Here is a 72,089-nt window from a genome sequence, read left to right on the forward strand (position 1 = left end):
TTATAAGTTTGAGTAGCAGTGTCTTGTTATCAATACCACTATATGGCAGGCAGTGAATAAAGGGTTGTTGGGTGGTTGGCCCATTGCTGATGAAAAAGAAAGGAAAATATAAATCAGTGAAGGTTTGGTGAATGTATGTACATTCCTCGTCAGGAAACTCAATTTGACCAACACACTGCTTAGCATATTCTCAGCACAGTCACCACAGCCAACCTCCAATAGAAGATCAAACTTAATCGCAAACTTCTTTACCTCTGCACTAACAGTCGGTGGAAGGAAATGGGACGGAAATCCCTAATAAACAATCTTCATTCGCCGCTTGACCTGAGCAGAGTGCGGACGTGTGACTACTGCCCTCTGCTGGCCATTGGAGGAGACTTACATTTTCACAACATGGCGCAGTCTGTGAGAAGGCGTTTGCACACGGTGTGCATTGAATTGTTGCGTGGTGCGATAACGCCTCAGTCTGCACAAGTGCTTTTACCGCAAATTATCCGTGACACCTATGGTGTTGCGGATCAAGAACTGTATGGTGTGGCACTAAATGGTGCCTATCGTATTTTCGTCAAGCTGAGATCAGCTGGAGTGTATGAACGGCTGGTTGACAAGTACCAGGACAGGAGCGTGGACGTTAATTCAGCGATACGTGTTCGACTAATCGACGTGTCTAAGCATTACACATGGGTGAAAGTCCGAAATGTGCCATTTGAGGCGGACGAGACTGATCTGCGGTATGTATTTGAACAGTATGGACCTGTACACCTGGCTATGGCTGGTAAATGGACGGATGGGGCGTATGCCGGCTTGCCGGATGGTACGTTCACGATCAAGATGGCGTTGAGGCATGCCATCCCGTCTTACGTCATATTGGAAGCATTTAGGACACAGGTAATGGTGTACTACGCTGGGCAGCAGAAGACGTGTAGGTTATGTGGTGCATATGACCATATGGCGGCCCAGTGTGGGAGATGGCAGCGGAGAAAGGACCTAGGTAGTGAGATGGTGAAAGAGCCAGAACCAGAGGTGGGTCATGCTGATGAGTCACCTGTACATAGAAGTGGCACTTCCTGGAGTGAGGAAGTGGAGCATGAGCTGCCACTGGTGGGTACGAGCCCATCACTGTCACAGTGGGAAGTGAGGCATCTGCATTGGAGAACGGGAAGACTGTGCAGATTGGTGACGTGCAGGTAGAGGAAGGCCCACTGGTGAACGTGCAGGAAAAATCCTTTGAGAAGCAGGTTGCTGAGGATAACTTGAGTATGGTGAGGAGTACTGTTCGGATTGAAGATGAGCAACTTGGAAGATTGGCGAACATGGCAGATAACTCGCCAGGAGTGGTGGAAGTGATTGAGGTGACTGCTGAGATTCAAAGGGAGGCATCAAGTGAGTTAGAAATGGATGCAGAGTGTGTCAACCGTAAGAGGGCGGCGACATATTCCGACTCGGATGATGTTTTGACCCCGGCACAGAGACCGGGGAAAAAGCCGTGGGTTGATGTGGTGTGTGGGAGCACTAAAGGTACGCCTGGTCAGGTGTTGGATCAGGGGAAGCCACCAGTGGGCAGTGGAGAGAAAAGTGGACGAAGCAGACACACTGAAAGCGTGTCAGTGAAAGGTGAAAAGGGGCAGAGGGTGAAATCACATAAGTAGGTTTCCGGTGCATGACAGTGAATATTAATGGATTGTGTGCGAGTGAGAAGCGTCTGTGGGTACAGGGATTTTTAAGACGTTATGCTATAGACATTGTTTTTGTGCAGGAACATAATTTCAAGCTGGGAAAGGAATTGGAGGTGGATGGGTACAGAGTGTTTGTGATGCATTCGGAGCGAATGAAAGGGGGGGGTGGGAATCCTGATCCGAGAGACGAGCCCGTTTGTTGTTCTTAGGAGTGAAGGGGGGGGGGGGTCGTGTGTTAAGAATAGATGGGTGGTGGAGAGGTGAGCGGATGGCAGTCGTTTGTGTGTATGTGCCGGCTGAGAATGATGTAAGGGTAAAGAATGAATTTGTGAATAACGTATTGGTATATTATTTGCGGTCATTACCGTCAGTGACAATAGTTGGTGGTGACTGGAACTGTGTGGTGCGCAGGAAGGATGTGGAACCGAGAGGGGCAGGGTGTTTTTTGGCAGGTTTAGGGGATCTATTGAGAGGTGTGGGATTGAGGGATATAGTTGATGGAGGGGATTGCGAGATAGAGCACACATTTCATAGAAAGGGATATGCTGCACGATTAGATAGGTTGTATGTGACAAGGGAGTGAGGGTGACTCGGGTGCAGACGGTGAATGTCGTTTATTCAGATCATAGGGCAGTTTATGCTGATTTAAATTGGGACGGTTTGCCTAAGAGATATATGGGGTACTGGAAGCTGAATGTACGACTACTGGGTGAGGGGGTGGAGGGAGGGGATTTTGAAAGTTTGTGGGAGGACTTATGGGGTGGGGGTAAGAGTGCAAGCGATTTATTGGGGTGGTGGGATGGGGTTGCAAAGACGAGGATCAGGCAATACTATGTGCGAAGGGGAAAGAATGAGGCATGGATGACATTTGGGCTTCAACAGTATTTAGAGGGGCGGTTGCAGGGTTGTTATCAGAGGGGTGCTGTGACAGGTGTGTATCCAATGGAGGAAATTGAAGCATTAAAGTGGCAGATAAGGGATATGCACAATGAGAGATTTGATGAGGCGAGGGTGCAAGGTGGGTTAGAGGAGGCGATTTGGGGTGACAGGCCGTCAGCCTGTGTGTTACGGGGTCAGCGGAGACGCAGGTTGGCAATGGAAATTGATAAGCTGGTAGTACACGAGGACTTAGGTGGGTATACGAAGGGTCAGGAGTTGAGAACTACTGAGGGTATGAGTGGTTTTATGGATAGTTGGTTTGGAAAATATTTGCGGAGTGTAGGAGTGAACGGTGAGGATTTAGAGAGATTGGGAGAGAATGTATCTTGTGTGCTGAGTGGAAGTGATCGTATAGCATTGGGAGGGGATATTGAAGAGGGGGAGGTATGGAGAGCTTTGGAGAATATGGCGAGAGGTAAAGCGCCAGGTATAGATGGGTTACCTTGTGAATTCTATGTGAAGCATTGGAGTGTGTTGAAGGATTTTTTAGTGAACCTGATGAATGTGATGAAAAGTGAGGGGAGGATGGGTGAGTTGCAGCGTACTGCAGTAGTAGTATTGATTCCAAAAGGGGAAGGCCCTACTACAGTGAAGAATTACAGGGCGTTGTCGTTGTTATGTGCTGATTATAAGATATTCGCAAAAATCTTGGGGAACAGGCTGAAGTGCGTGATAGATAGAGTTGTTGAGAGAGGTCAGTATGGGGTGCCTGGAAGGACGATGTATGAAGGACATGGAATAATAAAAGATTTTGTGGAAAGTATGGAGGGGGAGAATGAAAGGGGGGGAGGTGTCTTAGCATTGGATTGGCAGGCTGCGTATGATTGCGTAGAACGAAAGGCACTGTGGCATATCTTACGGAGGCAGGGTTTTGGGGAAGAGATGGTACGTTGGATTGAGACTTTGTATAATAGGGTAGGTGTACGTGTGCAGGTGAATGGGAAATTGGGTGAGTGGGTTTCAATGGGTAGAGGCATAAGGCAGGGTTGTCCTCTGTCTCAACTGTTGTTTGCTTGTATACAGGACCCTTTATATAGGGCAGTGGGGCGATGTTTAGGGGTGGTACGTGGTGTGGAGAATGGTGGGATGGGAATAATAGGGTATGTGGATGATACAACAATTCTAATGAGCAGGGAGGAAAGTTTACATGAGGTGGAGGATATAATTGGTGGTTTTGAAGGTGTTACAGGTTTAAAAGTGAATGTGGAGAAATCGAAATTATTGGTCTTAGGGAATTGGGTAGGGAGGGCGAGATGGGAAACAGCTTTGCGTTGGTGTGTGGTGGATAGACTAAAGGTGTGTGGGATAATTTATATGGGGAATGCCGGGGAGGCACGGATGCTTAATTCTGAGAGGGCAGTGGATAGGTTGGTGGGTAGGTTAAATGTTTTGAGACCCTTGCATTTGACGATACATCAACGTGTAATAGTGGTGAATGTGATGTTATATAGTATGGTCTGGCATGTGGCAGCAGTATATCCGTTGGCAGGACCGGACATTAATAGAATGCTAAAAAAGGTTTTTCGATATATATGGGGTTCTGGGTGTGATTGGTTGGGTAGAAGTGTTGTTATGCTACCGGTCGACAAAGGTGGATTGGGTTTAATAGATATAAGATTAAGGGTTAAGTGTATATATTTGAAGAGGGGGTTTCTTCGAGTGGAAGGTCGTGTGGGGAAGGGTGTGCAAGCATTATATGAGGAGGCACGAAGGTGGTGGGTAGGATCAGAGATGAGAGAGTGTGAGGATGTGCTGCGAGCTTTATTGTATGTTAGAGATCCGTCTAGGATACGGGTAGGTGTTCTGGAGCGTTCTGTAGGGGTGAGGGTGATTGCAAATGTTGAGGGCATATACCCAATGTATGCATGGGGAGATATTTGGGTAAGGTTGCGGTTGGTGCGCATCAGACCAAGAGTGAGAGAGGTAATGTTTCGTTTCCTTCATGGAATATTGCCGTCTGGTGTGGTGCTTCGGGAGAGAGGGTTGATGGTGGAGGACGTATGTAGGGTGTGTGGGGATAGGGAGACAGCTTTTCATGTCGTATATTTTTGTAAAAATTTGGAGTGTATACGGGAGTGGATGGGTGGGATTTTGAGGAGGGTGGGTGGGGGAGGGATATCGGTATTAAGGGCATTGAGTTTAGATGTGGGAGGTGTGGAAGAGTCTGTGCAGCGTGCTTTGGTGTACATCATAACTGATTTTGTTTTCGTATCATGGGCCATGAGGGGTAATGGGGATTGGATGGTGCGAAAGAAGGTATTGGCTGCAACAATGTACAAAACACTTAGTCGTAATAGGGGGATATATGGAAGCAGATGGGAAAGGGTTTTTCCTGAAGGATATCGAAGTATGAATGTCAGAGGTCTGTTGGCGGAGTGAAAAAAAAAAAAAAAAAAAAAAAAAAAAAAGGGGGGGGGGGGGGGATGTGTTTGGATTTTCAGGGGTTGCACCGGGCTCGTCTCAGAATTTGGGAATGTATGAGTTCCATGATATGGTGTAAAATGGCAGCGTAGTTGTGGAGTGTGTTTTAAGTAAGTTTGTGGTGGTTAGTAAAGGAAAAGTTGTTAAGATTTTTATGGACATGGGAATGAGCAATATTTGTGTGCATGTGAAAAGTATACGGTCATACTCAGAATGGTATACTGATGTATGTTATGGATAAGTTAAATTTGGAATATGTTGTAATGTATTATCAGGATTGGTGGTTTTATTAAAGCAAAGGACATGCGGGCGTGATAAATATGTCTATGTACCAAATGTACTGCTAATAATGAGATAATGCAATGTGTGTGATTTTTATCATACATCAAGTGTATATAGCAGTATGTAAGAGAGAATTTCATGTACTCAGTATGGGTTGTATATTGGTATTCGGTGAAGTTCAATGAATATTATTGACGAGTGATGGGTATATAAGGACGTGTTCATGTACAATGTGTTAAGTAGGGTTAGGATGGTGATGCAAGTAATGCTGCGGTCTGTAGAATAAGAATATAGTCTTGTTTAAGTTAATGTTTAATAGTAATGACTATGTATATTTCATTATATGGTAGAAGAAGTTTGTTACTTAAAACTGGAAATTATATTTGAAAAATATTACTAAATATACGTGATTGTGTAAGTTCGCTTGTGGGATGAATGTAGTGTATGGAAGTGAGGTGGGACGAATCATTTGTTATATTATACTGTGTTTAGTTTTTCTGTGGTGAGGTGTGGAGATTGTTATTTTCTAACCTTTATTTGTTTCGTAATTATTGAGGTGTTACGTATTATGTATTTGATATGAAGTTTAATATACAACAGTAATAAGTGTGTAAAGAATTTTTGGATAATTGAGAATGTCTTCGTACATACAGTTTTATGTAAAATGTCAATACCTGTGACATTCTTTGGGTTATATTACATATTGTGTTTATGGCTGCAATTTTGGATGTCCTAAACCCACCTGTATATGAAGCTGTGGGCTGTCTTTAGTTTAGTTTTATGTATAAGTTTCGTGCTACGGTAGGGAATGTGGAGTTTTCTTTTGTTATATATAATGGATACGTTTCATTGCTTACATTGTCTACATGTATAACTCTGTATTGCGTTTTTCAATAAAATATAAAAAAAAAAATAAACAATCTATCGCCATGCACCTTAACTGACTACGAGAAACAAGCACTGAGTCTGGGACTCAAATTTACCACTAACATACGCAAACCTAACTATCAACTCAACCTAGTTACCAGGAACCATAGACACAGTGACAGTAACTTCCAGAAGGGTTATACACAGGGCATTCTCACTGCAGCTTTATGTGAGCCTTCTTCTTCTAATCTTCCTAGACGATATATCACTGCCCTTAAGGACCTCGCCAACGACCCCAACATTATCGTCACCACCGCCGACAAAGGAGGTGGAGTCGTCATACTCAACACCAGTGACTACAACACCAAAATGATTGACCTTTTGAATGATCAATCTACATGCGAACCCATCAATGCACTCAACAGTAGGAAACACCAAGGATTTTCTATACAAAACCAGACAAATACTCAAACGCACTAGAGAAGGGAAGAAACTTCTGTATTTGTTACCCAGCAACCCTAAACCAGCACACATGTATGGTTTACCCAAGACCCATAAACATAATATTCCTCTCAGACCAATCACGTCAGGTATAGGCAGTGCACCACACAAACTTGCCGGAGTTCTTGCCAAGCATCTTTCCTGCCTTCTGGGGACCATCAGCCCCGCTCATCTACTACCACCACTACCATCACCCGTTCTAACACCCCTACTATCACCCCACCTACCACCACTACCATCACCCATACTATCACCCCTACTATCACCACTACCATCACCCCTACTCCTACCCCTATCACCCCTACTACCACCACTACCATCACCCCTACTTCCACCCCTACTACTACCACTACCATCACCCTTACACCGACCCCTACTACCACCACTACCATCATCCTTACTCCCATCCCTATCACACCTACTACCACCACTACTGCCACCACTAGTCCCACCCCTACTACCACCACTACCATCGCCCCTACTACCACTGTGGTGGCCCGGTGGCTAAAGCTCCCGCTTCACACACGGAGGGCCCGGGTTCGATTCCCGGCGGGTGGAAACATTTCGACACGTTTCCTTACACCTGTTGTCCTGTTCACCTAGCAGCAAATAGGTACCTGGGTGTTAGTCGACTGGTGTGGGTCGCATCCTGGGGGACAAGATTAAGGACCCCAATGGAAATAAGTTAGACAGTCCTCGATGACGCACTGACTTTCTTGGATTATCCTGGGTGGCTAACCCTCCGGGGTTAAAAATCCGAACGAAATCTTATCTTATCTTATCTTACCACCACTTCCATCACCACTACCACCACCACTATCAGCCTTACCCACCCCTACTATCACCACTACCTTTATCCTCGCTCCCATCCCTATCACCCTTACTACCACCACTATCATCCTTACTCCCACCCTTACTACCACCACTACGCTTACCCCTACTACCACCACTGCAATCACCACTACTACCACCACTACCATTACCACTACTGCCACTACTGTCATCACCACTACAATCACCACTACAATCACCACTACTACCACCACTACTATAACCACTACTAACACCACTAACATCACCCCTATTCCCACGCCTACTACCACTATTACTATCACTCCTACTTCCACCCCTATCACCCATACTACCACCACTACCATCACCACCACTACTATCACCCCACTACCATCACCACTACCCCGACCCATGCTATCACGCCTACCACCACTTCCATCACCCATACTCCCACATTTCTATCACCACTACTACCAGCACTACCATCACCCCTACTACCACCATTGCCATCATCCCTACTCCCGCCCTTATCACCCCTATTACCACCACTATTATCACCACTACTTCCATCCCTACTACACTACCGTCACCCCTATTACCACCACTGCAATCACCGCTACTACCAGCACTGTCTTCACTATTACTACCACTACTGCCATCACCACTACTACTACCATTACTCTCAACACTACTACCATCAGTACTGCCACCACCACTGCTATCACCAATACTACCACCACTGCCATCACCCCTACTATTACCACTGCCATCACCACTACTACCACCACTACCATCGCCCCTACTACCACCACTACCATCACTGCTACCACTAGTACCATCACTCCAACTACCACCACTACCATTTACCCCCTACTACCACTACTATCACCACTACTACCACCACTGCCATCACTACTGCCATCACTACCCTCACCCCCTACTACCACCACTCTCCACCTATACGTCCACCACTCCTCCTTAACCACCCCTCTCCGCTTATCTACAATCTATTATCACCAGTATCACACCATAAACACCCTTATAATCAAACCATCATGACTATCATCCCCTTAACTATCAATAATACTACCATTTCATGGACATTAGTACTGCTATTACCACCAGCTGACCAGGTACACAACTACTCTTACCTACGGCACCACCAGCATTACCACTACTACTTACACCCAAACAGTTCTCATTACTACTACCTCCATAAACACCACCATCATCATCACCATTTTCCCACTGCCGCCACTGCATCACCACAACCACCTCAGCTTCCATTCTTAACACTGTTACCTTCACATCATCATTGCACCACAATCACAGTCACTACAACTACTCTTACCCCCCCCTTCCATTATCTCTCTACCACCACCGCTCCCACTATCACCACCCTGTACCTCCACCGTCGTTATTACAACTACATCTACCACGATTTCCAACCCCCACATTCTCCCATTACCCCAGCTACAATCACCGCCATCACTATCACCACTACTAACACCTCTAACACCACCATCACCCCAACTAACCACCTAATAATCTTCCTGCGGCTGCCAGCTGTTGCTTAAGGAAAAGTTTCCTCGTTTTCTCCTCTGCGTTTCGTGGATAATTACAACCTGACTAACTAGTAGTGCTGGTAGGAGTGGTAATTATTGTAACCACCTCAGCTTCCACCGTACTTGATAATAATAATAATAATAATAATAATAATAATATGGGTGGGGAGGTTTTGAAGGAGTGGGATGCCACTGGAGGTTAGTGCTTTTGAGAGGGTGCAGTGAACTGTGTGTTTAAAGGGTGTGAGTAAACACTAGGACATATTTATTAGAAAACGTTTCGGTCCTGAAACTATGATCACTTCTAAGATACAGAGATTGAAAGACAGTATAAATAGACGGAGAGTGACGTGTGAGTGACGCATGGTGACCTGAGTGAGGCGTGAGTGACGCATGGTGACCTGAGTGAGGTGTGAGTGACGCATGGTGACCTTAAGAATGACATATTGGGATGAGGATGGGTAGACGATGAGATCACATGTTGTTGGGTTGCTGGTGATTTGCCTGGTTGAGTATCATGTATGTTAATGTTTTAGAAATTTTGTGGTTTCCAGTGTTACGTTCTATTGTGTCGGTGACGGCGATTAGCGAGGCTTCTAGACACTGTCGGCGTCTAAGGTTTTGTTCGGTGAGAACGAGTTGTGCCTCATCTCAGTTCATCAAATGCCCCGGCTGACAAATTCTGTGGCCAATGGAGGAATTTTTTTTTTACATTTTATTTAAAAAACACAATACACATTATACATTTATGCTATACATACGTCACATAAACAAAGACATGTGAACCATTAAATAATAAAAACAAACAAATCCACGTTCCCTATCCCAGCACTAAACTTATACATAAGAAACACACGTTCAACTATAAATGTTTGATACCCCCCAAAAAAATGCCGAACATACATGTAACTACACTAAGGACAACCCAGACCTGAACATACAGGTGGGTTTATTATATCCATAAAATACAACCAATATCTTATAACACAAAAGGCAATATAATCCAAATTATTATTATTATTATAATCAAAAAGAAGCGCTAAGCCACAAGGGCTGATATAATCCAAAGAATGTCACACTTATTTACATTGTACATGAAAGTTTATATACAAAGACATTCTCATATAATCCAGTTCATTGCCCACTCATTTACTTACAACAAATACAAGAATGTATAAGAGTTTAATAAAAGAAGAACTATACTGGATATTAACAAAATCCTCTATCACACAATCCCAGTACTTAAAATAACACTATAGCTGATAGCCATATTACCACCAGTTACACATCCAACAACATGTCCTACAAAACCCCTCCTTTTACAATAATTAATAATGCCAGTGCAGACAAAAATATTTACATGCACCGTTCTAAGAAATACCTTAAGTAATCTAACAATTAGGGTTATACCCTTACCTCATTAAACCTTAATGGGAATTTACCAGAAGTTGGTGATGCATGAACAAAACAAAACACAAAAATATAAAAGTACATACGAAAACAGATATGGACATTACATTCCTATACACACACACCTGTATAAGCGGAAGAATATACACCCACAATATTTAATATCAATAATAATAATACATCAACCATGAAATTCAAACTGTCATAACAACATTGTATAACATGGAGTTTACACGTAAAATATAAGAGAATACATTACATGCTACCTCATCTTTAAACCCAGGTTATGTAAATATTTAATATAATCCAAGACTAGAATTATCATATTGAAACATGTCAAATTGGTTCTCCCCACACAAGGACGGGGCAAGAAACCCCCTCAATGAAGACTATACAGGTACTCCCCTACAACTAACTAAATCCTAGCTTAAGATCAAACTTGTTAATGACTGGACATAAGATCCTAATCTCCCTATCTGAAACACAAATTAAACATCCTTGACATAGTAATATTCACTACATGAATGTGTGTAAAAGTATTACAATCCTTCTTCGATATAGGAGTACATCTTTAAAGGAAAGTACTTTTTTATTATTATTATAATCAAAAAGAAGCGCTAAGCCACAAGGGCTATAAGGAAAGTACTTGCAGCTGCGTGTTTAAAACTACAAAAATACAAGCATCATCCCATACTAACGTACACTTGACCTACAGTGTTTCCTTGTTTTATTTTAATTTTTTAACACATCTCATATTAATAGAAAGGATTACTAGAATTCACTGGCAGTATCATTTTTGTACATGTTCAGTACTGCATGACATAAAACACCATAACAGCTGCGTAAGCCACCTATCCTTGACAGTGAGTGTAATAAATATACCCAAACCAAAATATGTAATGTATGACGTTCTAGGTGTTACTGAATGAAACCATGGTACTGAACGCAAATATAAAATAACCCTCCAGGAACATAACCAGTTCACGAATGTATGCTCTCGCTAGCTCACTCTCTCATCACCTTCCACACTACTAGCACAACCTTACACCCCACCTCACATTAAAGGAGACCCGTCCCTTGCCCCCCCCCTGTTCCCTGAGAAGTTGTGCTACAGTGAGATTACGATAACCTACCGAAAAACTTGATTCCCATCTCCCCCCATATATTAATCTGTTCCTACACCTTGTCCTAAAGAACCTTGCTGCTAACGATTTTATCCTCAACTGCCCTTTAATCTTCCTCATTCCCCAAGAAACATGCAAATAATCTGCCATAACATACATCAAAGCCCTCCCCACTTCACTTGCTACCCCACTAACATCCATCCACAAAGATCTAAGAAAAGACCAACTCCCCCCCCCCCACAACCTAATAACCCCCGCCATCCAGACTTTCACCACGCCCAAAGATGAACAAAAATATACCACATGATAGGCAGTTTCCTCCTCCCCACAGAATAAACATGTTGCCTCTCTCACCAACCCCATCTTATGCAACACTTGCTTAGATGCAACCACACCCATGAGAAAACGGTATACCATCTCCCTGACCCTTGCTGGTATCCTAAGCTTCCTAAACTCACCCCATATAACCCTCCAGTTATACATGGGGTATACTGCGACCCCCTGCAATACACCCCTTCCCCACACCACACCCACCACTGTGTTTACCTTCAAACTTTTAACCTGCCTCACTGTCAACAAGAATCTTATTACATCTTCACACTTTCTCAAATCCCTGCCACACCACCAGTTTCTAGCATCCCTCATCACCCTATCCACCCTAACACCCCTCTCCCCCCCACCCTTAGATACCTCTGCTTAATATATAATGCCATTACCCTAGGCCCTAAGGCCAACAAACCTAGTCCCCCCCGTTTCACCTCCGTCATGACCACCTCCTTGGACAACCAGGCCCTCCCAAACCCCCACACAAACCTCAACACCCTCCTCTGTATTTCCTGTATATCCTGCACCCTCAAAGGGAACACCTCCGCCACACCCCAGACCTTACTATACACCACCGAGTTAATTACCAACGCCCTCTGCTGTAACGCCACTTCACTAACCCTCAAATCTTTTAACTTGCCTATAACCCTACTCGTGACTGTTTCTGAGTTAATCCTCCTACATTCCTGCAACTGCTTCATATACCATATCCCACACACCCTAATTCTGTCACATTGTCTGCATCGCTCTTGGGCTGTGTAGACCCCCTTGCCTGACGCTCCTCAGTAACCTGACAGCAGTGGTACGAGGTGTTGTTGTGTCTCTGTTGACACCGCTGGGAAATTACTGGTGTTGAGATGGCGGTTTGTTATCGCAGACGCGTTAATACTATTGGTATTGAACTGCTTCGAGGTGCGATTACACCTAGTTCAGCTCAAATACTCTTACCCAAGATAATCAGGGAGACATACGGCATACAAGATAGTGAATTGTATGGGGTAGCGCTGAACGGAGCGCATAGAGTATTTGTGAAACTGCTTGCTGCGACAGTTTATGAATCGGTGGTTACGCGCTTTCAAGATGTGTGTTTTGACGTTACTCCTGCTGTGCGTGTGAGACTGGTGGACGTGTCTCGATATTATACCTGGATAAAGTTGAGGAATGTCCCCTTCGAGGCAAACGAAGCTGACATCAGAAACGTATTTGAGAAATATGGAACTGTGCATTCTGCCCAGCAGGGTAAGTGGATAATGGGTGCCTACACAGGTATGCCGGAAGGTACATTCAGCCTTAAGATGACGTTGCGCCAACCCATACCGTCATATGTGTATCTTCAAGATTTTAGGACACAGGTAATGGTTTTATATCCTGGACAGCGGCGTACGTGTCGCATTTGTGGAGAGTATGACCACATAGCGGCGGCATGCGAAAAGAACAGACGCGTGACCAAACCTGTGCAAGAAGACGTAGCCCCAGTCACACGTGATGAAGGTGAGCATCGTTCGTCAGAGGAAGGGCGTGGTCGTTTGTGGAGTGAGATGGTGGAACAGGCTTTTCGAAATGAGAGTGAGTCCTTCCCTCAGCTGCCTGCACCTGAGTCGTTGCCGATACCATCTACTGGATTGGTACCCCGGCATGACGTGTTGAGTATTGGTCGAGAGACGAATGTCGGTGAGGATTTAGACGAAGTTTTAAGGACCTTGTCACCGCAAGTGGTGGAAGCTCCGTCTCCGGAAGACGTAGCTGGAGACTTTCCGAGTCCGGATTGTCAACAATATGAGACTCCGCAAAAGGACGACGAGACTGGGACATCGGGAGACTTCATACCTCATTGTGAGGTGGATGTTGAGGTACACTGTGAGGCTTCCTCGGATCTTGACATGGAGGATAAGAACGTTACCAGGAAACGGGCAGCTACGTCAGATTCGGATGACGTACTGACGCCGGCACAGAGGACTGGGAAAAAAACTGAGAGGATGGGTGAGGGGAGGGGTGGGGTGGGGGGGTCATGAGGGACGCCATCGCAAGAAGGGAGGCGAATGGGAAGGTACTGTAAAGAAGACACATAGACGTAACAAATCAAGTGGTGAACCACGGGAGGAGAAGAGGAAAGGGTGGAAAATATAACAGGCCTTAGGTGTATGACTGCTAATGTTAACGGTTTGTGTACTAGATTAAAGAGAGATTGGTTCAGCAGTTTTCTTAGCAAACATAGAATTGATGTTCTCTTCCTTCAAGAACACAATTTCAAAGAAGGAGAAGTGTTGCAGGTTGCAGGTTATACAGTACTGACCCTGCCAACTATTCGTTTGAAAGGTGGTGTGGGTCTTTTAATAAAAGAGACGAGCCCGTTTGTGTTGCAGAGATGTGAGGGGGGTGGGGGGAGGGTGTTGCAGAGATGTGAGGGGGGTGGGGGGAGGGTGTTGCGAGTGGATGGGACTTGGATGGGAAAGCGTGTATCCTTGGTAAGTGTCTATGCCCCTGCGGAGAATGACACGAAGGTTCGAACGGATTTTGTGTGTGAGGACCTTGTTTATTTTTTGCGTGGTCTTCCGGAAGTAGCGATAGTGGGGGGTGACTGGAACTGTGTCATAAGGGCGGCTGACGTAGAACCCAAAGGGGCTGGGCATGTGTCTGCACCTCTCAGAGATTTGTTGAGGGATGTTAAGTTAAGAGATGTGTTTGGGGGAGGGGTGTGGGAAACAGAACATACTTTTATCAGAAGGGGATATGCTGCAAGGTTAGACAGAGTGTATATTTCGCAGGGAGTAGTTGTAAAGTCTTTTAATACGGTGGAGACGGTCTTGTCAGATCATAGGGCAGTTGTAGTGGAGGTAGGGTGGGAGGGAATGGCCGAAATTTATAAGAATTATTGGAAATTAAATATTAGTGTGTTAAGTGATGAGGAAGGGTTGGAGGGTTTTTCTATGCTGTGGAATGAGCTTTCAAGGGAAGCTCAGGAGGTGGAAGACATTGTAACGTGGTGGGACTCGGTGGCAAAGGAAAGGATAAAGTCCTTTTATGTGAGGGAGGGTAGGCGTATAAACACTTTAAAATATGGGCTAGCGAATTATTTAGAGGATCGATTACGAAGTTGTTATGGGCAGGGATCAGTTAGTGGTGTTTACCCCATGGACGAGATTGTAGACATAAAAGAGAGCTTGCGAACGTTGCATAATGAGCGGTTTCAAGCGGTGAGGGTGCAAGCAGGATTAGAAGAAGTTTTGTGGGGAGATAGGCCATCCGCGTGTGTGTTGAGACAACAAAAGCAAAAGCAGGCGCTGACGGCAATCCCGAGCTTGGAGGTAAATGAGACGATGGGAATCCATAGAGCAGGTCAAGTGATACGAAACACAAAAGCTATGAGTGCATATGCGGATACATGGTATAAAAAACACTGGACTAGTAGTGGCGTGGATGAAGTGGAATTAAGTAAGGTGTGCACGTATGCTAAGTGCATTTTGGGTCACAGTGATAGGAAGGCATTGGGTGGGGTTATTACTGAGGAGGAAATTGAAATTGCTTTACACGGAATGAGGAAGGGCAAGTCCCCGGGTATTGATGGTTTACCGGTGGAATTTTATTTGCAGCATTGGGAGTTGATTGGGAAGTTCTTGGTAAGATTATTAAATTGTATGAAGGAGAAGGGTACGTTAGGGGATAAGCAGAATACGGCAGTTGTGGTGTTGGTCCCGAAAGGCAAAGGGCAGCCAAACCTTGGGAAGTATAGGGCGATATCGTTGCTCTGTGCAGACTATAAGGTTTTCGCAAAAATTTTGGGTAATAGGGTAAAATGCGTGGTGGGGAGGGTCGTTTCGCCATCGCAGTATGGGTTGCCGGGCAGGTCGATGTTAGAAGGTCACGGGCTTATAAGAAGTTTTGTGGAGTCAAAGGGGGGATGGGAGGGGCGGATTTACTGGCCTTGGACTGGCGAGCCGCCTATGATAGTGGAAAGGGGTGCACTGCAGCGTATTCTTCGGAGACAGGGTTATGGAGAAGAAATAGTTGGGTGGGTAAACACTCTGTATAAGGGGGCAAGGATGAGGGTACAAATAAATGGGTGTATGGGGACGGACTTTGAGATGGGTAGAGGTTTAAGACAAGGGTGCCCTATGTCACAGATCTTATTTGCGTGTTTTCAGGATCCCTTTTACAGGATGGTTGAGAGCACAGTTAGTTCCCGGGGTGGGGGTGGGGTAGGGGAAGGGGATTGTTGGCCGGCATTAATAGGTTATGTGGATGATACGACTGTTTTGGTGTGTGAACGAATGTCTATGAAAGGGTTGGAAGATGTTGTGCGTGTGTTTGAACGTGCCACGGGTATGAAGGTAAATAGTGAAAAGTCGATGATCATGGGGTTGGGTACCTGGAAAGGGGGTGGAATGGTGAGCTGTAACGTGGTTAACACAACTGCGATGTCATTAAAGATTTGCGGTATTATTTATAGAGACGATTTGGATGTGGCGCGGGAGGAAAATTCAGTAAGGACGTTGGAAAAGGTCATTGGTCGTCTGGGTGTTTTGAGGCCCCAACATCTCACTCTGGCCCAACGTGTGATTGTCGTTAACGTTTTATTGTATAGTAAGGTGTGGCACGTTGCGGCTGTATTCCCAATTACAGGAACAGCGATCAATGGAATATTGAGAAGAGTATTTACCTTTCTGTGGGGATCGAGGTGTGATTGGTTAAAACGTGAGGTTGTTATGTTACCTGTACGTCGAGGAGGTTTAGGATTGTTGGACTTAAAGCGTAGGGTGAAATGTGTTTTTCTAAAGTGGGAGGTTTGGCGTGTGGGTGTGATGGCGGGAAATATGGACCAAGTATATACGAGGGTGAAAAAGTGGTATAGGGGAATGGAGTTAAGGGAATGTGAGATTGTACTACGAGCTTTGTTGATGGTAAAGGAACGGAGGAACATTCGCATAAGGGTTTTAAGTAGGTTACTAGGGGGTACGTGCGCAGCTCCAGTAGGTTTGTTCCCCATGTACTCGTGGGAAAATATATGGCTCCGATTTAGCAAGTTGAAATTACGGCCTAGGGTGCGTGAAGTCATGTTTCGTTTTTTACATGGTATATTGCCGTCAGGGGCAATACTACGATGCAGAAGAGTCGTGGAGGGAGGCGGGTGTGGGTTTTGTGGTGGGGAAGACACGGCTTTTCACGTTGTCTATTTTTGCGAAGGTTTAGAAGATGTCAGGAGTTGGTTGGGTAGGGTGGTACAGCGGGTGGGAGGCAGAGGAGTGCAGGTCCTGCGTGCGTTAAGTCTCGACATCGGTGGATTAGACCAGGACGTTGAACGGGCTTTAGATTATATTATCGTGGATTACATTTATATTTCGTGGGTAATGCGGGGAAAAGGGGTCAGTGAGGTGAGAAGGCGTGTCCTTGCAATAACGTTTTATCGTACAATGTGTAGGAATAGGGAATTGTATGGGAGGAGGTGGGATAAGGGTTTTTCGGACGGTTATAAAAGGCTCACTCTTGAAACCCTTGTGAATCTGTGATAAATATACGGGCATGCCGAATAAGTTGTCGTGTAGGTCAGTGGGCAATAGCTGGCTCGTCTCTTGGGGGGAAGGATGTGAGTTGCGTGAATATGAGTTTGGGCATGAATGTTTTTTAGTTGTTATGGATGTGTGGTTGTAGATTCAGGGGTTAGGGTTACTTATTGTACCTTTTGTGTACAAAATGACTGGGGTGCCTTTACATATTTGTTATATTTTTGATGCTTCCTTTGTGTAAAGACTCGTTGTATTCTTGAGTCACTAGTTTTCTTAGTTTTGTTTTTGATTGTGTTATGGAGGTCCAGATATTTGGGCATATGAGCGTGCATATATATGTGTATATGTATGTATGTGTGTATATATATATATATATATATATATATATATATATATATATATATATATATATATATATATATATATATATATATATATATATATATATATATATATATATATATATATATATGTATATATATGTATGTATATGTATGTGTATATATGCATGTTTTATCCCTTCCCTGTTACTGTTCAATTAGTCTGTGAGTCACCAAAGTATTAAAGGGATATAACACGTGTACATTACCCTGAGTTATCCAATTGTATCCTATAAATATGTAGCAACATTATGATTTTTGTTTGTGATTCAAACGTAGTTCATAGGTATCAAGATTGAACACTTATGGAATGGATGGAAATTGCTGACGATTAATATGATCGTCAATTTATATAATATTTATTATGTTAATGAATTTGTGTTAGAGTAAATCATTGAATTTGTGTCTAAGTTGGAATTTCTATAATCAGTTGTATATTTTGTATGCAAATTACATAAACTATTGTTTAAACATCAATGTAACATGTTTGTATGATGTGCATGTAGGTTATAATGGGTTAAGTGGGGTTTCCACCAGTGTTATATTTGTTACGCAAACAGTTATATCTTTTGGTATTGTGTGTGTTTAGTGAAACGTACTTATGCGTTTTGTGGTGTGTTTGTCGTATATATCTATACGTATTAGTTAAAGATTGGTATTTATGGTGTGTACCTCGTTGTACTCTATAGATTATGTATGGTGATGCTATTTAATTTTTAAGCAGCCTTGTATTTATGATGTTTTAAATAAAATATAAAAAAAAAAAATTCTGTCACAAACTGTCCATCCCATCTCCTCCCCCAATCTCCCCCCAACCCATGTTCCTACCTCCAATAACCTAGACTTTGCTAAATTAACTACCATTCCTGAAACATTCCCAAAACTCCTTATCACCTCTCCCACCCTTCTTAAAGCCTCCCCACTCGTAACTAACACAGTTGTGTCATCCACATAACCTACTATTCCCCCCATGCTTCCCCCCTACCCCCCGCAATTCCTCCTCCACAGCCTCAAAGAAAGGATGTTGCACACATGCAAAGAGCAACTGCGACAGCGGGCAACCCTGCCTTAATCCCTGTTCCATCATCACCGCCCCCCCCCCAGCTTTCCATTAACCTGCACCCTCATGACAGCCCCCTCATATTGAGTGCACACCCACCTCACTACCCCCCCTCCAAAACCCAATTTCTCCAAACAGCCCCACAAAAAGTCCCTCTTCACGCAGTCATAGGCCTGAGCCCAATCCAAGCCAAGGACGCCCCCTCCCTGGCAGTTCTCTATAAAATCCCTTATCCCACTGTGCCCATTCTTCATAGTCCGTCCCGGTATCCCATACTGACCCTCATGTATGCTATTCCCAATTACCTTCTTTAACCTGTTACCCAATACCTTCGCAAAAATTTTGTAATCTGTACACATTAACGACAACGGACGATAATATTACTTCCAAACCCTTCTCCTCCCCCCCCCTTCTTTGGCACCAAAACAACAACCCCAGTTCTCTGTGTTTGCGCCATCCTACCACGTTTCAACATATAATTCAGAACCGCCACTAGGCACTCCCTCAGATCCCCCCAATGTGCTCTGTAAAAATCATTAGATAACCCATCTATTCCCGGTGCCTTCCCCTGACTCAACCCATTCACCACCTCCCCCACCTCTGCCTCCGTAATGCCTCCCTCCAACATTTCCCGATCCCCCTGCCCAAAACCCTGATGAACCCCTATAGCTCTAAATGTTTCTAACCCAACCACCCCTCCCCTTCTCTTCCATTTCTCCGTAAACCAATAATCAGTATACCTACTGATACAATCTGTGTCAGAGAGACCCTGTCCCTGCACATAACCCTCCCCTCCCTCCACGACAATATGTGCCACGGTATTCCTCAACTGTCTGTCCTTGAATTTTCGGAGTACATACCCGGTTGGCTTATCACCTTTTAGTACGTCCTCCAATCCTGCCCTGACCCTGAGTGCATCAAAACGTTCATTATGCATTTCCACTAAACGACTTCTAAGTTCCCCCATAACTCCTCCCACACCTTCCCTACCCCCCCCCCCCAATAACAATCATTCAACTGGCCCTCTAAATAATTCTGCAATCCAAACCTCCAGCGTGCCCGTTCCCTGCCCCTCTTCTTAAAAAATCCTGCAATCTGCACCTTTGCCTGCAACTCCCACCAATCTAGCAAATCCACCTCCTCATCCCTAGCCTCCCAAAACCCTTTCCACCATGTCTGATAGGACCTACCTTGATCTTCCTCCTGTAAAAGCCTCACATTTAATTTCCAATAACTCTGATATATTCTCGGAATACCATCCACCCGAAGGTCAGCCAACACTGCTCTGTGGTCAGATAAACCCACGTCTACTGTTCTAACCCTCTCCACTCCTATCCCCTGCCTCACATAAATCCTATCCAACCTTGCCTCATAACTCCCCTGTACATAGGTGTGCTCGACCTGATACCCCCCCCCCCTGCCGACCACATCTACGACCCCGACATCACGCAAAGCATCCCGTAAGACACCCAACACGCACCCCGCCCCCCTAGGTATTACGTCTGCATGCCTAATCACACAATTCCAATCACCTCCAATTATCGCGATAGCAACTGAGATAGTATAACAATACGTCCCGAACAAAGTCTGTTTTTATCCTCACGTTACCAATCGCGGGCATATAAACTCCCACAAAACATACCCTGCTCTCCCCCCACCACCTATCCACCCGAACAACCCTCCCCCCTCCTCCCACCCCATGACTCGCAATGGACTGGTCTCCTTTACTAAAACAGCCACTCCTCCCTTTAAAAGCATTGCCATGCTTACAAACAACTTATATCCTCTCAATCGCAACTCACTACCTGACTTATGGTTATGCTCCTGTAGGAAACAAACATCCACGTCATACCTTTTGAGGAACCACTCCAACCATACCCTTTTTACTTCAGTCTTGAGGCCATTAGCATTTATTGTTACACACCTGAATGGTCAAGGAAAGGCGGCTTACCTCTGTGCCGCTGTGGCTTGCTCACACTTCCTTTCAAGCTGCTCACACTTTCCTTACTACCCTTTTTAATAAGACCCCCTACCCCCTCTGTCCCTCCCCCCCCTGTAGGGGATTTTCGTACCGTCTCTGCCCATGCCTTCTTACCTGGTCTTTGCCCAGGTGTTAAAACGTCGTCTAATTCAGTCAACCCCGCTGGCCGCTTCCTAGAGCTGCCTCGCAAAGCCATCTCTTCCTCAGGTACATCCTCCCTGTGTACCTCTGCCACCACAAGTGTCTCCTGTCCACTATTCCCTGTTACTCCCTTCTTCTCACTCAGCCCTTGCAATCGCTGCCTATCACTGGTCCGTCTATCCATGTCCTCTCCTGCCAAAGTCTCCTCCGAGAATTCCTGGAGCACAGACTCCAAGGACACCTCCTGTGTCGACTCCGCCACTTCCTTCACCACCACAGGCGTTGGAGAAGGATCTCCATCCTCCACCGGGAGTGTGACACACGTCCCCATCTGTTCTCCCTCCTTCTCCACCTCCTCACTCCATAGAGGATTCCCAGTTTTCGCCGTCGCCACCACACTTGTCTGCTGGACCTCCTCCACCGGGGCTGGCACCCCTGGGGCAACTCTACGTGCACATTGCGCCGCTATATGTTCATAAGAGTTGCAAAGACGACACGTCCTCCTTTGTCCCACATAAGACACATATACCTGAGTTCTGTTGCCTGTCAACATCACATACGAAGGTATAGGCTTCTTTAATGTCATCTTGATGTTGTATGAACCTTTCGGGAGGCCCTCATATGGTCCATCCCACCATACCCCTCCTCTAGCCTCATGAATGACTCAGTAGTTGCTGAAAACGTCCTCTATACCGAACTTGGTCGCCTCAAAGGGTACATTTCTCACCCGTACCCACGTATAGTAAGTAGACACGTCATGCATACACACATCCATCGTCGAGTTGAGGCACATTCGGCGTTCCTGGTACTCCTCCACCACACTGCTGTAGAAACTGGCCCTCAGAAACTTCACAAATACTCTTTTCATCCCGTTAAGGGCCACACCATACAGTTCCTCGTTAGGGATGCCATATAGATCCCTAATAATTGCAGGAAGAAGTACGTTCATCGTAGCAGGGCTCAGAGAACCCCTTAACAGCTCAATGCAGACTGTGTTAATCCTCCTGCCGGTGTAATCCGCCATGTTTGATCAGTGAAAACTGCGCAGAAACCAGGTGAAGTGGGAGCTACTGCGCAGCCCGTCCGCACGGCCCAATAGCGATGCGAACAATTGGTAGAGTATGTTCAGCTAGGTAGGAGATCACTCCGACTGGGTTGGGAGTGGTACCCACAGTGTGGTTACATTGATACTATATTAAGAGTTCATACATGAAGAAGGCTAGTTTGTATTCGTTACATATATTTCCAATAAAGGATGATATGTATCAGTATAAGGGTAGTTAGGAGGTGGGGTGCATGAGCAGAACCTTTGTGGCATGTGTCAACACATGGTCATGCAGTGTTGGTACATCAGGGTTGTGAAGCAATGTGATAATGGTATTTTTAGGGCAGATGATTCCTATGTTATAATGGTAATTAAGGGAGATTGTACTATAAGAGGTTATTCTCTAAGTTATACACTGATATCAAGCAAGATATATTGAATTTGCATTGCACTCCAAGTTCTATCTGTGGAAGTGTATGGTTTAAATAAAATATAAAAATAATAATAATGGTAGTGATAATAATAATAATAACAGCAATAATAATAATAACAGTGATAATAATAATAATTATTATTATATTATTATTATTATTATTATTATTATTATTATTATTATTATATGTAAGGAAGAGCGCCAAGTGGTCTTACAGAGTCTGGGTAATGGGACGTAGTCAGGTCTAATGCAAAGGCGGTAAAATGAAGCCAACAAAGAACCTTCCGTGAGTGGTACAGTAACAGTGGGACAATGGTGTCAGTGGTGGTTGTGGTTGTGCCAGTGGTTGAGTGGATGATTATAATAGTAATGTTAAGATGGTGATGGTGCTAATGTTGATAATGACGATTATGGTTATAATAGTTATGATGACTTAGATGATAGTGGCAATGACGATATTGCTGGTGACGTAGACAGTGATGATTATACTTGTGCCGGCAGCAGTTATGATAATGACGATAGTGGTGATTGTAAAGGTGATGGTAGTTGCGATAGCAGTGGTGATGGTAGTAATGAGGGTAAAAGTGATGTTAGAGATTATGGCAATTATAATATTAATGGTGTAGGCAAAGATGGTGGCCAGGTGTCTAAAGCTCTCGCTTCACACGGCGAGTGCCCCGGTTCGATTCCCGGCGAGGGTAGAAACATTGGGCGTTTTTCCTTACACCGGTTGTCTATGTTCCTCAATCAGTAAAATGGGTACCTGGGTGTTAGTCGACTGGTGTGGGTCGCATCCTGGGACAAACTGACCTAATTTGCCCAAAATGCTCAGCATAGCAAGGGGTTTTCTATATAGTAGTATGTCATTGATGTCAGCTAGGCTTGTATACCTTGTACATGTACTTGTAGTAAATAAAGATATTATGATGAGTGGTATACCTTGAGTATACCTGGAGAGGGTTTCGTGGGTCATTGCCCCTGCGGTTCGTTCTGAGACCAGGCCTCATGGTGGATCAGGGTCTGATCAACCAGGCTGTTACTGCTGACCTGACCGGCTGGTCAGGTACTGACGTTAGGTGTCTGTTCAGTGCCTTCTTGAAGACACTATCCAGGGGTCTATTGGTAATCCTCCTAATGTATGCTGGGAGGCAGTTGAACAGTCTTGGGCCCCTGACACTTATTATGTTGTCTCTCAGTGTACTGGTGGCGCCCCTGCTTTTCATTGAGGAATGTTGCATTACCTGCCTAGTTTTTTGCTTTCATAGTGAGTCATTTTCGTGTGCAAGTCTGGTACTAATCCCTCTAGTATTTTCTAAGTGTATATTATCATGCATCTATCTCGCCTGCATTCCAGGGAATACAAATCAAGGGACTTCAACTGTTCCCAGTAGTTTAGGTGCCTTATCGTACTTATTAGTGCCGTGAAAGTTCTTAGTACACTCTCTGGGTCAGCAATTTCGCCTGCCTTAAAGGGGGCAGTTAGTGTACAGCATTATTCTAGCCTAGGGAGAACAAGCGATTTGAAGACAATCGTCATGGGCTTGGCCTCCCTAGTTTTGAAGGTTTTCATTATCCATTCTATCATTTTCCTAGCAGATGCGGTAGATACATTTTTGTGGTCTTTAAAGGCAAGACCCTCTGAGATTATCACTCTCAGGTCCTTCACTTTACTTTTTCGCTATAATGTATGGTTAGAATTTGTCGTATACCCTGATACAGTTTTAATATCGTCAAGTTTTCCACAACTAAGCAGTTGAAATTTCTCTTCATTGAACTTCATATTGTTTTGAGTGGCCCATTTGAGGATTTGGTTGATGTCCGCTTGGAGTCTTGCGGTGTCTTCGATGGTGGTCACTGTCATGGCAATTCGGGGGTCGACCGGAAAGGAAGACAAGGAGCTATGGCTAGGTGTTGCACCGTGATCCAAGGATATACGATGGTGTGGGTGCCTCAGACCTAATTTTATTCTACTCCCCGTTTAGTGTAATAACCTCCACAAGCAGTATATATAGTATTATAACCACAACCAAGTGGTATTTAAACAATAACAACACTGCGACTACCTCGGAGATCGAACCCGTGTTGTTTTAGCCCGCCACATGGTGAGAGGAAATTCATAACATTCTAACTCACTGGACCATACAATCCTACAAAGATCATGCACCCAGTAGAGTTAGGTGTTGTATGTCATATGTCCTCAGATTATGGTACAACACCTAGCTCTGCTGGGTGAGTGATCTTTGTAGAACTGTATGGTCCAAGAGGTGGGCTAAAATAACATGGTTTCAATCCCCCGGCTAGTCGCAATGTTGTTATTGATTAAATTCCACTTGTTTATTTTTACAATACTATATATACTACTTGTGGAGGCTAGTACACCAAACGGGGAGTAGAATGAAATTAGCTCTGGAGCACCCACACAATTGTATGTCCTCGAATCATGGTACAACACCTAGCTCTGCTGGGTGCGTGATCTTTGTTGGATTGTATGGTCCAGCGAGTTAGAGCCTCGTTAATTTTCGCTCATCATGAGGCGGGCTAAAATAACACGGGTTTGATCTCCGTGCCTTCCCTGTTATACATGCCTAGTCCTCCAGCTTTTGCACTAATTTCTTGTGTGGAACTGTCAAAAGCCTACTTGCAGCCCAAGAGAAGGCAATCTACCCACCCCTCTCTCTCTCTCTCTTGTCTTACTGCTGTTACCTTGTCACAGAACCTGTGCTTGTTGTCATTTATGAGCTCATTCCTCTCTAGGTTGTCCACAACTTTTCTCATGATAATCTTCTCCACGACTTTGCATACAATACATTTCATTGACATCGGTCAGTAGTTTAATGCTACGTGTTTGTCTCCATTTTTAAAAATGTGGGATTACATTTTCAGGTAGTCGCCTTGTTTCGATAGATGTGTTAAAAATTGTTGTTAGTGGTACACAGAGCACCTTTGTTTCCCCTCTAAGGACCCATGGAGAGATGTTATCCGGTCCCATCGCCTTTGAGATATCTAGCTTACTTAGCAGCCTCTTCTCCTCCTCTTTGGTTGTATGTATCGTGTCTAGCACTTGTTGGTGAATCCCACCTCTCCATCTTTCTGGAGTCCTTTCTCTCTCCACTGTGAATACTTCTTTGAATCTCATATTGAGTTTCTCACATACTTTAAGTTCGTTTCTTTTAAACTCCTCTCCTTCCTGTTTCAGTCTGATTACCTGGTCTCTGTCTGTTTTCTTCCTGATGTGACTGTACAACAGCTTCGTGTCAAACTTGGCTTTCCCTGCTATGTCGTTTTTGTATTGTCGCTTGGACTCCCTCCTTACCTGTGCATATTCATTACTTGCTCTTCTGCTACTGTTCTTGTTCTGATTCCTTTGCCTTCTATGCTCCTTCCTTTCTTTAGCACACCTCGTTTTAGCGTCTCTACACCTCTGGGTGAACCGAGGGCTCGTCCTGGCCTTCTCATCATGTCTGTTCTCCTTGGGTACAAACCTCTCCTCTGCGTCCTTGCATATTGGTGATTCCATGTTCTCATTTTCTGTTTTCCCTGCCAGTTCTCTGTCCCACTGTACCTCGCACAGGAAATTATTCCTTATGCCATCAGTGTTGGTGTACCAAACCTTCAGTTTCCTCTCCAGAACTGTATTCTGGCAGGTTTGTGGGGATGGGGTGGGGGTGTCCTGGCAGGGTGCTACAGGATTCTACTACATATTGTGGGGTTGGGTTTGTGAGTGTGGGGTGTGCGTTTGACTGGGTTTCTGAGGGTGGTTTTGTGTTTGTGAACTCTGCTCCACTTGGGTCTGGTTGTTCTCTACTGACACTAGCCTTGTCTCTCTTGCCTCTTTTGTCTCTGTCCTCTCTCTCAACTGTTGTCCTTCTGTCCTCTTTCTCTCTCGGTCTAGGAACACTCTCTGGTATGCTGTTGATTCCTTTAACCATGGTTTCTCCTGCAGGATTCTCTTCAGCACCATTTCTGTCTTGAAAATCAGTTTGACTGGCCAATTTCTCTCCTTCGATTACTCCCCTATTCATTGAAAATGTATTAGCTCAGACATATCCTCTCCTGTTTGATGATATTTTCAATATTTTGTTTTTCTTTCTGCCGTCTTTCATCATATGTCTTTCGCTCTCCTGAAGCTCGTAGATGAAGATGGACCTCTCCCTCACTTCCTCCCATTGCTTTTCCCTCCGCATCTCTGGGTTTCATTTATACATATCTATTACCTCCTTTAATAGTTCCTGTACCTCCTGGTGGCCTGATCGTGCCTCTGCATGGGGCCTGTCTCCTTTGCCTGTGCCCCTTCACGTATGCCTGCTCCACCTTCACATACTGCTGTCCATGTGCCCAACAGCATGCCCCATTTCGTTCCTTGACCTTTCCTGGTGACCTGTTAGGGCCTCAATGTAAGTTTTGTTTCCTTTCTTTCTTTTGGGCCCCTTCGTCTTCAGTTCGTGATTCCCACTTCTTCTCTGTCTCCATTTTCTCCATTTTCATGGAAAGCTCGGCTAGTTTCCTTTCCCACACTTGGTCCACCTTTTCCCATAGCTCTTTTGTCCACTCTTCTTTCCCAGTCCTATCTTCCTCTTGTCCCCTGAGTCTCCGACTTCCCCTCTGAGACCTCATATTGTATTTATATGTGTGTGTGTGTGTGTGTGTGTGTGTGTGTGTTTGTGTGCCTGTGTGTGTATGTGTGTGTGCCCGTGGGTGTGAAAGATGGAGAGAGAGGGGAGAGAAAGGGAGAGGGGGAGAGTATGGGTGTGTTGTGTGTGTGTGTGTAATTGAGAAAACGAAGGGAGAAACAGAAGCAAAGAGTAAATGAGGTGTGTGTAAAAGGAAAGCGAGGGAGAGAGGGAGAAGGAGAGAGAGAGAAAGAGAGAGAGAGAGAGAGAGAGCGAGAGAGAGAGAGAGAGAGAGAGAGACAGAGAGAGAGAGAGAGAGAGAGAGAGAGAGAGAGAGAGAGAGAGAGAGAAGGGGTAATTAGGAAAGAGGTAATTGGCCAGCCCTTTGCTCTGAGCTCGCCACCATCGATTGGAATGCTCTTCTTCAAGGGGAGGTTGACAAGAAAGTGAAATTCTTCACTGGATACATCTTTAATCTACAACAGGAACATATCCCTCACCGGCAATATGTGACGAAGTCTAGAGATCAGCCTCGGATTGGCTTTTGCTGTAGAGCGGCTGCTACTGCTAAGTACAAGGCATGGTGGAGGTATAAGAGACATCCTACCACCTAATAACAGGAACTTACACAGCCAATCGTGCAAGCATATGGATGACGTTCAAAAGTGGGCCATCGCTAAATAGGATGTGGACACAAAAAGGAAGCTAGCATCGGGTAGAGTAGGCTCCAAAACCTGGTGGTCCCTGGTTAAGGACAGACAAGGTTATCTGCCTGATGACCTCATTCCACCTCTAAATCGACAGGATGGGACTTTCTCTACTAATAGTTAAGAGAAAGCAGACCTCTTTGCCGAACACTTTGCTACTAAAATGCAAGTTCCTGATCCAGCAAGGGACCCTCCCTGGCTAGCTGCAAGAACTGTGTCAAAGCTGTCAGTGTTGACAATAAGGCAGGAGAAGGTGCATTTCCTTCTGGGGCAAGTGTTCCACAAGAAAGTGTGCTGGGATCATTGTTATGGAATGTCTACTTCAATGACTTTCTTCATTTCATCCCAGAATCCTATGCATATGCAGACGACTGTACTCTGACATTGCACTTATCCAAGAGAAGAAACTCCAGCTGCTCTAAGCTACATCAATCACCAGCTAAGAGCTCTATCAGCTTGGGAAAACCGATGGTGAGTAGCATTTGCACCAGAGAAAACTTAAATAATGATGGTCTCTAGGCACCATGACGGTAATGCTGGTGCAGTAGTAAGTATGAATGGGAGAGTGTTGGTACCTGCAGAAGAGGTCGATATCCTTGGGGTGAAACTTGATGCCAAACTTACCATGAAGAACCACGTTGTAAATCGTACAAACAAGGCAGCCAGGAAGCTTACAGCAAATCGCCGTAAATCGCATCTGCTTGAAAGTAGGAGTTGCACGATTCTGTATGTGGCACAGGTACGCTCACACTTTGAGTATGCTCCAGTTTCTTGGTTCGCCTGCCCCCCTTCTCATCTGCGACTGCTTGACAGAGTAGAGAACAGAGCAAGACGTCTCATCTCTCGCCTGGACCAATCCTGGATACATCTGTCATTTCAGCAGAGCCTTTAACACAGGAGGGATGTGGGCGGCCTTACTGTTATGTAGAGGGCCAATATTGTCAAAGTAGCACACTTGGGTCCACTCATGGACAGCGTGAAGCAAGTTTCTATACCACAAGACGGGCAGAAAGCAGCAACTTCACTCTGTCTTTACCTTTCTGCAGAACATTACTTCATCTGAGATCATTTATCCCCAGGATGACTCGAGTATGGAACACATTTGTACAGCATTATGATGTCAACGAGATAAAGTCATAAAACCTGGACACTAATTATCTAAGTATCAAATGCAGATGTCCTATGGAGAAAGGGCATGGACACATGGGTCGTCTCACATCTGCTAAAAAACAAACATAACCTCACTCTACAAAGAGTGCAGTAAAGCAATTGCAAAGAACTACAGACCAATAGCACTAACATCCCACATAAGGGTTCTCAGAAGCAAGATCGCCACCCATCTACATACCCATCAGTTACAAAATGCAGGGCAGCATGGGTTTAGAGCAGCTCGCTCTTGTCTGTCGCAGCTACTGGACCACTATGACAAGGTCTTGGATGCTCTAGAATTCAAACGAAATGCACATGTAATATACACAGATTTTGCAAAAGATTTGAGAAGTGTGACCACGGTGTAATAACACACAAAATACTTGATAAAGGAATAACAAGAAAAGTTGGTAGATGGATCTATAATTTCCTAAGAAATGCAACACAAAGAGTAATAGTAAACTGAGTAAAGTCTGAGGAGGCTACGGTGCAAAGCTCTGTTCCATGAAGCACAGTACTCGCTCCCATCTTGTTCCTCATACTGAAATATGACATAGACAGGGACATTAGCCACAGCATCGTGTCTTCTTTTGCAGATGACACCCAAATTTACTTAACAGTGTCCTCCGCTGAAGACACAGCAAGACTCCAGGCAGACATCAACCAAATCTTTAAATCTGCGATGAAAACAATATGAAATTCAGTGATGATAAATTTTAATTACACTGATGTGGAAAACATGTGGAAACTAAAACTAAATGGGAAAATAAAATAATTCCAACCACACAATTGAGCTAAAAGCTCATGTAAAAAAAAAGAAACTGATAGTGTATCTTGTAGGAAGATCTCTTAAGACACCAATGAATATAAGAGGTTCTTCCCTCGATGATACACTGTCTCTCTTGGGTTATCCTAGGTGGACAACCCTTAATGGTTAAAAATCAGAAAAAAATTCTATGGTTGAAACAATACTGTGGCTGTGATAATACATTATCTGTTACAGTACTGTTCCAACATACGCAGGTCATTAAATAAATTTCCGAAATTTGTAACATCGGCTGGGGTTGGTGGCGCAACCTTGTAATCCGGCGACTCGGAGGCCTAGGCCAGTGGATGGCTTGAGCTGAAGATCACTGGTGCAGGACTCCCCATGTTGAGTGGGCGTCCGCAGTAAGTTTGGCATCAATATGGTCGCTCTTGGGAACCTGAGGGTGTCCAGGTTGTCTAATGAGGTGTGATCCGGGCCAGGGGGGAAACTCAGCAGCCAAAAGCACCCGTGTCGAGCAGTAGTGGGATTGCGCTCGTGAGTGGGCGGCCTGTAGCATTCTAGCCAATATAGGCGGACATGGTCTTTTTTAAATCAATTTTTTTTTCCTGTAGTAACAGTAACTTGTTCCAAAAAAGACGCCCTCAATAAAAAAAAAACTCACTAGAGAGAGTAGTTAACAGACCATTTTTTTATTTTTTACGTAAATTTTACAGGTTAAGTACTGTTATCCTACCTCAGCCCATTTCTAACCCTCTATGGAAAAGGTCAGCAACCCCCTGCCAGAGGGCCACATCATGCCAGCCAATGCGACACCTGGACACTAATTATCCAAGTATCAAATGCAGATGTCCTATGGAGAAAGGGCATGGACACATGGGTCGTCTCACATCTGCTAAAAAACAAACATAACCTCACTCTACAAAGAGTGCAGTAAAGCAATTGCAAAGAACTACAGACCAATAGCACTAACATCCCACATAAGGGTTCTCAGAAGCAAGATTGCCACCCATCTACATACCCATCAGTTACAAAATGCAGGGCAGCATGGGTTTAGAGCAGCTCGCTCTTGTCTGTCGCAGCTACTGGACCACTATGACAAGGTCTTGGATGCTCTAGAATTCAAACGAAATGCACATGTAATATACACAGATTTTGTAAAAGATTTGAGAAGTGTGACCACGGTGTAATAACACACAAAATACTTGGTAAAGGAATAACAAGAAAAGTTGGTAGATGGATCTATAATTTTCTAAGAAATACAACACAAAGAGTAATAGTAAACAGAGTAAAGTCTGAGGAGGCTACGGTGCAAAGCTCTGTTCCATGAAGCACAGTACTCACTCCCATCTTGTTCCTCATACTGAAATATGACATAGACATTCATTCATTCATTCATTACAAATTTTCCGGTACTTCCGGCCGCGGTCTTCTCCAGATGGTGACCCGGCGGTGGCCCCAGGGGCGGGGGTGTCGTTCCTCTTCTTCATTCTTCTATCTTCTCTCTTGGGCCCTCCGGTTGGAGGGTAACTTCTTCTTCTATCTTGCATTGACTCCCCAAGTGGGAAGTGTCTTCACGCTTGGCATCTTCAGTGTCGCAGTTGGGCAGAGGCAGAAATCAGGGTTCATTGGAGCCACACCTCAGCTTTAGCAGACAGCAAAGTGCCGGGGAAACCTGTCTTGATAGTAGTGCTAGCGGGGGGTACCCTCTTCACGAGTCCGATTCGGAGGTATCAGCCTGTTCTTCAGTGTGGAGTGGTCGAGTCCAGCGCTGCGGAGGGTTGTGTAGACACGTTTGGCCAGATCTTCAATGTTGGGTGACATAATTTCGTCCAGGAGGTCTTGATCACGTTCTGGAGTTCGCATTTGGTTCTTCTTCTGGTTGGTTGTGCATTGTCCACCATTCTTGGCCTTGGCTTCTTGTTGCGGTGGGGCAGTAGTATTGGCATGGGGAGCTGCAACCCTTGGTTCTTGAGTTTTAGCTTTCTTGGCTGGCGGTTGAACTGTGAGAGGCAAGGCCTCTGCTTGGACAGTTGCGGTGACGGTGGAGGCAGGCGGTGGTGGACTCTCATTGGTAGGATTTGTCGACGTCTCAGTGGTCTCTGATTGGTCCATCTCTGTGTCGAGTGGAGGTTGTGTCAGTGGTGGAACAGCGGTTGTGCTGGCAATATTTGCAGTGGTTTGTAGGATCTCAGTGGAAGGTGGTGATGCAGGGAATGTGAGGCCAGGCATGTTGTTTAGTTTGAAAAGTTCGTTGATGGTGGTGTTGAAGGAGCCAGGCTCAGCTACATTCTGTACATGAGCATACATGATGCAATAAAGAATCTTGGTGGAGTCGGCAGCAGGTGCTGGGAGGAAAGTAGTGGGAGCAGCTTGCGTGGCTTGTAGTATCTTGGTAGTGTCTGCTTGAAGCTTGGCGATAGCAGAATATGTGGGTGCTTGTGGGCTGGGCTTCTTTTGTTGTTGTTGTTTCTTGAGTATGTCTCTTCTGATAGGGCACCAGGCAGCAAGAGTATGGTGGTCATTCTTGCAGTTCAAGCATTTAGGAGGGAAAGCAGTAGTGCAATTCTTGAAGTCATGAGCCCCAAGGCCACAGGTGGAGCAGAACTTCTTGTCACTGGCAGGGCAGTCCTTGGTGATATGCTGGTATGAGTAACAGTTATAGCGCTGTGAGATTTGTTGGTATTTTTCTGCTTCGATGAAGGCTGGATTGATATGGAAGTAGTGAATAGCCAGGCCCTCAGCGAGGGCTCTGGCTGCCATGTTGACGTCACTGAAGGTGACCTTCGGCATGGAGGAGGCGTTGGGTATCTTGGTAAGAAATTCCACCTTGACCCATGGGTTCTTTGCTTCGATAGACAACTTGATCTCTTCAGCAGCCAATGCAGTGATGAGTCTGTCGAGTCTCTTGAGGAACACAGTTCTCCTGGCCCTCAGTGCTGGGGAAGTCAGAACAGAGAATCCTTATTCTCGTAGAGTGGACATAGCAGTAGTGGTGAGCAGATTCTCAGCCTCGGTGTCGTCAGTACAGACGACAACGAAGGCTTCTTTGAGTGATAAGATCACATTACATTTAACCTGCAGTCTGTCGTTAACGACAGATGCAAGTGCTGGCTTAGATGAGTCGTTGATTGTTCCACTCACTGGTTTCATCTTTACTCTATTAGAGTAATACATCGTGAGTAAGCAGTGTTCCCCTCCCCAACGGGGATCGTCTGACATAGACAGGGACATTAGCCACAGCGCCATGTCTTCTTTTGCAGATGACACCCAAATTTACATGAGTGTCCTCCACTGAAGACACATCAAGACTCCAGACAGACATCAACCAAATCTTTAAATCTGCGATGAAAACAATGTGAAATTCAGTGACGATAAATTTTAATTACACTGATGTGGAAAACATGTGGAAACTAAAACTAAATGGGAAAATAAAACAAATTCCAACCACACAATTGAGCTAAAAGCTCATGTAAAAAAAAAAAAAAAAACTGGGAGTGTATCATGTAGGAAGATCTCTTAAGACACCAATGGATATAAGATGTTCTTCCCTCGATGAAACACTGCCTCTCTTGGGTTATCCTAGGTGGATAACCCTTAGTGGTTAAAAATCAGAAAAAAAAAATTCTGTGGCTGAAACAATACTGTGGCTGTGATAATACATTGGCTGTTACAGTACTGTGCCAACATACGCAGGTCATTAAATAAATTTCCAAAGTTTGTAACATCGGCTGGGGTTGGTGGCGCAACCTTGTAATCCAGAGACTCGGAGGCCTAGGCCAGTGGATGGCTTGATGTGAGGATCACTTGTGCAGGACTCCCCATGTTGAGTAGGCGTCCGCATTAAGCTTGGCATCAATATGACCACTCTTGGGAAGCTGAGGGTGTCCAGGTTGTCTAATGAGGTGTGATACGGGCAGGGGGGAAACCCAGCAGTCAAAAGCACCCTTGTCGAGCAGTAGTGGGATTGCGCTCGTGAATGGGCGGCCTGTAGCAGCCTAGCCAATATAGGCGGACTTGGTCTTTTTTAAATCATTTTTTTTCTAGTAATAACAGCAACTAGTTCCAAAAAAGACACCCTGAATAAAAAAACTCACTAGAGAGAGTAGTTACCAGACCATTTTTTATTTTTTACATAAATTTTACAGGTTAAGTATTGTTATCCTACCTCAGCCAATTTTAATTACACTGATGTGGAAAACATGTGGAAACTAAAGCTAAATGGGAAAATAAAACAAATTCCAACCACACGATTGAGCGAGAAGCTCATGTAAAAAAAACTGGGAGTGTATCATGTCGGAAGATCTCAACTTAAATTGTATAAATCACATATGCTAGAAAAAGACAGGATGGATAATCAGAAACTTCAAAACTAGGAATGCCAAGCCCATGGTGACACTTCAAGTCGCTTGCTCTCTATAGGTTGGAATATTGTTGCACACTAACGGCACCTTTCAAGGCATGTGAAATTGCGGACCTAGATAATGTACAGAGAACCATCACCACACACATAACTGCGATAAAACACCTCAATTACTGGGAACACTTGAAGTTCCTAAACCTGTACTTCCGTACACTTGGAAAATCCTAGACGGATTTACACCAAACTTACACAAGAAAATCACTCCTTATGAAAACAATGGTGTCGTCAGACGATGCAACATCCCCAATGAAAAGCAAAAGTGCCACTAGCACGATAAGAGACAACACAATAAGTGTCAGGGGCCCAAGACTGTTCAACTGCCTCCCAGTATACATAAGGTGGATTACCAATAGACCCCTGGCTACCTTCAAGCAGGCACTGGACAAGCACTTTAAAGTCAGTACCTGACCAGCTAGGCTGTGGTTCGTACGTCGTTTTGCGTGTTTCCGACAGTAACAATCTGGTTGATGAGGCCCTGATCCACCATGAGGCTTGGTCACAGACCGGGTCACGGGGGCGTTGACCCCCGGAACTCTCTCTAGGTTAAGCAGTCCTTAGAGAAGTTAATTAGTATCCTCCCTCCTTAGTGTTTTTCTTTTGAGTTTGTTGTCTGGTGGTAAAACAACTGTAAAATAGATGTCTGCATTCGATAATGTTTATTTAATTATTTGTGAAAAAATTGTCTAATGCATTATTAGTATTAGGTCAAAATTGGTTTAAAAAACTAATGGCATCCATGAGTTCTAGAGAAAAAAATTATATTGCATTGAATAACATTGTCCTCCTCCGAGAGACTGCATAGCTGTCTGGCCCTCTCTCTCTTGAAAAGGTTGCCGACCCCTGCTCTTAATTACACTACCGCACCCAGGATGCCACCCACAACTTTAGGATAATGCCTAGGAAATTGTTCTGATGTTCTTTAATTCTGCACCTTTTAACTTTTATGGAGAATTTCCATGGTTGGGTTTCCGACAACGGTGTGTTTCATTACACCTGTTTTCCTGTTCACCTAACAAGTAAGTTAGGCATCAACATGGGTGTTAGGCATCAATATGGGTGTTAGTCAACTGACGTAGGTCGCATTCTGTAGGCACAAGATTTAGGACACTAATGGATATAAGATGTTCTTCCCTCGATGATGCACTGCCTCTCTTGGGTTATCCTAGGTGGATAAAACTTGGGGGTTAAAAATCAGAAAAAAAAAATCCTTTGGCTGAAACAATACTGTGGCTGTGATAATACATTGGCTGTTACAGTACTGTGCCAACATTCGCAGGTCATTAAATAAATTTCCTAAGTTTATAACATCGGCTGGGGTTGGTGACGCAACCTTGTAATCCGGCGACTCGGTGGCCTAGGCCAGTGGATGGCTTGAGGTGAGGATCACTGGTGCAGGACTGCCCATATTGAGTGGGCGTCCGCATTAAGCTTGGCATCAATCTATTCAAGATTGATGGACTGACCACATCGACTCAAGGTTGAGGGACTGATTACCTCATTCTCCTCCTGCTCTTCAAGATTCTCCTTTGTATGGACTGATGAAGCCACCGTGTTGCAAAACGCTTCCTCAATAAAGATACCCAAGAGTTTCACATGTGTCTAATTTATCAACATGTCGGTTCTCTGAACCATTCATCTACAAACCTGTCAAGCACTGCAACTTCTTGGGATCTTAATACTTGGGAATTCTTCACTTGCCTAATTCTTGGGCACTACATACTTCCACATTGAACAAATGTGACACCACCTATGACTGCTGCACCTCTCCTGTCTACGGTTTATAAGCTCCTTCTCCGCACGTATGCCGTATTATATTCAAGATTGATGGACTGACCACATCGACTCAAGGTTGAGGGACTGATTACCTCATTCTCCTCCTGTTCTTCAAGATTCTCCTTTGTATGAACTGATGAAGCCACTGTGTGGCGAAACGTTTCCTCAATAAAGATACCCAAGAGTTGCACATGTGTCTAATTTATCAGCTCTGCAGCTGTTATGGACGAGCCACCACTGTCCATAGCATATCTTCTGATTTTGTTTCCGTCGATTTAGATTTTGCTTCCACTTATTAAACGGTTTAATAACTGGAGAAAAACCTCCTATGATCGGTTTCAAAATTAGAAGAGTGATGTATCCTGTTAGAAGAAGATTGTTGTTGTTAATACAGGTGATATATTGTCTCCGTAAATCTCGAAATGGTATAGTATTATTTATATTATTGCATTATTTTGCTTTGATTCTGGTAAGGTGTTCTTGATCCAAGGAACTGTATTTATCCTTCCTTAGCTTAAATCGAATCTGAAGCCATCATATTCAACAGACGCTGTGTTACCCTTACTGGTTTACCGCTTCTCATTGATTAAAATACAGCAATTGTGAACAGAATTAATTTTTAATATATGAATCATCTATTGATATAGACAGATATCTATTTAAGATGCACATTTGGATTTTGTGCGATAACCGGAGAATGTCTCTTCTGGTCGTCTTTAACTTTGTGTTATTTTTTCCTAATGGGAAAATTTGCCTAAATTTTAGGTTCCATACCTTTTATCAAGTCATTTTTTAAATAAATTGGTTTATGTGAAATAACTGGATCAGCAATAAATCACAGTGAGATTACTGGGTTATGCGCGGCTAAACCTTTATCTTCAATAATCTGCACAAAACATCTGTGTGTCCTGAAGACAATTGTAAAAACAATTTCACATTATGTTATCATAGTTTCAGCATAACATATTTACAGTAATTTCTTCCATGCACATTTCTTAAACGTTAAACCCTGGTAAATCTTACCTAGAAAGAAATTTGGATTTATTTTGAACTGTTATTGTCCAAATATGCCTTTCCGTAAGAAAAATTAAATATGAATATTCCTGCTTTAATTTCTGACTACCTCATTGAATTTCTTGCTCCTTTCAATATTGATAAATTGATGATGCAACTTCAAACTTAATGTTCTGGGATATTTTATCATATTGGTCTCTGATATCATAAGAAAATTCCTTTTCAGTTTGGTGTCAAAACTGATGATTCGTAGTGAAAGGTTTGAATAAGTTATTGGATATTTGTGTCCTCTTTTTAATTTTTTATTGAATAAATTTTCGTGTGCCTTGACGTACAGGTGTCTGGGGTCATGGAATACAAGGATACCTTTCTGGGGTCATGGAATACAGGGATACCTTTCTGGGGTCATGGAATACGGAGATACCTTTCTGGGGTCATAGAATACAGGATACCTTTCTGGGGTCATGGAATACAGGGATACCTTTCTGGGGTCATGGAATACAGGGATACCTTTCTGGGGTCATGGAATACAAGGATACCTTTCTGGGGTCATGGAATACAGGGATACCTTTCTGGGGTCATGGAATACAGGGATACCTTTCTGGGGTCATGGAATACAGGGATACCTTTCTGGGGTCATGGAATACAAGGATACCTTTCTGGGGTCATGGAATACAGGGCATACCTTTCTGGGGTCAAGGAATACAGAGATACCTTTCTGGGGTCATGGAATACAAGGATACCTCTCTGGGGTCATGGAATACAGGGATACCTTTCTCGGGTCATGGAATACAGGAATACCTTTCTGGGGTCATGGAATACAGGGCATACCTTTCTGGGGTAAAGGAATACAGTGATACCTTTCTGGGATCATGGAATACAGGGCATACCTTTCTGGGGTCAAGGAATACAGGGATACCTTTCTGGGGTCATGGAATACAGGGATACCTTTCTGGGGGGATACCTTTCTGGGGTCATGGAATACACGGATACCTTTCTGGGGTCATGGAATACAGGGGATACCTTTCTGGGGTAATGGAATACAGGGATACCTTTCTGGGGTTATGGAATACGGGGATACCTTTCTGGGGTCACGGAATAGAGGGGATACCTTTCTGGGGTCATGGAATACAGGGGATACCTTTCTGGGGTCATGGAATACGGGGGATACCTTTCTGGGGTCATGGAATACAGGGATACCTTTCTAGGGTCATGGAATACAGGGGATACCTTTCTGGGGTCATGGAATACAGGGATACCTTTCTGGGGTCATGGAATATAGGGATACCTTTCTGGGGTCATGGAATACAGAGAATACCTTTCTGGGGTCATGGAATACAGGGATATCTTTCTGGGGTCGTGGAATACAGGGATACCTTTCTGGGGTCATGGAATACAGGGATACCTGTCTGGGGTCAAGGAATACAGGGCATACCTTTCTGGGGTCAAGGAATACAGGGATACCTTTCTGGGGTCATGGAATGCAGGAATACCTTTCTGGGGTCATGGAATACAGGGATACCTTTCTGGGGTCATGGAATACAGGGTATACCTTTCTGGGATCAAAAAATACAGGAATACCATTCCGGGGTCATGGAATACAGGGATACCTTTCTGGGATCATGGAATGCAGGGATACCTTTCTGGAGTCAAGGAATACAGGGATACTTTTCTGGGGTCATGGAATGCATGGATACCTTTCTGGGATGAGGAATGCAGTGATACCTTTCTGGGGTCATGGAAAACAGGGGATACCTTTCTGGGGTCATGGAATACAGAGATACCTTTCTGTGGTCATGGAATACAGGGATACCTTTCTGGTCATGGAATACAGGGATACCTTTCTGGTCATGGAATACTGGGATACCTTTCTGGTCATGGAATACAGGGATACCTTTCTGGTCATGGAATACTGGGATACCTTTCTGGTCATGGAATACAGGGATACCTTTCTGGTCATGGAATACAGGGATACCTTTCTGGTCATGGAATACAGGGATACCTTTCTTGAATTGCGCAGCGACAGATATCTATTTACTATATATAACAATTAACACTATTATGAGAGAAAGTAAGTACAATTCATCTTAATAATTATTGACTATTATCCTAATATTTAAATAAATCATGCAAAGGCTTTAACATTTTTAAATTACTTGATGTTTATGTATTTCGCAGGAAAAGTTATGCAACTTTCTGTAAATGTGTATTCATATATTCAGTTTTATAGAGCGGAGGACTGAAGATATATAAATTGGATCAATAAAGTAAAATGCATAACGTGAAGTTTCCGAACAGAGTGTTATTTTTTTTTTTTATATTTTATTTAAAACTCAGGTACAAAATATATGGGTACATAATCAATATGTAACAAGATAGAGGCAGTGAACAATAATCAACTGTGACTACACAGTACTGAAGAAGCACATATATAATGACAGAACTGACTGCTGCACTCAAATCAAACACCGCTTGTACGTACTGTGCTTCACATGAAAAGGTGGTCATATATATACATATATATACATATATATATACATATATACACATATATGTATATACATATATACATACACACATACATACATATATATACATATACACACATACACACACATACATACATATACAACCCACCCAGTAAAGCTTACACTCCCCCCCATGAAAACGTGCCACTTTCACCTTAGATACACAGTGACAAATCTCTTATACATACACATTTGTAAAAGCATTAAAAACTTCAATGACAATATATATATAAACACAATCCAGCCAGCTAAACGGCTGACACTATAACACAAGGAATGTCTGAACCTGATGGCTCACATCCACCATAGAACACAATCCACCCTACCCTCATATACCCTATGGTAATAATTAATATCGTGCACACTTCAACCCCCCCCCCACATGCCTAGTAACTGTGTCTGCCGTCACCACTCAACCACCAACAGTCCTTGATAGTAATTAGCATCTTATAATATATCACCCTAAAAACACGCTACACACATAAACCTACCACAATAATAAATAAATTTACACATTATTCCCTCCTGCAGACAGATTATTTACACTGTCGGAGATAATTTATACATCACATCCTACAGAGAATGGACAACATTAGACATCTAAAATATGACATGTGTATCACATGACCTGCTATTGCAGAGATTACTTAAACTCCTACCCCCCCCCCAAGTGAAAAACTGACCAGTTTCACCTGGCTATACACGTGATCAAAAACTCATTCACTTGAACATATATAATGAAAATGTGAAAAAACATCTGTAACATATATAAGCAAAAACACCCCAGGCAAGATCTTACATTATATACAATACCAGAACGTTCCACTAGTTAAAAAACAGGTATGAAACCTCATTATTATGACAAGTTACATTGCTCATATATAGGTAGACATGTATAATTACAGGTTAAAATATTCTTTTATACTAACATGCTTATGTACTTCCTTACAAAACATGAAGTAATCCTTAGATAAATTATAATCATCGGTGTTCACAATAACACCAAGACATTACATTGAATATCACATTGAATATCACCTCAAGATCCTTCCTCACACAATTCCACACACACTCACACAATTCCACACACACACTCACACAATCGACCTCTGCAACACCCCCTTCCCCCTGGGAAGGCCAGCCCGTTCATGCCCCTGACCGCTTATAAAGACCATAAATCCCTCAAAAGAAAGTCCCTGTAGCCCTCCGAGAAATCCCTCTCCCACCTTCTACCATATATTTCCCTGTTGCGACACTTTGTTCTATAAAAGGATGCTGCTATGGCCATCCTACGTTCCTCCGCCCCTTTGTCTCTCATTGCCCATGACATATACACAAAATCAACCATTAAGTAAGCCACTGCCCTTTGAACCTTTACCCCAACCCCACCTACATCTAAACTAAGCGCTCTCAAAACCGACAACCCTTTCCCCCCCACATACCGGATTACTTTCCCTAACCATTCCCGCACAATCCCTAGGCTTTCACAAAAATAAACTACATGAAAAGCTGATTCATCTACCCCACAAACCTGACACACCCCACCCTCCCTTATTCGCCTATTTCGTAAAACAACCCCAGACGGCAATATTCCGTGAAGAAATCTATACATTACCTCCCTCACGCGTGGCCGGATGCGTAACCCTTTTAATCGGCCCCAAATGTCTTCCCATGCGTACATCGGGTACACTCCTTCCGTTGCCACTACCACCCTAGGCCATATCTTCCTCTCCATGGACCCTACCCGCATGTTTCTCGGCTCTCTGACCATCGTCAATAGACGCAACAACTCCTCACCATCTCTCAAATCTTGTCCCTTCCACCATCTCCGAAGATCTCCCTGCAGCATCCCCAACCCTCCACTCCCTTCCCCCCGAGCCCTTAGCAACTCATGTTTCACATATACACACTTCAACCTTCTTTCCAAATGAATTAACCCCAGCCCTCCCAAGGCCACCGGAAGTGTTACCACCTCTCTTTTTAACCAATCGCATCCTGAACCCCAGATAAAACGGAAAACTCTGCTCAACAATCTCCGGACATCCCCATACACCAAAGGGTACAAAGCTGCCACATGCCATATTTTACTGTATAAAAGCACATTGACCACAATGACCCTCTGGTGTAGCGTAAGATGTGTCGGCCTCAATCCTGACAATCTTCCCAATACCCTATCTACCACACCCTTTGAATTATTCTCCCTCGCCATCTGAGCATTACCCATATACACAACTCCACAAATTTTCACCCGGTCCACGACACTCCACCTCACCCCCCACCCCCGCCCTCCTGCCCATCCCATTCACCCAATATCATGAGCATTGATTTATGCACATTCACTGCCATACCTGTTGCCATCCCAAAAACATCTATAACTCTCTCCAGACCCTCCAATCCCTCCCTCCCACTCACTAGGACAGTTGTGTCATCAACGTAACCTATGATACTGGGACTCCCACCTCGTATGTCCTCCCTTACCCCCTCCTGTATGCACATTTCCACTGCCCTATAAAACGGATTCTGTAAACATGCAAATAATATTTGTGACAACGGCCAACCTTGCCTCAATCCCCTGCCCATTTTCACATGCAACCCCACCCTCCCATTTATCTGTACACACATCCCAGCTCCCCGATATAAAGTACGTGCCCAATTCACAATGTCCTCCCCGAACCCTTGCCACTCCATGATTCTCCACAGAGCCTCCCTCTCGACACTGTCATATGCCGTTCTCCAATCCAACGCCAATACCCCACGTTCCCCCTCTTGTGGACCCTCAATAAAACTTCTAATAACCCCATGCCCCTCATACATTGATCTCCCCGGAATCCCATATTGACCCCTCACTATTACCTTTCCAATGACCTTTTTTATACGGTTTCCCAAAATTTTTGCAAAAAGTTTGTAGTCTGCACACATGAGTGAGATCATCCGGTAATCTCTCACTGTGCACTGACTTTCACCCTTTGGCACCAAAACTACTAGTGCTGTCGCCTGCAAAGGTCCCAACGCACCCCTCTCTTTTATGATATTAAATAATTGCACCAAAAAATCTTTTAATACTCCCCAATGCTGTATGTAAAACTCCGCAGGCAGCCCATCTATCCCCGGTGTCTTACCCCTGCTCATACTCATTAAAGCCGTCCACACCTCTTCCTCCACAATAGGCCCCTGTAACTGTTCCCTGTCGTCCCTGTCCAGCACACTCTGCACCCATCCCCCTGTCTCTCTTAAAGCCCCCTCTCTCACACCCACACTCCTCATATGTGCACTAAGCCAAGAATCAACATACCCTCCCATCCCCTCCGTTGTCACCAAGTCTTGTCCCTCCCTATACCCCTCGATGTCCTCAAGAACTCTCAAACCCACCATTTCCATTGCAACGCGCCGGCGCCCCTGCCCTCGCAGGACACACGCCGATGGTCTATCACCCCACATGACCTCCTCCAACCCCCCTAAAACCCTTGCCGCATCAAACCTCTCATTTTGCACTTCCATTAGGCGTTCCTTCACTCCTTCTATGTCAGCCACAGGGGCTCCCATCCCCCCCCTTCCTCTCTCATAATACTCCCTTAACTGCCCCTCAAGATACCTAATAAGCCCATAAGCCAATTGATTCTCGTGCCTTCCCTGTCGGACATAGAACTCTCGAATCCTCGTCTTTGCCGTCACATCCCACCATCTCAACACATCCCCATTGACTTCCATCCCTTCCCATAAGCCTTTCCACCATTGTGCAAATAGGACCCTCCCCTCAACATCTTGAAGCATCCGAACATTCAATTTCCAATAACTCTTATACCTGTTCGGCCGCCCCTCCCATCCCAAATCCACCAAAACACCTCTATGATCAGAAAAAAAGACATCCAAAACCCTTACACTCCGCACCACAGCTTTCCTTGTCACGTATATCCTGTCCAGCCGTGCAGCATACCCCTGCCTCACAAAGGTGTGCTGCACCTCCCACGCTGCCCCATCCCCTCTACATCCACCAACCCCACCCCTGTTAACAGGTCCCTCAGAACGCCAGAACAATATCCTGCTCCCCTAGGTTCCACATCCTTGCGGCGTATAACGCAATTCCAGTCCCCTCCCACCACAGCTAATGCTGGAAGCGACCTTAAGTGATACACCAACACTTAACGTACAAACTCATTCTTCACTCGACTGTCCCCCTCCGCCGGACCATAAACACACACAAAAGACATCTTATCTCTTCCCCATGTCCCATCCACTCTTATAACCCTCCCCTCACCCCCCTCCTCACAATGATGTACAGTAAACGGGCTAGCCTCCCTCACCAAAATAGCCACTCCTCCTTTCAATCTCATTGAGTGTGCCGCATATACAGTATACCCCTCAATCATCAACATACAACCCGGCTTGTGGTTGTGCTCTTGCACAAACACTACATCTACACCATACCTAATGAGCATCTCATGAAACCATTCACACTTACTAGAATTTTTCAGACCATTAACATTTATAGAGAGACTCTTGAATTTGTCAATGGAGGTTTTCCTTTACGTATTGCACCACCTTTATCCCCCTTCCCCTTTATACGCCCTTGATCTTCAATCACCATTCTGTGATCTGCTTTCACATGCCCCTTGCCCCTGGACCCCCCAGGTCCATGCTCAACCACTTCAGCCCAAACCTTTTTGCCCGAACGCTGTGCCGGAGTGAGCACATCCACATCGTCCACGTCCGAGGGCACTGCCGCTCTCTTCCGTGACACTCGAGCCTTTCTCCCCGCCTCCACCTGGAAGCCATCCCCGTGCACTTCCGCCACCACTGTGCCAATTTGCAACCCAGCCTCAACCTGGGTCTCTGACATGCCTCCCCCCCTCTCACCACCTGGAACCCCAGCAACATCCAGGGCACCCACAAGCCCCTCAACTGTGACCTCTCCTGGGGTCCCTAACAGGTCGTGGAGGACTGAATCAATGGTAGCCTCCACGGCCCTGTCCTCACCCAGTGACACCACATCTTTGGTCGCCGGTGCCTGCCCGGCAGTGCATGTCTCTCTTGGAAGAGTTACACACTCTTCCTCCCTCAAGGCCTCCTCGACCTCCACACTCCAAGCCTTGTTCAAGGAAACCGACTCAGGTCGTGCCAAATCCAACGTCCCAAGGTCCTCTGATGCCTCCTTATGCTGCTCCTTCGCCTGTGTACCCTGTTGCTTAACACACTGCGCAGCAATGTGATCATAGGCACCACATAATCGACAGGTACGTTGTTGCCCTGCGTAAGTCACCATTACTTGAGTCCTGAAGTCTTCTAGGAAAACATAGGAAGGAATAGGATGCCTCAATGTCATTTTTAAGGAAAAACTTCCTTCAGGCATCCCAGAATATGATCCTTCCTTCCATTTCCCCAATGTCGCCATATGAACAGTCCCAAACTTCTCGAAGACGGCACGTAGGTCTGCCTCATTAGCCTCAAAGGGTACATTTCTTATCTTCACCCACGTATAATGGCGGGACACATCATGTAGCCTTACCGTCACTGCAGGATTCACTGGTACACAAAGATCTTGGAACCTGGCGACTATGTCCTCATATACACTTGCATTGAGAAATTTCACAAAAATTCTATATGCCCCGTTCAAGGCTACACCATACAGCTCTTCGTTGGCAATGCCGTATGTGTCCCTGATGATGGCAGGTAATAAAACTTGAGCTGAGTGGGCATGCACAGCCCCACGCACCACTTCTATGCCGACAGTGTTTACCCTTCTTCTTGCCGGCTGCGCCATTTTGAGAAAACCAAGTTGTCACCGGCTGACAGCAGAGGGCAGGCTCAGCTCACGTCCGCTCGTCCCAAAGGTTGAGCGACGAAATGACAGAGTGTTATTTACACAGTCCGAATGTTCAGTCTAGCGTTCCTGAGGGGAGAGAAGACTTACTCAGTGTTCAGGAATTGACTGCAACATCCTGGATGAGCTATTTCAGCTATTTCTGCTGTGACCATTTGGATGGTAGGACTGGATCTACAAGAGGCAAAGCTGCCTTAGTAATTATCTTGTGACCGCTTGTAAGGCAGGGGTGGGGCTACAGGAAGGACGGCGTCCAGGGGCTGGTAACCCCCGTGGTCAGCCAAGAAGGTAATGTGAACAGGCACTCCATCAGGGGACGTGTATCTGAGAAAACAACTTTTCGTTAACATACATTCATTCAATTATAATATTCAGAATATGTAGTATATATTTATTAAATTAGCATAAATCATGAAATACACGGATAATACACTTCTAAGTAATGTATCCAAAATGTATCCACTTTCATTCTATACTTGTAAATATTCACCTCTACCACCTGTTTTCACCAAATTTTCGGGACTCTACCTGGAATAAAATTCTACAAAATGTACGTACCTCCAGCCACCCTTTGTTATCTGGCCGTCGTTCTGGCTGCCGTACTCCTGCCGTGTAATGCCGTCGCTGGTCTCGTACTGGAAATTATACTCGCCATAGCCGTTCTGTGTCCTCTCGTCCTTCAGGATGTCGGCGCCGTTGACTGACTGACCAGACTGACCGTAGGTGGGGCGAGGACCGCCAGCTGTCATGGCGACGAGGACAACAAGCACCTAGACGGTTAAATAAAATGACCTGTTTATCGTTTGATAAACGCGAAATGAAAATGCTTGTAATGAAAAATAATATTTGTATAATTGCATTTAACCATTTTTTTCCAGCTTCTGCTTGTCTTACTAAAATTCCTTCCATATTAAGCACATATATATTTACTAAACATCAACTTAATTTTTTTATATATTTTATTTAAAAACTTTACAGCTTAATATTAAATAAAAAGATATAAAATGAATACAGTGGATCCTCAATCCTACACAACATACACTAACAAATTATAACAACACATTGTAATTGACATAAAAGAGGTTACCCATATACACTCACAAATTTTTCAATATAACATACTACTACAATATAAATAATATAAACTATATAAACCTTTTAGATTTATATAGTTAACATAATATGACTGACATATGACAAAGGCTCACAACCTTCACAGTAGACAATCAGAGGAATGACCTACATCATAATCTCATTAAAACAATTACATGCTCTTCCCAAAATTAACCCCCTATACAATAAAAATTACCTAAAAACATACATACGTGCCTCACTACAATCCCTCTTTAATCATTGAAAAAAAAATTTAAATCTTAAGCCTCTGCTTATACTAAATAAACATTAATACATCCTCTTCCATCGGCTGAGCACATTATATACAGTAAAGAGACTAAACCATACCTTCCCCATTACAAAATTTTAATTTTTTTTTTTTTTATTTAAAAAGTACATCACAGCAGATAAAAATAACAATAACAATACAGGCCTTATTTGTCAACAAATGTAATAAACTTTCCATGGCCATATAATACCACATACAAATATAATAATTATACATCATGTAACAAATATTATCTAATGAAAACACAAACAGTAACCAAAGTAAGGAGAGAATTGATACATACTTCCGTACTAACTACATCAAAAGTAAAACCAGATATTCTGTACTATGACTTAACGTCATAAGGTACTAACTCAAAAGAGTACAGTATGTTACATACCGTAACCCTGCAAACTAAACCCCCCCTTCCCCAGACAGAACCTCCCCCTATCTGAAAAGTGCAACATAAAATCAGAACCACAAGAGTACACAATAAATTAAGTTTTTTTTTTTTTTTTTTTATATTTTATTTAAAAAACTTTACAGCTTAATATTAAATAAAGATATAAAATGGGTACAGTAGGATCCTCAATCCTACACAACATACACTAACAAGTTGTAACAACACATTGTAATGGACATAAAAGAGGTTACCCATATACACTCACCAAATTTTCCATACAACATACTACTATAATATAAACAATATAAACTATAACTATATAAACTATATAAAATGTAAATTATATAAACCTTTCAGATTTGTATAGTTAACATACTGTGACTGACATATAACAAAGGTTGACAACCTTCACAGTATATAATCAGAGTAATAACCTACATCACAATCTCAGTTAAAAACAAGTACATGCTCTTCCCAAAATTAACCCCTATACAATAAGAATTGTTTTTTATTTTATTGAAAACTCTGGTACAAAAAAAAAATTATGGGTGCATAAAATAAATATGTCAACGAGATACCAGGCACTAACTAGATTCTTATATAAATAAATCATAAAGTCAAAACACAGGAAAATAATCAATATACAAATAAACAATGTGACAAAAACAAGCACACAGAATTACACACATACACAAGCAATCACGTATTATACAACGGGATACTTCATCTGGCATATTACTAGGCGTGGCTTCCGCCTGCCAACACACAACGTATCCAAGACTTAATCTAAGAACTCAGGTGCCTTAAAGTGCACAACAATACGTTAATTTGGGCGACTACCACGGGGTTATTATCATGGACTAAGAATAGGCACTACATTTCAAAGGTGGATCAGGATGACGCTACCATTTACTACAATGACAATATCTAATATAACAAAACGAAAATACACTGTGATATTTGACATCTCAATAAAACACAAATGCCAGCAGCTATAAGTGAACTTATACACTGACGAGATGCACACATTGAAAAATACTGCCTCCACATATAGTTCAAGCTCCATCACAGCTTACAGGAAAACGAAAACTTGCATATATACATATATTATTGAAAAGCACACGGACACGGCATAAAGTATAAACGGAAATAAGAAAAACGTTTCAACTGTGCTAGGAAGCACACCATATACAAAAAGTACACCAATGACTTGTAATTGAGGCATAAAAGACGAGAAACATTCCTAAAAGTTGTATACACAAAGCACGTAAGATATTTTGTCATCACCGTTACATAGGAGACGCACATAAACTCTGAGAACAACAAAACATTCACGCACTTGACAAACACAATTAGACACAGCTGACCAGCCCGTTAGATTACCCACTGAACACTCACAACTATCTCAAATCTCGTAACTCCAAGGCTTTATATTCAGGCGGGAAGTCTCTCTCCCATCTCCCCTCATATACCAAACTATTTCGACATTTTGTCCTAAAAATCGTCCCTGCTAACACCCTAATTCTACTGTTACCATCAACGTGCCTCATAGCCCATGACACGAAAATATAATCGGCCACAACATACGACACCGCACGTTGTACACGCAAGTCAACCCCACCTACATCAAAACTCAACGCCCGGAGTACCGACAAACCTCCCCCCCTACCAAACGCAAAACCCTACTGAACCACTCTCGTACCATACCTAAAGTCTCACAGAAATACACAACATGAAAAGCAGATTCCTCCATCCCGCATACCGGACAACCCCAGTCTTCCTCCAAACACCTATTATACAACACCACCCCAGACGGCAAGATTTCATGTAAAAATTTAAAAACCACTTCCCGTACTTGAGCAGGCAGACGCAACTGTTGAACTCGCCTCCATATATCACCCCACGCATACATGGGATACATTCCTTCAACTCGCACCACGACTACCTCTCTACCCGCCCTTTCTAAGGTACATAATTTTACACAGCGCACGTCCCTCATGTTCAATAATACGCGAAGCATCGCGTCACACCAAATTAAATTCCTCCCTCTCCACCACCTGCGCAGGTCGTGATACAATTCGCTTAACCCGCCATGCATCCCACCCAGTCGGAGAAAACGACGCTTCACGTAACATGCCATGACACGAGCCTCTAGAGGAATGAGACCCAACCCTCCCTGATGCAGTGGTGTCTCCACCACCGCTCTTGTGAGCCAATCGCATCCAGAACCCCACAAAAATCGATAAATTCTATGCAAAAGACGTTTGACGTCCCTCTGCAACAGAGGATACAGTGCAGCAACGTGCCATACTTTGCTATAAAGCAGGACATTAATGACCACCGCCCTCTGATGCAGGGTTAAATGTCGCGGCCGTAAACTATTTAAGCGCCCCAAGACACTATGTACAACCCTCCCCGAATTGCACGCCCTCATCTGATCGACCTCCCGCATATAATGAATACCACATATAGTGATACGATCAACCACAGTCCACCCCTCTGCATCCACCCCATCCCCCACCCACTCCCCCAACTCCATAATTTTCGATTTTTCTCTATTAACACACATCCCCGTAGCCTTGCCAAATATGTCAACAAGTCTCCCAACAAAACCCAATTGCTTCCGTGAACGTAATAACACAGTAGTATCATCAACATAACCCACAAGGGTTGGTCGACCACTGCTCGGACCCAACGATGTCTCTATTCCCCGCCCACAAACAGCCCAGTAAAAAGGGGTCCTGCATACATGCAAAAAACATTTGAGACATGGGGCATCATTGACGAATGCCCTTGCTCATGTGTACAAAAACACCTAACTTGCCATTAATTTGTACTTTAAAACCCGCTCCATTGTACAACGAACGGGCCCACATGATGAACTCATTTCCAAAACCTTGCCATCTCATAAATTTCCACAGAACCTCTCTTTCCACACTATCAAAAGCGGCTCGCCAGTCTAAAGCCAAAACACCACCCCCGCCCCTCACCCCGCATTCCTCAACAAACTCCCTGATATTCCCATGACCATCATACATTGACCTACCTGGCACACCAAACTGACTCTTATGGATTACCTTATCAAACACTTTCTTAATTCTATTCATCAATATTTTCGCATATAGTTTATAGTCACTACACATCAACGATATGGGACGGTAGTCCTTAATCGCTAACGGCACATCACATTTCCTAACTAAGACCAACACCGCCGTACGCTGAGACAGACCTAACGCCCCCCCCCCCTTCCTTCATCGCATTGAGTAAACGAACCATAAAAGTCCGTATTACCTCCCAATGTTTGATATAAAATTCACAAGGGATGCCATCAATGCCTGGAGCCTTCCCCTTACTCATTCCTTGTAGTGCCTCCCACACCTCTGCCTCAGATATAGGCCCACCCATGAGAAGGCGATCATAATCATTTAACTCGCATCGTACGCCTCTCCCCAAATCCTGTATCGCATGCTCACTCACGTCTTTACTTTGCATCTGGATCTTACTCCAAGTATCGACATAAAAACTTATCCCCTCAGTTGTTGTTAAGACCTGTCCCTCACTATACCCGTCAACTTCATCCTGCACCACTAAACTCACAATTTCAGTCGCTTTTCGCCTTTGTGTCTGACTTTGTAAGACGCAAGCAGACGGCTTGTCACCCCACAAAGCCTCTTCCACCCCACTCGAAATGCGCGCTCCATCGAAAACCTTATTTTTCATTACTTGGATTTGTTCTTTAATAGCATCGATCTCATCCACTGGGTAAACCCCAGATGCCTCTCCCTGTGCATAACATTGTCGTAGATGACCCTCCAGGTACCTCTGAAACCCATACTCCATGCGAGTGGCCTCCTTACACCGATTCACATAAAAATCCTTAATTCGAGGCTTCACAACCTCATCCCACTGTCGTACTAAATCCCATCCCTCCCAGGAGTCTACTCCCATAGACGCCCAGAAGTCCTCGAATAGTTCCCTATCATCCGCACTTTGTAGCATCCGCGTATTCAGTTTCCAGTATCCCTTAAAACGATGCGGGAGACCTCCCCAGTCGAGCTCCACAAAAACTCCCCGGTGGTCGGAGAAAAAGACGTTCAATACACGCACATTGATTACGACCACCTGCCGAGACACATACACCCTATCTAAACATGCTGCATAGCCCCTACGCACAAAAGTATGCTCAATCCCAAAGTCACGTCCTCCGCGTACATCTACCAACCCCAAACCAGACAACAAGTCACCCAAAACAAGCGAACAGAACCCCGCCCCCCTCGGTTCAACATCTTTACGGCGCACTACACAGTTCCAGTCACCACCTACCACTGTAATTTCTGGCAGGGACCTCAAATAATATACCAAGACATCTCTAACAAAAGTATTTTTAATGTTAACATCATGTTCAGCCGGCCCATATACCCCTACAAAACCAACTCTTCTACTACCCCAATCCCCCACGACTCGCACCACGCGACCCTCCCCCCCTTCCTCCCAATGTCTCAGCACAAACGGGCTGGTCGCTTTTATCAACACAGCCACTCCACCTTTCAGACGTCTGGAATGAGTCACATAAATGTCATAACCATCCATCTCAAACAAACTTCCTACTTTATGGTTATGTTCTTGCAAAAAACACACATCCACTGCAAAACGATTCAACCACTCACGCACCTGCACACACTTTCTGACAGATTTAAAACCATTAACATTAATAGTTACACACCTAACTGTGTTAAAGGTGGCTTTCCTCTAGGGGCTACCACTCCCTTTTTCTCTTTGCTCCGGCAAGCACCCAAGGCACTACCCGCACCTTTGGCAATCCCCGTGATATTACCTGCTGTCCTGGACTCGCGCGACCTCCCCGCACCCGTGATTTCCGACCACGTCTTCTTCCCTGAACGTTGTCCAGGGGTCAAGACATCATCGGAGTCGGACGGGGTAGCCGCACGCTTCCTAGAAACAGCATCTTCAGACATGTCAGTACTTGGGGTGTTCTCCTTGTGAATTTCTGCCTCAACAGTGTGAAAACTCGAACTCTCCAAATCTCTCACTTTAGCTATCTGATCAGCATCATCTGCACGTAATTTCCCCTCATCAGAACACAACACAGAATCAGACTCATGCGATGCTAATAGGTCACTTAACGCAGATACAATGTCGGCTTCCATCTCACCTGCCTCTCTTGCTATAGGGATTTCACTGTTCACATGTTCCACCTCGTCAAGGGAGGCAGTCCCAAGTAGAGTCACACAAGATGACTCTAGTAGCATGGCCCTATCAACCTCAGCACTCCATGATGTCATACGCGGCGATGTCTCGACAACCTCCTCTTCCAGAGCCTGACGGGGTACCTCACCGTCAGGTCGACGACCACGCCCCGATGGCGGCTGGCGCTGGACACACTGAGCCGCTATGTGATCCAGAGCGCCGCAGAGGTGACAAGTTCTTCTCTGTCCAGGGTACGTAACGTACACCTGGGAACGAAACTCATCCAGTTGAACGTACGAAGGAATCGGCTGACGCAGGGACATTTTCAACGTAAATGACCCCTCCTGAAGGCCATTATAGTGGCCGTCAGACCACCTACCCATGGTGACCAGGTGGATCTTCCCATAACGTTCAAAAACGTCACGTATATCAACTTCATTGGCCTCAAAAGGCACGTTTCGCACACGTACCCACGTATAGTATCGTGAAACGTCATGCAACTGGACAGAAACTGCTGGGGTGACTTGCTTACTTATATCCTGGTACTGGGTCACAATCTTCTCGTACATCTGAGTGTCACAAAACTTGACGAAGATCCGTGTAGTTCCATTCAAGGCGACGCCACACAAGGATTCACGTTGAATGCCATAAGTATCACGAATGATTGCTGGCAGTAACACATTTACTGATTCGCCGGTGATAGATCCCTGCGTTAGTTGAATACAAACAGTATTAACGCGGCGGCGAAACGCAGTCGCCATTGTTGTTGATGTTGTAAACACTCCTCCACCAGGTGTCGGGACTGAGGAGCAACAGCTGACAACCGCTCAGCACAACGTCTGAGCAGAGAATGAAATTTTAATTAGTCATTACAAATTTATGGAAGTCATTAGCCTTCCATCCCTCATCAACTGGAGGAGCACATTATATAATGCTAAAATAAAGTCAGTACACTCGCTAAACTCCAACACAAAACACAAACAACAAAACAAATTAAAAACCTCTAATTGCGATACGATTATCGCACATGAAATATGCCCAATAAAGGCTATGAACGTACAATCTACATAAACCCAAAAACTCTGCAAGGTTGTACACCTATAATCTTTACATCATTCACACTTAATACATGAAGAAGGTCATGACGACCCTGACACACCAAACACAGAATTCTCCATACGTTACTACGTAATTAATTGATATCATCACCTTTGCTTACTTTGCCCACTTGCATGCTACATACACTTATGCCACACATCTACACCTTCTATACCCACATACACCTCACTCTCACCCCTCCCCAGGAGGCGACCCCGCTGTGTCTCCCTGAATTCCCTCTTTTCATATGTAATCCCCAAACCCCCACCCTTTACTCGCTCAACCCAAGTCATAGATTCATGAGAAACCCTAACGTTAACATTCTATAACCTTCCGAAAAATCCTTCTCCCACCTCCTCCCATACAGTTCTCTATTACGACACATCGTACGATAAACCGTTACCGCTAGTACCCGCCTCCGCACCTCAAAATACCCCCTCCCCCTTATCACCCACGATATATATATATAATCCACTATTATATAATCCAAAGCTCTTGTGACACTCTCGTCGAACCCTCCCATATCTAGGCTTAGTGCAAGCAGAACCGACACCCCTCGGCCCCCCACACCCTGTACAACCTTACTTAACCAATACCTAACACCCTCCAGTCCCTCACAAAAGTATACTGCATGGAACGCCGTCTCATCCTCCCCACAGATTCCACACCTTCCGCCCACAATTACCCCTCTGGTTCTTAGTACCTCCCCCGACGGTAGTATGCCATGCAGAAAACGATACGTTACCTCCCTCACCCTAGGCTTTAACTTCAACTTGCTGAACCTATACCAAATGCTCTTCCATGCGTACATGGGGAACAATCCCTCAACTGGTACAACAATCCTTTCTGCAAGCAACCTACACAAAACCTCTATTCGAATTTTCCTGGGTTCTCTAACCAACATCAAAGCCCTCAAAACAGTTTCACATTCCCTTAACTCCACACCACCATACAACTTACCCAACCTATCATGTACTTTTTCCATCTGTCCCCATCCCCCCGCACTCCTTCGTGCAAAACCTCCCATTTAAGAAACACACATTTAATTCTTCTCAGATCCACCAACCCCAACCCACCCTGGCACACAGGTAACATTACAACCTCTCTCCGCAGCCAATCGCACCTTGAACCCCACAAAAAATTAAACACCCGTCTCAGAATTCCCACAATCACCGTCCCTGTTATTGGGAACACGGCTGCCACGTGCCAAACCTTACTATACAATAATACATTTATTACAATCACTCGTTGCATGAGAGTCAGATGATGAGGTCGCAATGCACCCAGATGCCCCAGAATCCTTTCCATCAATCTATTTGAGTTTTCCTCTCGAGCAGCGTCCAAGTCGTCCTTATAGATGATACCACAAATTTTTAAAGACCCCGTGTGTTTCCTCACAACGTTACATCTCGCCCCCCCCTCCACCCAATCACCCAACCCAATGATCATTGACTTCTCGCTATTTACCTGCATCCCTGTTGCATTTCCAAACATTTGCACAATATCATCCGAAACCCCCAACGCCATTCCCTCTCGAACCAGGACTGTTGTAACATCTACATATCCTATTAATCCAGGCCACACTTTCCCGTCCTCCCCCACACCCCCACTCGTGTTATATACACAATATTCAACCATTCTATAGAAGGGGTCCTGAATGCACGCAAACAACATTTGTGACATGGGACACCCCGGCCTAAGTCCCCTACCCATTACAATCTCTTCCCCCAAGCATTCATTAATCTGTACCTTCATCTTAGCTCCTTTGTACAACGTGGTTACCCAATTAACTATTTCTTCCCCTTAACCCTGCCTCCCAAGTATAGCTCCCAATGTTCCCCTTTCCACTCTGTCATAGGCCCCCTGCCAGTCTGAAGCCAACAACATCGCCCTCCCTCTCCCCCCCTTTTGACTCCACAAAACTTCTCAGTATTCCATGACCTTCAAACATCGACCTTCCAGGCAAACCATACTGTGTTTTCGAAACCACTCTCCCTACCACACATTTAAACCTATTACCCAAGACTTTAGCGAACAACTTATAATCAGCACATAACAGAGATATGGCACGGTACTCCTTGAGGGTGTGCTGCCCCTTACCCTTCTTGACCAACACTACAACTGCTTGTCCCCCATCACACCCTTCTCCTTCATCTGATTTAATAACCTACCCATGAAACTCCTTATCACCTCCCAATGTTGGAGATAAAATTCAGCTGGGAGACCGTCTATTCCCGGTGCTTTGCCCTTCCTCATTCCCCTTAAAGCCAGCTCTATTTTCTCTTCCGTTATTACCCCCCCCTAAAGCCTTCCTATCACTATTCCCTAAATTACACATCACATACACACCTTCTCTAAAGCCACATTCCCCACCCTCCCACTTGTCCAATACCCTTCACACCATTTATCAGCATATGCTCAGATTCCTTTCGTAGTTTGCATCTCCTGACCCACCCTATAGCCTCCCGCCATCTCATGTACCTCTAATCTCGGAATAGCTGTAACCTGCTGTCTTTGTTTTTGACGTCGCAACACACACGTCGATGACTTGTCTCCCCAAAGCACCTCCTCTACCCCTGCCTGCACCCTTACCGCTTGAAACCTTTCATTTTGTAACTCCCTTAGTCTCCCCTTGACCTCGACAATTTCATCCATAGGATAGCTTCTCCCCACAGCCCCCTGCCCATAACAACCCCTTAACCTGTCCTCTAAATAATTGGAAAGTCCATGTTTTAAATCATTGATTCGTTTTCCCACCCCCACATAATATTTCCTAATCCTTTCCTTGGCTACACAATCCCACCATTGCACGACATCTTCCATTCCCTGTGCCTCCTCGCTAAGCTCCTTCCACAGGACAGAAAATCTTGCTAACCCCACCTCATCACTCAATCCCTTATATTTAATTTCCAGTAACTCCTGTATATTTCCGCAAGCGCCTCCCACCCAACCTCCACCAACACTGCTCTATGATCCGACCATGCTGCTTCAACTGTTTTGAAAGATCGCACTACAACCTCGTGAGAAAGATACACTATCTAACCTCGCTGCATACCCTCTCCTAACAAATGTATGCTTTGTCTCCCCCCCCTCGAACGCGTCCCGTAACCTAATATCCCTCATTAAATTTCTTAGGGTCACCGACACATAGCCTGCCCCTTTCGGTTCCACATCAGCCCTCCTAATAACGCAGTTCCAATCACCTCCTTCTATTGCCACCTCCGGTAATGCACGGAAAAAAAACACAGGGTCTTCACACACAAACTCCTGCTTCACCTGCACATTATTCTCTGCAGGTGCATATACGCTAATAAAGGCCACACGTTTGCCCATCCACCAGCCATCTATGCGCAACACCCTTCCCCTCCCCCCCTCACTTCTCTGCAAAACAAACGGGCTCGCCTCCCTAATTATTATACCCACCCCTCCTTTCAAACGGGCAGATGGCAGGGTTACCACCTGAAACCCCGCCACCTCCAACACCCTACCCTTCTTAAAATTATGCTCCTGAAGGAACACAACATCCACTCTAAATTTATTCAGAAACATTCTAAACCATTCTCTCTTTACACTATTAAACAAACCATTAACGTTTACTGTCATACACCGGAGGCCTATTAAAGTTTCCACCCCTGCCTCCTCTCTTCACTCTTCCGATGGGCATCAGAACGTATGGGTCTACTTGTCACCTGCACATTTCCCTCTCTTCCCTCCCTCTTCTTTCGGTGCCTCCTGTCGTGGCCACCACTACCTTCACCTTCTGCCCATATTTGCTTCCCAGGCCGCTGTGCTGGCATTAGAACATCATCTGAATCCGACGCAGCGGCCCTCTTTCTTGTGACAATCGCATCCTCCACAGCCTGGTCTGGGGATGCCTCACAATGTACCTCAATCTCCACTGTACACTGTTGCAATGATCTCGGTGACACCTCAGTCACACTGTCACTCCCGTCGTCCGAATAGTTCTCCTGTTGCTAATGCACCACAGCCGTCAACTCGTCTTCTACCACCTTTCCAGAACCTCAGCTAATTCCTCCTCAATTTCCAACACTTCCTCCTGAACTTTTTGCTAATCTCGATCCTCTGGAAGTGTCTCTGGGCCAGGTAACTGGTGAAGGGCCTCACCCTCTCCCCCAGCCTTATGCGCCTGATCCACTATCTCGCTCCATAGACGACCACGCCCTCCTTCACGTCGTTGAGCATCACCTGCTTCCTCCGGTGTAGAAGCGGATGCCTCCGCCTCTGGGCCAGGAGATCGTTGCCTCTTCCCACACGCTGCCGCTATGTGATCATATTCCCCACATAGTCGGCATGTACGTCTTTGCCCGGCGTACGACACCATGACCTGTGTCCTGATTTCCTTCAGGTACACGTAAGACGGTATGGGGTGTCGCAATGTCATTTTTAGGTTAAAAGTGCCCTCTGGCAGACCTGCATAGGCACCCGTCACCCACGTACCATGCTGGGCCAAATGAACAGTTCCGTATTCCTCAAAAACTTTTCTGATGTCTGTCTCATCAGCCTCAAAGGGAACATTGCGCAGTTTGATCCATGTATAATGTCTGGATACATCGATCATCCTCACACGAACAGCTGGTGTTGCATCAAGACTTACGTCCTGAAAACGGTTGACCAACGATTCATAAACCGTTGCTGAGAACAGTTTCACAAAAAATCTACGTGCTCCGTTCAATGCTACCCCGTACAACTCTCCATCCTGAATGCCATACGTGTCTCTGATGATTTTGGGTAGTAATACCTGGGCTGAAACTGGCGTTATTGCCCCACTGAAAAGTTCAACGCCGACAGTGTTGATCCTGCGTCTATGACTGAACGCCATGTTGACTAATGGTAGTTCTCCTGGGCTGACGGCAGAGGCGCGACAAGCACCACCTCACACTACTGCAGTCAGGGAACTGAAAAGCGTTTGCGCAGGAGGTCCACACGGCCCGAGAGCAATGCGAACAATGAACATCAACTTAATTGGAATTTTCTGATCTTGCAGAAGTCAGCGTAAAGGAAAAAATGAGTAGATGTGTTTCGCTATCTGCGTGACCTGAGAATGTCATCCCAGTATTCTACCAACCCAGCCAATTCTACTTCAATACACACAATATGAACAGACCAGAATGCACCATAAATTTCCATTGAAGAGAAATATCAGAGTTAAAGTTATACAGTTAATAAGCAAAGGCATTCACAAGTTATTGCTCGGAAACTAATATCCTATTTCTTTAATAAAAGTGACCAATTTGCACTGTACTGGTAATTTTTTTTTAACACAGATTAATTTTACAGGCGATTAACTGTTATTTTACCTCAGCACATTTCAAAGTCCAACCCTATATATGATATGCTACCACCCTCTGGGATGCCACCCAATACTATCACTAACACCTGCTTACTGCTAGGTGAACAGGGATAGCAGTTATAGCAGTATGTCAGCTGAGAGTACAACAACCAAGCCATGGGGACACTAAGAACCTTCCACTAAGAAACACCAACTCTGTTTTGCAAAAATTCTCTAGTTATCTGACAGACACTAATTTGTCCCACAACACATAAGATCAACATGGTTGTAGCTACTAAGAAACTGCATTTTCAGGTAATTGGTCTTGAAGTTTTAAAGTCAACTGGTTAAGTATTTCATAAATTATCATAGGAAAATCAGTATTTCATATTTCCTGACATTTGTAATGAAACTATCAAACCGGCATCTACAGTCCCGCAAAGCAATCAAATTATTCTTTTAAATATACCACTGTATAAGAGTTGAAGACGATCTAAAGAGGCATTTTCTAGTTATTGCACAGAAAACAATATGTTTAATGAAATTAAGATTTTAAAGCAACTAGAAATCTATGGGGGATACCAAATAATGAAGACATTATTGCTAAAAGATTGATGCAGACCCAAATAAACATTCTGCAGCTGTTGCACAGAATTCATCCATTCCAAAGTAAATGTATACTGATGTCTAGCCCAGATGGTGAATCTGATTCTACAAAATTTAAACCCAAATGTTTTGATTCATTTTATAAGAATCATCAGCCATTAAAAATTAAAGCCGTTCAAAAAAGGCGTTTTTAAGAAATGTTACAGAGAGAATTATTCAGTTTTATAAAGAAAATTGGAATATTGGGACCATAATAACTCGATAATGTTTAAACATTCTATGTAGGATACAAGAGTGTTAAAAGTTTAAAATGTCATTCGCTGCCTGGATGAGGTAGAGTGCGGTCGTGCTTTGCACCCCTCTACTGTTTTCCCAGACGAGCTACTCAGTCAACAACATGGCGCCAGGTGTGCGCAGGAGAGTGAATACTGTGGGCATTGAACTCATTAGTGGGGCTTTAACGCCTACGTCAGTCGATGTGTTATTGCCCAAAATTATAAGAGAGACATACGGCATCAGAGACGAGGATTTATATAGAGTGGCACTGAACGGTGTATATAGAATTTTCGTGAAAGTGCTAACTGCTCAAGTATACGAGGCTTTGGTTGATCGTTACCAAGATGTCAGCATTAACGTAACACCGGCAGTGAGGGTCAAGTTGACGGATGTATCACGACATTATTCGTGGGTTAAGCTCTGCAACGTGCCTTTTGAGGCTGATGAGGTAGATATTCGAAATGTATTCGAACGTTATGGAACTGTACATCTGGCCCAACCTGGCAAATGGGTAAAAGGAGCTTACACAGGATTTCCTGAGGGTTCTTTTAATCTCAAGATGACGCTAAGGCATCCTATACCCTCGTATGTATATCTCAAGGAGTTTAGAACCCAGGTAATGGTAGCGTATGCGGGGCAGAGACGTACGTGCCGACTGTGTGGCGAATATGACTATATGGCGGCAGACTGTGGCAAGCGGAGTATGGCTCTTGGGCCGGCAAGGGGCGGAGCACCTGCGCATGAGCACCCGATGCCTAAGGAAGAACGGGGGCAAGGAGGAGGGCGTGGTCGCATGTGGAGTGAAGAGGTAGTGGCTCCTCCTGTGGAATCAGAAGAAGTGGTGATCCATGAATCACCTGGCCCATCAACAGTGGCTCCTGGGCCGGCAAGGGGCGGAGTACCTGCGCATGAGCACCCGATGCCTAAGGAAGAACGGGGGCAAGGAGGAGGGCGTGGTCGCATGTGGAGTGAAGAGGTGGTGGCTCCTCCTGTGGAATCGGAAGAAGTGGTGATCCATGAATCACCTGGCCCATCAACAGTACAGTTGTCAAGTGAGGAGGTACAGGAGGGCGCAGCAGTGAAGGCTATTGAGGAGGAGTTGGAGACGGTGATACAGGCTATGTTACAGTCTACGGAGGTGGAGAGTTACAGTGAACAAGAACCTGGGGTCAGGGCAGAAGGTGTGTGCGGGGAAGGGGAGTATCAGGTGGCACCTGTGGTGGACAGTGCGAGTGCCATGGAAGGACATGGAGGCGGATTAAGGGTGGTAGAAGTGGAAGTCCATTGTGCTGGCTCCCAGGACTCAGATATGGAAACTGAGGGAGCTACAAGGAAAAGGGCAGCAGCGTCAGATTCGGATGATGTTCTGACGCCGGCGCAAAGGCCGGGGAAAAAGACATGGGGTTATGGTACCCAGAGTGACTCTGCGAGAGGGCCACAACAGAAGGGATGGGGGGATGGTTGGGAAGGAGGGTGGAGTCTGTGGCAAAGGCACAGTCCAGGGGAACGGTCTGAAAGGGAAGAATCTTGACGTGAGGCGGGGAAGGAAACCTTAAACTGGCCTCAGGTGTGTAACAATAAATATTAATGGTCTGTGTGATGGTGTTAAACGAGAGTGCTTCAGGATGTTTTTGAATAGGTACAAGGTTGACGTAGCTTTTGTGCAGGAGCACAATTTTAAGCTTGATCGTGAATTAGTGGTGCCTGGGTATCAGGCTTATGTGTTGCCGTCTGAGCGTTTAAAAGGAGGAGTGGGTGTGTTGATCAGGGAGGCGAGCCCATTTGTATTGCATAGGAAAGAGTGGGGGGGCGAGAGTATTGTGTGTGGAAGGATGGTGGATGGGAGAGAGAGTGGGGTTTGTGTGTGTGTGTATGCCCCAGCAGAAAGTGACGTGAAAGTGAAGATGGATTTTGTGCGGGAGGAGCTCGTGTACTACCTACGCACGTTACCGTCTGTGGCGATTGTGGGGGGGGATTGGAATTGTGTAATTAAGAGGGCAGACGTGGAACCCAGAGGAGCGGGATATTTTTCCTCAGTCTTGGGGGGCCTGCTTAGAGATCTTCAGTTATGTGATGCTTTCGGGGGAGGTCTGTGGGAGGTGGAACATACGTTTATAAGAAAGGGATATGCGGCTCGTTTGGACAGGTTACATTTATCTCAGAGGGTTTTGGTAGAGTCTTTTAAAACTATTGAGATGGTGTCTTCCAATCATAGGGCGGTATTAGTGGAGGTGGGATGGGATGCTTTGGCTCGTAGGCAGGGAAGTTATTGGAAACTGAACACGATGGTTTTGGGGGATAGGGAGGGAATGGAAGCGTTTGCAATATTTTGGGAACAGCTCTGTGCAGACAGGAGGACTGAGGAAGATGTGGTAGGATGGTGGGATAGTGTGGCTAAGTTAAGAATATGTCAATTTTATGTGAGGGAGGGCAAACGCATTAATCAATTGCAGTATGGTTTGTCAAATTATTTAGAATCTAGATTACGGGATTGTTACGAGGGGGGGGAGCGATGGCCGGGGTGTACCCGATGGAGGATATACACATGTTGAAGGACAGGATACGGGATTTACAAGAAGAATGTTTTGCAGCCATACGGGTACAGGCGGGATTGGACGAAGTACTCTTGGGCGACAAGCCATCAGCTTGTGTGCTGCGAGGACAGAAGGTACGACAGCGAACGACTACAATACCGGGTTTGCAAGTCATATCTTCTGTGGGGGGTTTTAGAGAGGGTCAGGTATTAAGGGACACCATGGGGATGAGTGCATATGCAGACAGATGGTTTGAGGAATACGGGAAAAGTAGTGGGGTGGATGGCGAGGTTCTTGGGAAGGTATGTGAGTATGTGCCGTGCAAACTGGGGAGGAGTGATCGGGAGGCACTGGGTGGGGTCATTGAGAAGGGGGAAATATGGAGAGCCCTTATGGACATGACGAAGGGTAAGGCACCCAGGATCGATGGTTTACCAAGCGAATTTTATGTACAGCACTGGGGTCTGCTTAGGGGTTTCCTAGTAAGGTTAATGAATGCCATGAAAGAAGGAGGTAAGATGGGAGAATCTCAGGCAATGGCGGTGGTGGTGTTGGTCCCAAAGGGTAAACAGCAGAGTACCCTTCGGGATTACCGAGCCATTTCGTTGCTTTGTGTTGATTATAAATTATTTGCAAACATTCTTGGGAATCGGCTTAAATGTGTTGTGGGGAGGGTCGTGTTTGAGTCTCAGTTTGGGTTACCTGGTAGGTCAATGGGTGAGGGCCACGGGATTATCAAGGGGTTCCTGGAGGACATGGAAAGGGGAAGAGGGGCGTTGGTGGCGTTGGATTGGTAAGGGGCTTATGATAGGGTGGAAAGAAAGGCTTTGAGGGATATTCTCCTACGACAGGGGTTTGGCGAAGAAATAGTGGGGTGGGTGGATACGTTGTACTCACACACGAAGGTATGGGTGCAAATCAATGGGTGTGTGGGGGGGGAGTCAACATGGAGCGGGGTCTTCGGCAGGGATGTCCTTTATCACAAATATTGTTTGCATGTGTTCAGGATCCCTTTTATAGGATGGTGGAAGATCGTCTAAGGACGGGGGGGAGGGATGGTGAGCTGAAGCCGTGGCCTGGTTTGGTGGGCTATGTTGATGATACCACTATTTTGGTAAGTGAGGAGACACGGTTAGGACTTTTGGGGGAAGTTGTCCATTCTTTGGGAGAGCTACTGGGATGAAGGTAAATCTGGAAAAGTCAATGATCATGGGGCTGGGAGAGTGGGCAGAGAGATTAGATTGGGGATGTGATGTTGTGCAGCAGAGGACCGGGAGTCTGAAAATCTGCGGTGTCATGTATGAGGCTGACCTGAGTGCTGCAAGGGTTAGCAATTCGAATAGGATGGTGGAACAGGTGCAGCGACGTTTGGGAATGCTGCGACCTCACCATTTAACCCTTAGGCAACGTGCAATTGTCATCAATGTATTACTATATAGTAAAGTCTGGTTTGTTTCGGCTGTGATGCCGTTAACAGGAACAGCGATTACGAGTATTCTTAGAATGGTGTTCAAATTTTTGTGGGGTTCAGGGTGCAACTGGTTGCGAAGGGAGGTAGTGACATTGCCGGTATGTAGGGGAGGGTTGGGTTTGTTGGACTTGAGAAAGCGCGTGAAATGTGTGTTTATTAAGAGGGAAGTGATGAGTGCAGGTGGATGGAGGGAGGGTCAGCTAGATAAGGTACATGCTCACATGAGGAAATGGTAGCGAGGGGCGGAAATGAAGGAATGTGAAACAGTGTTACGTGCCTTAATGTTAGCCAGGAAACTGGGAAAAGTAAAGGTGGGAACTTTGTGTAAATCGTTAGGGGGATATGTAGTGGCGCCAGTTGAAGGGATCTACCCCATGTATGCATGGGATGTAATATGGCGAAGATTTAGTAAATTAAGGATACGACCAAGGGCGCGTGAGGTTATGTACAGTTTCCTGCATGGGATTTTGCCAATGGGAGCGATGCTCCGAGATAGGAGGGTTATTGAGGGTGGGGGGTGTGGCAGATGCAGGGGGGAAGAGACTGCGTAGCATGTCGTCTATTTTTGTGAAGGTTTAGAGTGCATCAGGGTATGGATGAGTAAGGTTGTAGTGAGGGTGGGGGGTCAAGGTGTGTCGGTATTGCGAGCGTTGAGTCTTGATATGAGTGGTGTGGATGAGAGTGTGGTAAGAGGTTTAGCATATGTCATCGTGGACTACATATATGTTTTATGGGGTATGAGGGGGAAGGTGGGTGGGGATGTGATGAGAAGGACTTTGGCGGCGACGTTTTATCGAACTTTGTGTCGCAATAGAGACATTTTTTGGAAAAGGTGGGAAGAGTATTTTTCTGAGGGTTATAGAGGACTAACAATAGGGAATTTATTGGCGTTATAAGGGGCTTTAACTGCCGGGGTGAGTAGGTTGGTAAAAGGGTGGGGGGGGGTTCAGGGGATTTCACCGGGCTCACCTCCTTGGGTATGCAGTGATGTGGTTGGGTGTGATTGGAGGTACTAGTGCGTGACCAGATGAGAGGTTGTGCAAGATTAGTTTTGCTTAGTTCCCTTGATGAGAAAGGTGTAAGGAGCAGATTAATTATATAACATGTATTAATTAGCGTATTATGTTCCACTTGCACTGGTATTGCAATTAAATTTGAATTTTTCTTGAGAGAGTTTTCCTTTCACTATGTTCCTTGAAGCACTGAGTTATTTTTGCCTTTTTTTGTAACGTGGTCCAGCATCAGTTTTGACGTAATTACCTATTATTGTTATTCTTATTTAAGGTATTGTAATTTTGGTAGTCCTGTACCATTCATGGTTGTAAATAATGTTTCCTCAAGTGACATGTGTCATAATAATCCTAAATTGAGGATAATTAATGTCATGATTATTCAGGTTGGTGACGGGGTTGGTTTTCAATGTGTGTGTGTGAATGGGGGGGGAGGGATGATGGGTCACATGTGTTGCAGCACAGGTTTCTTAATAAAGCATATTGTAGGTCTGGTGTAATTTTGTTGCGAGTTGTATTACGGGTGATTGTCATTAAGCTTGGTGCATTATTGTGTTGAGGTTGTAATTTTAGGAGTTTTATTTATAGCCATTTTATGGCCTTTGTTATTATACCTTTATTCCTTCTTGAATTGTGATATGTTTTAAAAACTTGTATATAGTAGACTGTCAGATGTTGCCTGGATTGTTTTGTGTTTATATATTGTTTTATTGATGTTGTGCTTGTTCAAGTTTTTTTTAATTTTAAGTGAACAAGGGAATGTGGACTGTATTCATTGGTGGGGAGAGGGGACTGTAAGTAATAATGGGTAGGTACCATTATACTTGTGAAACAATGTACGTACGGCAGTCTGTAGGTTGTGTTAAGTTTATTTTAAGGGCCTTATGTATATGCTTATTCAGTAGATTGTGTAGTGAATGTTATTGTTCATCATCAGTGTCAGTGTTACATATTAATATATGTACCTATAAATATTTGTACATGAAGTTTTAAATAAAATATAAAAAAAAAAGAAGTTTAAAAACCGATGAAAAGAACTTCCCAAATTATCACTCAAAAAACACATTGAAAATATTTGATATGAAATTACCGAGATGGTGCAAACAAATACAAATAATTCTCGGAACCTTCTTCTAGTTAAAGTTCACCAGCCTGGAAGAACGAAAGACCATTGTACTTGGTGAATGGTTACAGCACTGGGACTGCTACTCACTTGGACCATTGTTTGAGTGTTCCTTCTTCTCTTTATTCATTGACAGTCATTTATCACGACTTACCCTCGGGCTTATAAACTACACTGATGGTTGAGACAGTAAGACCAAAGAAACTCTGATCATAAAATCACCATATTTATAATCATCTTCACAGAATGATCACAACACTGAGCCTGCTATTCGCATGGATCATGACTCTAGTTCTTGTTCATTATTCTCTCATTATGACCATTGTTGGGTTTATATATATATATATATATATATATATATATATATATATATATATATATATATATATATATATATATATATATATATATATATATATATATATATATATATATATATATAATTTACCAAACTGCGGCAGGCCAGGACTCAAGCCTACGAACCTTGTACCGCCTCCAGAGACAGCACAATGTACGCATCACCTTACCACTACACCACTGATTCTACAAGAACCAAGCACACAGCACGTAGCTATGTGTTTGCCTTGGCCAAATGTTAAAAACTTACGCAGATATGAAGATACTAATATCTGCAATCAGGCACCAGAATCACAATTTTCTCATTTGTGGTGGTTTAAAAGTTATTGCTCTCCTACTAGGTCTTCAAGGCGGCTACACCAAGTATCCCTGTTTTCTGTGTCTTTGGGAAAATATGGCAGACAGCCAGCACTATGAACAAAAAGACTGGCCACCAAGAACCAGCTTCTTACCCGGAAATCACAATGTGAAAACTGTGCCATTAGTTGACCCCAAGAAAATTCTGCGCCACCACTCCACATCAAAATAGGGCATGTGAAAAATTTTGTGAAGGCCTTGAACAAGAATGGAACTGCTTTCAAGTACCTGGAGTCAAAGTTTCCTGGAATAAGTGAAGGCAAGCTAAAGGCAGGAATCTTTGTTGGCCCTCAGATTCGGGAACTGATGAAGGACAAGCATTTTGATGAAGCATTAGCAGGTGTCGAGGTGAATGCCTGGTTTTCATTCAGGGAAATTGTTCAAAACTTTCTGGGAAACAGGCCCTCCCCCCTAATATGAATAAATGATCCAAGACCTGATTTCAGGTTTCAACAACTTGGGTCTAGAATGAGCGTGAAGATGCATTTTTTGCACTCACATCTTGACTATTTTCGCACCATTGTGGGGACTACAGAGAGGAATCAGGAGAGTGGTTCCAACAGGATATTTGCACCATGGAAACTCGATACCAGGGCAAATGGAATGTCAGCATGATGGCGGATTACTACTGGTCATTGAAATGTAATGGTCTCGATGAACAGCACAAGCGAAAGTCAAAGCGGTCCTCTATCCTTTGATTCAATATGTAGGCTAACAATTAGGAGCATATTGTTTTAATAAAATTATTTGATTTGATTCATGATGATTTGGAATTCATATGTTCTTAAAACTAACAGAATGTACTTTTCCATGATTACTTGCCTAATTTTAATAAATTAACAATTTATTAAAAATTCACATTTTTATTAACATTAATTTGTATTTTATTCAAAATCTTTACAGTGATAGAGCAAAATGGTTTAGATATTTACAATCAGCAGCCCAAGAATATGTAAGATCGCAACCATGAATAAAAATAATGCAGACCAGTGTTAACTAAAATACCCAAAATAAGTAATTGGTAATCCTTTAAAATTGCTCAAATTACATTTTACAATTAAAAAAAAATAAAATAAAAATATTATCTTACACGTTTAAATATATATATATATATATATATATATATATATATATATATATATATATATATATATATATATATATATATATATATATATATATATATATATATATAAATATATATATATATATATATATATATATATATATATATATATATATATATATATATATATATAATATGGGGTCCACCTCTGGTGTATATATATATATATATATATATATATATATATATATATATATATATATATATATATATATATATATATATATATACTCACATTATCAAGGAACTATGAAAGTGAAGCATATATATATATATATATATATATATATATATATATATATATATATATATATATATATATATATATATATATATTTATATATTTATATATATATATATATATATATATATATATATATATATATATATATATATATATATATATATATATATATATATATATATATAAATATATATATATATATATATATATATATATATATATATATATATATATATGCTTCACTTTCATAGTTCCTTGATAATGTGAGTAGTCACGAAAGCGCTTGGAATTTCTCTATTCTTTCAGAGTGGTTGTTTTGCATATATATATATATATATATATATATATATATATATATATATATATATATATATATATATATATATATATATATATATATATATATATATATATATATATATATATATATATATATATATATATATATATATATATATATATATATATATATATATATATATGGAATAAGATCACAGTAAACATCTTTCTTGAACTATCTCACTTATCGAGGAACTATGAAAGTGAACATATATATATATATATATATATATATATATATATATATATATATATATATATATATATATATATATATATATATATATATATATATATATATATATATATATACATATATATATATATATATATATATATATATATATATATATATATATATATATATATATATATATATATATATATATATATATATATATATATATATATATATATATATATATATATATATATATATATATATATATATATATATATATATATATATATATATATATACATACATATATGTTGAGAAATGGCATTACCAGTTAAGTTTAAAGAGTTTGTACTTAGAAAGACAACTCATCGCCTGCACAGCCGCCCCTGCAGACGAGGTCTTGAGAAGCTGTCGAAGTCATCTCTCAACGGGCTGTAAAGATTTATAATTTGTAAGATTATAAATTACCCCTAGGGGGTGTTATGTCAGCATATTTCATTCACTGATTGCTGACAAATTACAAACTTGTTTGGACTCAATAGTCCGCACCTTACTGCCGACTATAGGTTGATTACAAACTCCTTGCGACTCAAGAACTGCGCAGTCCCCCGTATTACAAGAAATTCGTAACCTACCTTGCTCTTGTAGCGTGAGCTATGGTGTTCTTCACACCTTCGACAGATATCGGTGACTTGATAGAAGCTGAAGTGTCCTTGGATGTCCACGTCTTCCATAGTCTAGGAATACTCACACTGGTACACTATGTTCCACAAGATTTGTCTTTATTGTTCACAATCTTATCACTAAAGAAGCTGATCACACTTCTCTTAAGTGTTTATTGTGCTTTATGAGACACTTTGTTCACACTAACGCACAGATCGTTCTTTGTTGGTTGTCCTGGCGTCAGTGTCACTCTCAGTAGAGTCAAAAGTAATCTGAAGACGCCACAGCACCCCACGCCGTTACTCCCCTAGCACAAAGGAAAAGCTGACCTAGTACTTTTGCTTCCTTGCCACTTCCTCGATGAAGCAAAGCAGAATGTTTAAATCTTGCTGTCTTAAGCATAGACAACAATGTCCACTATCTTTACTATGGTAATAAAGTGGGAGCAGGATTTTCCTTAATTGTCCTGCTAAAGTAAGAGATGTACTGTCTCTTATTAAAATACACTCTGCAACACTGGACTGCAAGGAGCAGCAGTCGCTTGACCACGTCGCATACTCGTACTGCATCTGCGATCAATTACTCACTGTAGCAGTAAACAAGACGCTTGCCCCTTCTGAGAGGGCTGGGCCCCTCAGGGCTGAAAGGGCTGAAAGGGGCTGAAGGGGGCTGATACCCCCCTCCTGGAGAAAATTTCTCCACGCTGGGGGGCGGCGGAGGTTCGCTGCAGGTGAACTATTCATCACTTAACATTAATTTAATTTTCTCACTCGCCACCACTGCTGCTTGTCTTTTCTGAACAGGTTTAGTCGGTGTGGTTTCTGGAGAATCACTAATTTTGTTTTCAACACTGTGTAATTCTAACGGCACTAGTTTATTTATTGTCTGCTTATTCACTACACCTTTGCTTAAAACATCAACTGTCCTGATGATTCCATTTGCATCAGGATATATGGTCACAATTTTTTCAAGTGGCCATTGGGACCTCGGACCATCATTGTCAATAATCACTATGTCACCAGGTCTTAAGGACTTATGATTTTCAGGAACACCAGCTCCATAGAAGTGTTCTCTCAATGAGGTGAGATAGTCTTCTCGCCAAATTTTCTCCCAACATTCAATCACTTTATTAAGGTGTTTGAATTTACGTCTGAGTTGCTCAGGTTCGAAATAAGTAGGATCCTCTATGATTTCTTTATCATTCATGGGAGGAACAGGTTCGAGCCTTCTGCCATGGAGTAAATGAGATGGACTTAACACTTCTAAATTGTCCAGATCATTGGTAACATAAGTTAGAGGTCTGTTGTTGACTCTATTTTCTATTTCAGTCACAACTGTACGGAATTCTTCTAAGTCGATTCTTTGACGATGAAGAGTCTTCCTTAAACAACGTTTTACAATGCCGATCATTCTTTCATAAAATCCGCCGTGCCATGGAGATTTAGTAGGAATGCATCTCCAACGACAACTGCATTGATTCAGCATCTGTTGTACTTCTGGTTGATCAAAGATCTTGCTTATATAAGCAGCACCAGCAACAAAGTTCGCTGCATTATCTGAAATCATCAGTTTGGGACATGCCCTTCTGGCTGCAAACCTTTGAATAATTTGATAAAGGTTTGAGCAGACATGTCAGTGGCTACTTCTAGATGTACTGCTCTAGTTGTAGCACAAGTGAACAAACAGATGTAGACCTTGATAGGAACTTTGTCAACTGTTTTGGTTAAAATTATTGGTCCAGTGTAATCTACACCTGTCACCTCAAATGGAGTGATATGACAAACTCTTTCAGAGGGATATGGAGGTGGACCTGGATACTGACATACTCGCATATCATAGTGACGACAAGTAATACAGTCCCTTATTTGTTTTTTCACACTTTGTCGACCTTGAGGTATCCAGTAAGATTGTCGTATATGACAAAGTGTGTCAGCTACCCCACCATGTAACACGTTACTGTGGGCGTTTTGAACAATCAGTTTTGTTAGCCAATGATTCTTGGGGATCAATATTGGATGTATGGCTTCTTTAGGTAGTGAAGAATTATGAATTCTTCCTCGACATCTTATAATCTTTTCTGAGTCGAGATAAAGTCCTAAAGAATTAATCATGACAGGTTTCTTTGGGGATTTATCTTGTGTTTCCAGCAATTTATATTCTGTAGAGAAAACATCTTTCTGTATTAGTTTCACCCAGTATTTAATGGGTTCAAGACATTCATAATCAGGTTTTATTCCTTTAATGAATTTATGGACAAGAGCTGTAACTCTTAAGAGTTTACCCAAAGATGAGTATTTAGATCCATCAATGACTCTTTCTGTTGTGTCTGCAGTATTTACACAACTTACTTCTGTTGTGTTCAAGCAGACCGTTTCTTCTGGCATAATGTGAGCTTTTTGCTGAGGCCAGTTATTTTCATTAGAGAACCAGTTCGGTCCGTGGAGCCATAATTTATTATCCACAAATTTCTTCAGTGGGACGCCACGTGACAACATGTCAGCTGGATTCTCTTGGGTAGAGACGTGAAGAAAGAGATAATCTCTCTGCATCTCTTTTATTTCTGCTACTCTGTTCTGTACATAGACCAGCTTACTCTTATTATTTCTTAACCACTGGAGAACTGCTTCATTATCACTCCAGATCACGGTTTTTTCAATAGTGAGATGATCAAGTACTTTGTTGAGATAGACAGCTAATTTTGTGCCTACATAGAGTGCTGTCAGTTCCAATTGTGGTACTGTTCTGACCTTCAAGGGTGCGACCCTGGCCTTTGAAGTAATTAGTGTACTTCCTTCAGCATTACTCATGTAAGCTACAGCGCCATAACCTCTGGTTGACGCATCACAGAACACATGTAATGTGTACTTGTTTCCCTCTTGACCTATTTGTCTGGGAAGTTTAATTTGATGAAGTTGTTTAAACTCCTTGGATATTTCATCCCATGCTTGACTCATTTCTAGAGGCAAGTTCTCATCCCATCCAATTTTGAGCTTCCATGCATCTTGCATAAGCATTTTACCCTTTATGGTAATTGGTGAGACGAGTCCTAGAGGATCAAAACATTGTGATACCTCTGACAGTAAACTACGTTTAGTGAGTGTACTGCATGATTTATTGTTTATCCTTTTGAGACTCAAAGTATCTTCCTGTGTGTTCCAATTAAATCCCAGCATACTGTTGCAATCAGGAATT

At 43.6% G+C, this 72,089-nt stretch overlaps 1 protein-coding gene across 1 annotated transcript; it reads right to left on the reverse strand.

Annotated features, from left to right (window-relative positions):
* Window positions 1-45,424: 45,424 nt before the first annotated feature.
* On the reverse strand, window positions 45,425-54,292 carry LOC128705526 (endocuticle structural glycoprotein SgAbd-5-like). The gene is made up of 3 exons (XM_070086377.1): window positions 54,266-54,292; window positions 45,789-46,000; window positions 45,425-45,554 (listed from the first exon to the last, which is right to left on the reverse strand). Exons 1-3 carry the CDS (start codon window positions 54,290-54,292, stop codon window positions 45,425-45,427), a joined length of 369 nt encoding a protein of 122 aa, XP_069942478.1.
* Window positions 54,293-72,089: the final 17,797 nt, after the last annotated feature.

Source organism: Cherax quadricarinatus, chromosome 1, assembly GCF_038502225.1.
Source record: "Cherax quadricarinatus isolate ZL_2023a chromosome 1, ASM3850222v1, whole genome shotgun sequence".
Taxonomy (NCBI): Eukaryota; Metazoa; Arthropoda; class Malacostraca; order Decapoda; family Parastacidae; genus Cherax; species Cherax quadricarinatus.

Coding starts and splice junctions, on each gene's coding strand:
- LOC128705526 (XM_070086377.1), bottom strand. CDS start 54,292: ATGATAGGTTGGGTAAGTTGTATGGTG. Junction 46,001..54,265: donor GTTGGGTAAGTTGTATGGTG/GTGTGGAGTTAA, acceptor TTAACCGTCTAG/GTGCTTGTTGTCCTCGTCGC. Junction 45,555..45,788: donor ATAACAAAGGGTGGCTGGAG/GTACGTACATTT, acceptor TTGTTTTCTCAG/ATACACGTCCCCTGATGGAG.